Here is a 72089-nt window from a genome sequence, read left to right as displayed (position 1 = left end):
TCCCGAAGCCATGAAAAGACCCGAAGCCATGAAAGGAGGCGGAGCTGAAACCCAGAAGCCGCAAAATGACCCGAAGCCTCAAAAGGAGCCTAAGGTAAGTTCCACTGAACACCAATGTGTGTTTTTATTTTATTAAACCCATGGCCAACAATGTATTGTTTTAATAGTATAGTATATGCCCCTAGCCAACAGTGTTTTTTAAAAATATTCTTTGGGGCCACTGACCACTAATGTTTTTTTTTTTTAATTGGTAAGGGGGGCCCTGGGCAACAATGTTTTGTTTAAAAAAACTTTTATGAGTGGCACTGGTGCAAAAGTTTTTTTTTTAATTTTATAGGGGAAGGACTGGCCACAAATAATTTTTTTTTAACTTGTAGGGGGGCCCTGACCACCAATGTTTTTTTAAAAAAACTTTTATGGGTGGACGAGGTGCCAATGTTTTTTTTTTTAATTTATCATTGGGGCCACCACTGATTTTTTTTAAAAAACTTTTATGGGTGGCCGAGGTGCCAATGATTTTTTTTTAATTTATCATTGGGGCCAGAAATGATTTTTTAAAAAACTTTTATGGGTGGCCGAGGTGCCAATGTTTTTTTTTTAATTTATCATTGGGGCCACCAATGATTTTTTTAAAAAACTTTTATGTCGGACGCTGGCCGCCAATGTCCTGACCACCAGTGACTTTTTATAACTTGTATGGGGAGGGGTTTTACCATTTCTAGCGCTGTTTGTGTGGCCCTTTTACTGTGGTGTGGGGTGGGCGGGATCTAGGGTGGGGCTTGGCTGGGTTGGACGGGGGCCCAGAAAATTTTATTGAAAAGGCCACGTGATTTCTGATGGCGGCACTGTGTTTAACCCTGGAATTACCACCAGCCTGGACAGGGCAAGTAGTCTATGGTTGCACTAGGGCAGGGGTCCCCAACTTTTTTTTTACCCGTGAGCCACATTTATATGTAAAAAGAGTTGGGGAGCAACACAAGCATGAAAAAGTCCCTTGGGTGCAAAATAAGGGCTGCAATTGGCTATTTGGTAGCCCCTATATGAACTGGCAGCCTACAGGAGGCTCTACTTGGCACTATACTTAGTTTTTATACAATTAAAACTTGCTTCCAAGCCTTGAATTCAAAAATAATCACCTGCTTTTGAGACCACTGAGAGCAACATCCAAGGGGTTGGAGAGCAACATGTTGCTCAGGAGTAGGGATGTAGCGAACGTCGGAAAAAAAGTTCGCGAACATATTCGCGAACTTGCGCAAAAATGCGAGCGGTTCGCGAACGGTTCGCGAACCCCATAGACTTCAATGGGAAGGCGAACTTTAACATCTAGAAAAGACATTTCTGGCCAGAAAAATGATTTTAAAGTTGTTTAAAGGGTGCAACGACCTGGACAGTGGCATGCCAGAGGGGGATCAAGGGCAAAAATGTATCTGAAAAATCTGCCTGTGTGTGCTTGGAAGAGATAGTGTAGGGGGAGAGCTGTTAGTGATTTCAGGGACAGATGATAGTAAGCTTGCTGGCTAGTAATCTGCTTGATACTGCTCTGTATTGGAGGGACAGAAGTCTGCAGGGATTTGAGGGACATTTTAGCTTAGGTAGCTTTGCTGGCTAGTAATCTACTGTTCTCTTTAAACAACTGCCATACGTTGACCTTGTAGGCAATGTTTGCCCAGTTTTTTTGGACGCAGCCACTGAAGCACAGTTGCCAGAAAAAATATGCCATATAAATGCTGAAAATAGTAATTTTTCGCCATACGTTGACCTTGTAGACATTGTTTGCCCAGTTTTTTTGGACGCAGCCACTGAAGCACAGTTGCCAGAAAAATTATGCCATATAAATGCTGAAAATATAAATTTTTTTGGTTGCAGCCACTGAAGCACAGAGGCCAGAAAAATTATGCCATATAAATGCAGAAAATATGCATTTTTTTGGTCGCAGCCACTGAAGCACAGTTGCCAGAAAAATTATGCCATATAAATGCTGAAAATATAAATTTTTTTGGTTGCAGCCACTGAAGCACAGAGGCCAGAAAAATTATGCCATATAAATGCAGAAAATATGCATTTTTTTGGTCGCAGCCACTGAAGCACAGTTGCCAGAAAAAATATGCCATATAAATGCTGAAAATAGTCATTTTTTGCCATATACGTTGAGTCAACGTATGGCAAAAAATTACTATTTTCAGCATTTATATGGCATATTTTTTCTGGCCTCTGTGCTTCAGTGGCTGCGGCCAAAAAAACTGGGCAAACAATGCCTACAAGGTCAACGTATACACTACTACAGCGGTGGATACGGATTACGTAAAATATATTATGGCTGCTTGAAAAAAGTCACTCCGGTGTTTTTTCTGGAGACGGTAATATTATGGATATTTAGACAGAATGTGAACAAGTTCACACAGCTAGATGGCGGGTTGAAGAAAACAGTGTGCAAATAATGCCTACAGGGCAAATAATGCCTAAAAGGTCAACTTATACACTACTACAGCGGTAGTAAAATAAAAAAAGTAAAATAAAAAAAAATGAATATTAAAAAAAAAAATTAAAGTTGGTGCTGCTGAACTACTAGGAGCAGCAGATTAGCACACCAGTCCCACTCCCCAACACTGCTAGACTAATAGCACTGGGCTCTTATAGTAGTAGTAGTAGTAGTAGTAAAACAACAAAAAAATAAATAAAAGCAGTCCTTACAAGGACTACTGTTATTGCAGCAGTCAGCAGATGAGATCAGAAGCAGGACAGCTGCCCACTGCAGCTACATACAGAGCACTGCAGTAGAAGGTAGATTACTAGCCAGCAAAGCTACCTAAGCTTAAATGTCCCTCAAACCCCTGCAGACTTCTGTCCCTCCAATAACAGAGCAGTATCAAAACGATTACTAGCCAGCAAACTTTCAACTGTCCCTGAAATCACTAACAGGCAGCAGCTCTCTCCCTACACTATCTCTTCAGCACACACAGGCAGAGTGAAAAAACGCTGCAGGGCTTCGGTTTTTATAGGGAAGGGGAGTGGTCCAGGGGAGAGCTTCCTGATTGGCTGCCATGTACCTGCTGGTCTGGGGTGAGAGGGCAAAAAAAAGCACCAACAATGGCGAACCCAAAATGGCGAACGTCGCGCGACGTTCGCGAACTTCCGGCAAGCGCGAACACCCGATGTTCGCGCGAACAAGTTCGCCGGCGAACAGTTCGCGACATCTCTACTCAGGAGCTACTGTTTGGGGGATCACTGCTCTAGGGGATAGAGCAGCCAATCCTCACTGCTGATTTGTGCCAAGCAAACATGTGCTAATGGCGTTATTACTACACCAGAAGTGAAACTTTCACTCAATTTGAAAAAAATTCAAAATTCGAATCAACATCTACTGTCTCTTTAAATATTCGACTTTGACTATTCCCCATGTAAAACCTTGCGAATTGCTGTTTTAGCCTATGGGGGAACCTATCTGGAGTCATTTGGTGGACTTTGAAAAATCAAAGTTTTTTTTGGAAAATACTTTGAATCGAATACGATCTGAATTCGATTTGAACGATCCAATATAGCCTATTTATGCAAAAATTTTATTTTTTCAATAAATTTCGGTTGGTCTTTTTTTATTCGAATTTCAAGTTGATGGAAGTTCGAAAAAACTCCCATCACTTTGAAATTCGACCATTGATAAATGTGCCCCATAATGTTTTGTGCTTCTGTACCAGCCCAAGGCAACCACAGCCCTTTAGCAGTAAACAAAAGGAACACCAAGAGCCCCAATAGTGTAATATGTATTGGTAAGGGATAATGAAATAAGAGTAGATAACATATACTCACAAACCAGGGTTACCAATAGGCAACCACTGTAAAGGCAGGTGGGGAGATTGTCCTGACCCCACTCAGGATTAAGAAGTCGCTCTCTGTAGATAGAAAAAGGGTATCAACCCTCCACCCAGGATGGACTTAGTATTGTATAAAAAGAACAGAGGCGCCAAAAGAATAAAAGGATATAAACGAGTTAAAAAACCAAAACTTGGTAATCAGAGGAGGCAGTAGTGGACTTACCTCCTCCAAGCAGACACAAAACGACTGTAATTAAGCAGTCAAAATTTATTAACGAACTCCAATCAGTACAACGCGTTTCACGGGCTAAGACCCGCTTCTTCAGGCAATAAACATAGGAGTTACAGCATCTGGCAGTAGTATACACACTTAGCGCCTCAGGCTAAAATTCCATTACCTAAAGCAGGGATCCCCAACCTTTTGAACCCGTGAGCAACATTCAGAAGTAAAAGGAGTTGGGGAGCAACACTAGCATTAAAATGTTCCTGGGGTGCCAAATAAGTGCTGTGATTGGCCATTTGGTAGCCCCTATGTGTATTGTCAACCTACATTGAGGCTCTGTTTGGCAGTGCAACTGGTTTTTATACAGCCAAAACTTGCCTCCAAGCCTGGAATTCAAAAATAAGCCCCTGCTTTGAGGACACTGGGAGCAACATCCAAGGGGTTGGAGAGCAACATGTTGCTCACGAGCTACTGGTTGGGGATCACTGACCTAAAGCCTTGTTAATTTTACTACAGTGCAAGTCTATAGGGCTTTGTGGCAGACACACAAAATCTGTTGCAGGAGAAATGATGATAAAATCACCATGGGTTCATGGCTATAAGTATGTTACAGAATGTCCTGCTCTTAGCAATTTTTCAGTTGGTCTTCATTTTCATAGTTTTTATTTTTAATTATTTATATTCTTATTTGTTAGTTTTTATTTGCAGTTATTTACTTTCTTCTGCTTATTTACAGCTTTCAAATTGGGGTCACTGACCCCACTAGATAAAACATTCTTGTTCTGTGTGACTACAATTGTATTATTATTGTCACTACAGGTATGGGGTTTGTTATCCAGAATGCTCGGGACCTGGGGTTTTCCGGATAATGGATCTTCATACCATAAGTCTACTAGAAAATCATGTAAACATTAAATAAACTCAATGGGCTGGTTTTGCTTCCGATAAAGATTAATTATATCTTCATTTGGATCAAGTAGAAGCTACTGTTTTATTATTATTAGGGATGCACCGAATCCACTATTTGGGATTCGGCCGAATCCCGTAATCCTTGTTGAAAGATTCGGCTGAATACCAAACAGAATCTGAATCCTAATTTGCATATGCAAATTAGGGTCAGGAAAGGAAAAAGTGAAAAAAAATCTTTTGTGACAAAAAGTCACCTGATTTCCCTAACCGCCCCTAATTTACATATGCAAATTAGGATTCGGATTCAGTTCGGCCAGGCACAAGGATTTGGCCGAATCCGAATCCTGCTGAAAAAGGCAGAATCCTGGCCGAATCCCGAACCGAATCCTGGATTCAGTGCATCCCTAATTATTACAGAGAAAAGGGAAATTATTTTTAAAATTGTGGATTATTTGGATAAAATGGAGTCTAAGGGAGATGGTCATTCTGTAATTCGGAGCTTTCTGAATAATGGGTTTCCGCACAAAGGGTTTCCTGATAACAGGTTTCCAGATAACGGATCCGATACCTGTATTACTTATCTTCCTAATCATGCTCTATTCCTATTCATCTTTCTGGCTCGATTTAAACCATTGCCTGGTTGCTAGGGTAAATTGGACGCTAGCAACCACATAGCTGCTGAAAGTCCCAAATGAAGAGCTTCAGAACTAAAAGCAAAAGCATTCAAAAACATAAAAAATTAGGTCCAATTGCAACTACTCTTTTATTATATTACTTTTGTAAGAGCAGGATATAAAATAAAAATCTAAAGCTGAACAAAATGTCTTGCCTGTTGATTAATATCTTCCAAACGGGATTACTTCAAATGTGACTTCAACCACTTGCTTGTGAGGATGGATCTATCAAAAAGGGACAGATCTCACTCAGGAAAAAAGAGTTTAATTTGTTTAACCCATATGCTTTACTTGGAAATGTACATGTATGGGACCTGTTATCCAGAATGCTCGGGACCTGGGGTTTTCTGGATAACGGATCTTTCCGTAATTTGGATATTCATACCTTATGTCTACTATAAAATCATGTAAACATTAAATAAACCGAATAGACTGGTTTTGCTTCTAATAAGTATTAATTATATCTTAGTTGGGATCAAGTACAAGCGACTGTTTTATTATTACAGAGAAAAAATAAATAATTTAAAGATGTGGATTATTTGATTATAATGGAGTCTATGGAAGGCAGCCTTTCCATAATCTGGAACTTTCTGGATAAGGGGTTTCCTGAGAATGGAGTGGTGGTTCAAGGCAAGAAATATAAGAGGGCAATATTTACTTAAATATATATTCCAGTTTGATAAGATTCTTTAATATGCCACTTAAAGTGGACCCGTCACCCAGACATAAAAATCTGTATAATAAAAGTCCTTTTTAAATTAAATATGAAATCCAATTTCTTTTTTTTTATTAAAGCATTCATAGCTGTTGTAAACTCATTTTAAAATATCAGCTGTCAATCAAATATTTCCTACCCCACCTCTATGCCTAGGCATAGAGGCGGGGCAAGCAATTACTTTCACTTTCCATTCAGCACTTCCTAGATGTCACTGCTCTCCCCACATTCCCCCGTTCTCTTTACCATTTAATTGTGTAACCAGTGCATGGAGATGGACATTGGGTCCCTGTCCCCTGGTGCACAAACAAGATTCTGAGATGATACAAGACTTGCCTTAATAACAGTGTCCACAAAATGGCTCCTTCCTGGTTGCTATAATTATGAATTCCCAGACTGATGGAAACAATATTCAAATAATTTATACAGTGTAATTAAAGTTAATTTTGCTTGACTAACAGGATAAAATAGGATTTGGAATAATTTTGTTTGGGTGACGGGTCCCCTTTAATTTGATACAAACTATCTGTTGCTCAAGTATTCATTTTGGGGGTATAGTTTTCCTTTAAGGGCTTTATAGAAAAATACAGTTTTTATTTTATGACGTGCCAATATTGGGCAGTTATTTCACTATGAGTTCCAGGGAAGCATCCAGCATAGTAATAGGATTAGACCACTTTGTATGTGATAATATGCACAGTTATTCTACACAAAACTCCTGAGAATCAACCATCTGTTGTCCTGGAGCAAATCTCTAGCATTTGTCTTCCACGGGCAGCAACAGCAAAGCAATGTGTTAAATGGGAATCAGTCAGTTTACTTGCATGCAGATCATTCTGCTCAAAGGTAGCGTTACTGTGGTGTTTATACAAATGGCCTGTAGATGTCACTGTGCTCAAGACATATTGTGTATACTTCCTGTGAGCTTAAAAGTGAAAGTTACTATTGTGTAATGCCTGCATGACTCTGCTAATAAAAGCACCGTTATACTTTACTCATCCCGGCTACCAAAACATAATAGCTACAGAATAGGAAATAAGCGGAAATCTCCCATGGGAATGCATCTGTACTCAGGGCAAAAATCAACTCAGACCTTCTTTTACCTGCATTACAGTATGTCTTGGTAGCTGTGCTGATTTACCTCTGAAATAAAATATATCCAGCCAAAAAGAAAAGGATATCCTCCCAAATCTTAAAGGAATTGTTCAGTATAAAAATAAAAAACTGCCCTCCTTCCCCCCTCCCCTTCCCCTTCTCCCTCTATCAATATATATATTTTTTTCTCTTTTTCTTTTCTTCTTTCTTAAATCTCTATCTATTTGTTACAATGATAATTCCACAATCCCGATACCAATACTTGTTATGACCGCTGAGTAATCTTCTATCTCCTAAATCTCTGCTGTCTTTTGTAACTCAACTGCCAAACCATATGAATGGATTGTTGGAAAATAAATAAAAAGTTGAAAAAAAAAAAAAAACTGGGTAAATAGATAGGCTGTGCAAAATAAAAAAATGTTTCTAATGTAGTTAGTTAGCCAAAATGTAATGTATAAACGCTGGAGTGACTGTATGTGTCACTAGCCAGAACACTACTTCCTGCTTTGCAGCTCTCTTAGGGGCAAATTCACTAAGTGCCGAACGCTAGCGTTAATTCGCTAGCGTTTGGCATTTTCGTTACTGCGCAAATTCTCTAACGAACGCTGGCGTAGTTTCGCTAGTGTTACTTCGCACCCTTACGCCAGGCGAATTTTCCCTAGCTACGTTACTACGCAAATTCACTAACTTGCGCAGTGTACTGAACGCTACCTTTTACGCTAGACTTCCTTCGCCACCTCAGACCTGGCTAGGCGCAATAGAGTAGATAGGGATTGTTTCAAAAAAAGTCAAAACTTTTTCTAAGTCCCAAAAAACGCTGGCGTGTTCTACATTATGGGTGATAGGCTGAAAAAGATCGAAAAGATTTTTGGGGCTCCCCTACTTCCCCCCTACATTTCCTGACTCATGGCAACTTACCTAGACAGTGGGCACATGTGTAGGGCAAAATAAAATTTTTATTTGATGTTTTGAAGGTTTTCTTGGCATTTGTAGTGCTGATACGTATTCCTCCATTGAAATTTGGATTTGGCGCCGTATTCAAATTAGCCTTCGCTTTACATAGCGAATCAACGCTAGCGCAACTTCGCAACCTTACGCTACCCCTGAGCACAACTTCGGATTTTAGTGAATTTGCGGAGCGCTGGCGAAACTACGCCTTCGAATCTTAGTGAATTTGCCCCTTAGTTTCTACTGATTGGTTACCAGGCAGTAACCAATCAGAGACTTGAGGGGGGGGCACATTGGTCATATCTGTTGCTTTTGAATCTGAGCTGAATGCTGGGGATCATTACCATTACTTCAGCAATGCGAGCATTTGATAGTGAAGATGCGTTAGCGTTAATTTCTGCCTAGCCAAACTTCGCTAGGGATCTTGCGTTCAGGTCAATTTGCATAGGGCGGGAAATTTAAAGTTGTATGAACGTCTTTAATGTTGGTGCAAATACTTACAAATTACATTTTTAAAAACACACGTCCAAGAAACCTTAATAAAGACATTACAGTAATTCTAATGCCCTACACATGTGCCCACTGTAAAATGAATGTTCCATATGTTTGCAAATGTATGGGGAAAACCGCTTACCCAAAAAAAGTTTGTTAGGTCTTTTGCAGGCGTTTTTTGGACGTTGATGCATTTTCGGCTCACAGAATATAATGTAAGTGACAGAAGATTGAGAAAGTTCTAGCTACTTTAATGCACTTGGCCTGGTCTGAGGTGGCAAAGGCAACTCTAGCGGAAGAGGTAACGTTCAGTAAAATCCACATTTTAGTGAATTTGCGGAGTAGCGTCCGATCGCCAGAGCGAAAAGTGTAACATTAAGGGGCCGATTCACTAAGCTCGAGTGAAGGATTCGAATGAAAAAAATTCGAATTTCGAAGTATTTTTTGGGTACTTCGACCATCGAATTGGTTAAATTCGTTCGAATTCGAACTAAATCGAACGATTCGAAGTAAAAATCGTTCGACTATTCGATAGTCGAAGTACTTTCCCTTTAAAAAAAACTTCGACCCCCTACTTCGGCAGATAAAACCTACCGAAGTCAATGTTAGCCTATGGGGAAGGTCCCCATAGGCTTGCTAAACATTTTTTGATCGAAGGATTTTCCTTCGATCGTTGGATTAAAATCGTTCGAATTGTTCGATTCGAAGGATTTAATCGTTCGATCGAACGAAAAATCCTTCGATCGATCGCAGGATTAGCGCTAAATCCTTCGACTTCGATATTCGAAGTCGAAGGATTTCAATTCGAGGGTCGAATTTCGAAGTATTTTTAACTTCGAAATTCGACCCTTAGTGAATCTGCCCCTAACAGTGCAATGTTTAACCCTTGTTATTAACACAGTACTGGGCTTATATCCTTTCAGTACTTGAAGAAAAAGTCACTTTAACACATTTCTCTGATTTTACATTTTCCTGGATTTTACATAATTTTTTCCTAGTCCCCTGAACAATGTAATATGGGGGTTCTACTGTTATTAATTCTTACTGGAAGCAAAACCAGCCAATTGGGTTTATTTAGGGGCAGATTTATCAAGGGTTGAATAGTAAATTCTATTTTTTTTTGTCAAAATTCACACTTTCGAATTTTAATCCCCCAATTCAAATGTAAATTAGAATGTGAGATTTATCACACCTTGACCATAGAAACAGTTCTAATTTGAATATCCGCCACCTAAAACCTGCCGAGTTCTTTTACAAGTCAATGGCAGAGGTCCCTTGAACAATTTGAAGATGTTAATTGCCTTCCTGACATTCAAGTTTATTTCAGAGGGAAAATTTAATTCGAATTCAATTAGAATTTTCTCATTTGGGACTATTCGAATATTAGATGTTCAATTTTTTTCTTAAAAACCTCCCATTCGACTTATGAGTATATAAAAAAAATTCAAATAAATTCGAAATTCAGCCTTTGATAAATCTACCCCTTAATGTTGACATGATTTTCTATTAGACTTAAGGTATAAAGATCCAAATATCCATTATCCAAAAAACCCAAGGTCCCGAGCATTCTGGATAACAGGTCCCATACCTGTACTAATGGATTACTGTTTTGTTTAAACCATTATGACTTCCTAATTCTAAACCCTTAGATCCACACTTTTAATTTACGGAGAGATAATTAGCAGTTTGTATTAAGAGGCTCTCTTCTGTATCGCAGCTGTCGTGTCTCAAGCTTATAGGTAAGGAGGAGTTATACATAGTTTCATTATACAGGAGAGGAGTAAGGATTTACAAAATACAGTATGTGTGCTTTATATGACACCATATTACCTATATCATATACGCCACAATATGGGGGTTATTTACTAAACTCTGAATGCAAAAATCACAAAAAATCTTGATTTTTTTTTTCATAAAATTGTACTTTTAAAAAATCACAGATTTTTCAGAATTTATTAAACTCCGAGGATGGAAAAGTCCTGGAGAAGTCCCAATGATTTTTTGCGCTGGGTTTCATGCAATATGAAGTTTTCAGAGTTTTCTGGCAAAAGCATAAGAAATCTTGAGATTTCGGGTGAAAAAATCTGAAAAAAATGCAAAAATCTGAAAAAATCGTGAAAATCGGAGTTTTTCCCGCAAAGCAAATTTTCAGGAAAATCTAATAATAAATAAGAGTAAAAAACCCGAGTGGATTTGATCAGAGTTTGTAGCAGAAAATATTGAGATAAATTCGGACTTTGATAAATAATCCCCTATGTATTTACTTGTATTAAACACAATTAAAGGATATACAGTAAGGGGCAGATTTATCAAGGATAGAATTTCGAAGTAAAAAATAGTTCGAAATTCAACCATCGAATTAAAATACTTTGAATTCGAATTCGAACTTTTTTCATTGAATTTGTGTATTCTGCGGTTGAAGTAAAATGGTTCGATCGAACGATTAAATACTTTGAATCAAAGGATTCGAACGATTTTAACGTACGATCGAACGATTTTACTTCGACTTCAAAAAACTTAGAGAAATGCTGTAGAAGGTCCCCATAGGCTAACATAGCACTTTGGCGGGTTTAATTTGGCAAAGTATTGAAGTTTTTTTAAAGAGACAGTATTTTAAATATGGAATGGTCGATTATTCAAAGAATTTTACTTTGAATCGAAGTCGTAGTATCCTATTCGATGGTCGAAGTATCCAAAAAATACTTCGAATTTAGATTTTTTTTTTACTTTGAAAATTCCCTCTAATTCACTTCGACCCTTGATAAATCTGCCCCAAAATATATACACACACATACACGCATACACTGATATTTTAAACACCGGTCATTCTTACCAATTACTTCAAACGTCAAGCCTAATGCAGCAAATAAAATGGAAAAACGAATAATGTTGTAAAAAGAATTGTGGCCCATAAAAACTGATGTTCTCTTTCAAACGATTTCAACACAAACATTGTGCATAGTTTAGTAGTAGCTATTATTCTAAGGGTAATTACATAAATGTAGCACAATCTAACAAAATGATGGATTACACCTGTGATTAAAACAAACATGACAGTGGTACAGCAAGAGAAGAAAATGCATTGCCACCTACCAATTGTAAATGACAGTTTATCTAAATGTCATTGACAATAATAGGCACATTTATCAAGGGTCAAATTTTGAATTTATGTGAGTTTTTTTTTTTTTAAAACTCCCATAAACTTGAAATTCGAACAATTGAAATTTATTAATAAAATCGAATTTTCACATGAAATTCGTCAAATTTTCCGACGAATTGAATCAATTCGAATTAGAAATAATGGGAGAGATAATGAGACCAGGGGCAATTAAACAGCAGTTTTGGCCCTGGGCTGTGCCCACCCCTTCACTCTGCTCCTCCACCGTCACAACTCCATCATGTCCCAGCTCAATGGCACTAAGACCCCTATTAAATGTAGGCTCGGATAGGCATAATTGTAATTCACCACTGAATGGGGCACTGGGTGATGCAAGTTTGCAGTGGTGCCTTTATTAAAGAAAAGCAGGAGGATGCTCCACAGGTGGTTTTCCATATGTTGTTGAAATACAACTCTCTCTATGAACAAACTTTCAGACAGTGCAGAGAATAGGGATGTAGCGAACCGCCGATAATGTGTTCGCGAACACCGGCAAAAAATGCGAACAGTTCGCGAACTTCTAACATCCGAAAATCGTTCGATTCGAACGATCGAAGGATTTTAATAGTTCGATTTTAGCGACCGAATGGTCGAATGGTCGAACGATTTTGACGCGAACGCCTATTGGCGAACGTCGCGAACTTGAGGCGGACGCGAACAGCCGATGTTCGCGCGAACAAGTTCGCCGCAGAACAGTCCGCGACATCCCTAGCAGAGAACTGTAGTCTAATAAGGGCTGCAGGACCATAGGTTAGAAATACAAATACTTCGATTTTAAGTGCCCTGATTTTAAGTCTTCCAGAATTTTATATTTTTTATTTGTGGTCCCACCAATTTATAATGGATTTCAACTGGTGCATTTCCCTGATTTTAAATAATGTTTTCCTGGATTTTACATCAAAATGTTGTCCTGATGTTCCCAAAAACTTGTTTTTTTTCCTCCATGAATGTTATTATTTGTGAAATAAAGAGGCTTAAAATACTAACCAGATGTATATTTTGCCATGGTTCTGCCTGTAAATGGTCAATTCAAATAAAGGTGGCCATAGACGCAAAGATCCTATCGTACGAATCGAGGATTCGTACGATTTTCGGATTGTGTGTGGTATGCCGACATTTTTCGTTTGGCCGATCGGACAGGTTTGGTTTTGATATGACGGATCCCGCCGGAGCCCATTGAGCTTCGTAATCGGATCGGAGCCATACGCCCGAACGCCAAACGAGCGGATCATTGCGTCTTTGGCCACCTTTAGTCTGTCCCTTATACAGTCCTGCACCAATCACTAATTGCTTTAGGTTGTGTATGTGACTGACAGAGAGACTTACACACTCCCCCCATAGTGTAACATTAACACTGCAATGTTTAACCCTTGTTATTAACACAGTAAATATTGTATCTCAAAGTAAAACAGACTCCTGTGCTTATATCCTTTTAGCACCTGAAGAAAAAGTTACACATTTCCCTGATTTAAAATTTTCCTGTATTTTACATAATTTTTTACTGGTCCTCTGAAAAAACGTAAAATGGGGATTCTACTTTACTAAATACTAAAATCACTTTAAATCATCATAATATCTAAAATGCATTCTTCTCTTGCATCGAGGGACCCCGGACATGGACAAACGACATGTCCGAAACTCAACCCTGTATGAAAGTTATGGCAAATGAGAATTGTCAGTACTACTTAGCAAGCATTAGATCAGTGATCCCCAACCAGTAGCTCATGAGCAACATGTTACTCTCCAACTCCTTGGATGTTGCTCCCAGTGGCCTCTAAGCAGGTGATTATTTTTGGATTCCAGGCAAGTTTTGGTTGTATAAAAACCAGGTGAATTGCCAAACAGAGCCTCAATGTAGGTTGGCAATCCACATAGGGGTTACCAAATGGCCAATCACAGCACTTATTTGGCACCCCAAGAAAATTTTTCATGCTAATTTTGCTCCCCAACTCCTGAATGTTGCTCACGGTTAAAAAGCTTGGGGATCCCTGTATTAGATTCACATCTATTGCTTTTGGGAAAAAAAGCTAATTTTTGACTTTACCTGCAGAATGAAATGGGTGTTTTCTATTGACGGCTCATCGAATTAGCTGTTTGCGCTCATTATACAGGAACCTTCGTAAATCAAATGCTAGGGAATACAAGATCAATGACGTTACATTTCATATCTTGACTTCTCGGGCCAGTGAGCCAGATGATATAAAGCAATAAACAAAGCAGTGCAGCCATTCTGCAGATGCCAAACTAATCAGACCCTAGGTGCGGATTTACTGATGGGACAGAGCTACAAAACTGAAAAGATACAAAATGTACCGTTTCTTTATTACTTGGCCAAATATTGAGCTGAGGTGTCTACTGAGCACAAGATGCTGTGGGCTTATTCCTATCTCCATCATGAGATATACACAGCTGTCATAAAGCCTAGTATTAATAACTAAAAAAATCCATGTTAAGCAGAGAGTTTCAATCTCACTTGGAAAAATCCAAAAGTAATTTGTAAATAGAACACCGGGAATGCAATGATTTCTCAGCTTGGGGAATTAAAGATCTCATTGTATGCTACAGGCTGAATATAACAACGATTTTGTTACCCTTGTTTATGTGTTGAACAAGGAAGTTAATTATTCAAATGGTCAGCGTAGAGAGTAGATATTCTTTGCTTTGCAGCCTCAGACTTAAAGGAGAAGGAAACTCTTTTGCAAAAAACCCTGTACCCCCCACCCCACGTAGACCCCCCTCCCTCTTCCCCCAGGGTAACTACTCCCACCAGGGAAATGCCCCATTCTCCATACTAACCCCTCGGCGCAGATTCTTCCAGCGAAGTTCCACGCATCCATCTTCCGCGTCCTCTGGGTATAATAAATATTTGATCTTAAGGATACTCCTAGAAGACCAGCTGAAAGGGGATGTAAAGGCAAAAAAATTAAATCTCATTTTTACTTTTTATTTATTTTTTCTTTAATGAAAAAAAACTCCAACCTATCCTCGGGACTTCTCCCATTGACTTATATACAACCTCGGCAGGTGTGGGATGCTGGATTTTCGGATTCAGACTTTTTCCATCCTCGGGGTATAATAAATCACAAAAAATCCTGATTTTAATAAATAAGCCCCTTAATCTTAGGCATATAGAAATCTAAAGTCATATGAATGTAAATATGTGCTTTCCTAAATATACGCTGAATCCTTCTGAATATCCTGCATTCCCCTGTGGCCCCAGTATGGCTCCATTTTACACCAGTAAAGCAGAGATAACAATTACTTTCCAATCCTAAGCATTTCATCCATTGCTCAATGCTGCCTTTCCTCTGATCTTCTGGGGCTGCCGATATGTAGGTGATAAAAGCAGCTGCCAACTGAGCCTTTTTTGGCAAAGCGCTTAGCTGTTCTGTTATTTCCACAACCTACAGAATAAAAGGAAAGGTCAGCTAACCACTGTGAATCCACATCCAAGGAAGATTTCTCCTCTATAATGAATACAGTATGAAGAAAAATAAAAGGAAAGAAATTTCAGCATTTACTGAAATATACTAAAAATATAAATGATAAATAATGGGGCCTACTTATGAAGCCTCAATTTTTTCTGGTCCAGTTGTAAAGGGGAAAAAAAATCTGCATTTTTAGAAAACCTAAACTCGAATTTTTCAAAATTTATTGTGCTCTGAAGCTGCTAAAAATTTGAATCTGGAAATACTCCAGCTAAAAACTGTCGAAATCATCATAAAGTCAATGGCAGATGGTCGCTTTAACAATTGGAACAAGTTTTTACCTTCAGAATTCTCAATCGTTTCAGGCTGTTTGCACTGGTTTTCATTCGATATTCAGATAAAATCTAGATTTCAGAGCGACAAAAGTTGCTCAATTCGAATTGACGTCTTTGTTGCATTGATTTTTTCATGAAGTTCTATTGGTAAAATTTAAGGGGATTGGGGTTTGGAAGTTTGGTCATATTCTTTTTTTTTTTTAATAAAGTGAGGAAAAAGCTGAGTATTAGTAATAAACCCCCAATGTGTCTATGTAAATAAGTGAGAAAATAAAATCAACCTGAATTCGACTTTTCAGAAGTGAGAAAAAAAATCCCAAATTTTATTGAAATACTAATACAGGTACGGGACCTGTTATCCAGAATGCTCGGGACCTGGGGTTTTCTGGATAACGGATCTTTCCGTAATTTGGGTCTTTATGCCTTAAGTCTACTAGAAATTAATTTAAACATTAAATAAACCCAATAGGCTGGTTTTGCGTCCAATAAGGATTAATTATATCTTAGTTTGGATCAAGTACAAGCTACTGTTTTATTATTACAGAGAAAAAGGAAATCATTTTTAAAAATTTGGATTATTTGGATGAAATGGAGTCTATGGGAGACAGCCATTCCATAATTCGGAGCTTTCTGGATATCGGGTTTCCGTATAATGGATCCTATACCTGTACTACTTTACCTGTGCAAACAATCAGTTTGGAATTGATCATTTTAGCATGAAAAACTGCAGTGAACCCCTTTAGAGTCCCATAGAATGAGTGATTGCAGTAAGCACAAACCTGTGAGTTCCATCTCTTGTTTTCCCCATTTCATTGGTTTATCAAAAGTTCTGCAGCCTGGATTACTTCTTAAGCTTTGGACAATTCAGCTTCCAGTTTAGCAGCTTCGGTTGTTCTTGTCTGAAACCTTGTTTAAGTATAAAATTCAAGCATTACTTGCACTGATATTTATTTATTTTTTGCAAGCAGACCTCTAAGCTGTAACATAATTATTTGTCTTATGATACAAGTAACCTCACATGGGTGGTTTATCCACAAGTTGAACTACTGAGATCATAATTTAATTATAACTTTTTGGGGTATAGGCTGTCTTTATAGTAAGAACTGTGTACGTGTCCACTTCCAAATGCTACATATAAATTAGTGAAATGCACTTAAAACCTTTACTTAAAACCTTACTTAAAACCTTTAATTGTGCATTTTTATCCACAGCAAAAAATCATGTTATTATATTCAAAAACACACCACAGTGCAGTGTCTCCCCCCTGGTCTGCCTACCTTGGGGCACATTTACCTAGGGTCGAATATCGAGGGTTAATTAACCCTCGATATTCGACCGTCAAAGTAAAATCCTTCAACTTCGAATATCGAAGTCGAAGGATTTACTGATATTCCTACGATCGAAGGAAGAAACGAACGATTCGAAGGATTTTAATCCATCGATCGAAGGATATTCCTTCAATCAGAAAATTGTTAGGAAGCCTATGGGGACCTTCCCCATAGGCTAACATTGGCCTCAGTAGGTTTTAGGTGGCGAACTAGGGGGTCGAAGAATTTTTTAAAGAGAAAGTACTTCGACTATCGAATGGTCGAATAGTCAAACGATTTTTAGTTTGAATCGTTCGATTCGAAGTCGAAGGTCGTAGTCGAAGGTCGAAGTAGCCCATTCGATGGTCGAAGTAGCCATATTCGACCATTCGAAATTCAAACTATTTTTCCTCTATTCCTTCACTCGAGCTAAGTAAATGGGCCCCCTTGTGTCAGCCAAATTTCTGACTGAGGTTTTTTTTCCAGAAGAGTGCAGAATAAAACTTCCTGGGGTGGATTTAAAACAATGCAATTGTTTTCTGGAAAATAACCAAACAGAAGTGGATTTAATCTTAGACAGTCAGTCTGAATTCTATTTTATGCATATAAAATATTTTATACAACTACTCTTTTTTCAGGCTCCCAAGATCTGTGTTAAACTAGGACCCCTGGTTGCTAGGGTCAGGGACTAGGCACCAATGCTGCCCGCAACAAACCTCCTTTTCTTGTTCTTGAAATAATTAATTGATACCTCCCAACTGTCCAGTTTTTAGAGGGACAGTGTGACGAATACTCACCCTGGTAGTCTAGTGGGGGGACGGCGGGGATGCCCGCCATGCCGGAGCCCTTTGCAGCAGGCACCGCAGGCCCGTCTCCTTCTCATTTAAAGGCGCAGGCGCGCTGGCGTAATGATTGGCGCGAAAATTTTAAAGTTTAAAAAGCTCAGTTTAGTTGTTAGACCTTGCCCGTTAAAGAAGTTTGTTCCTGGTGCTTCTGTGCTCTAAGCTATTCTGTTCTGAACCTGTTTGATTCCTGTTGTGACCTCTGCCTGGCTTTTGACTATTCTGACTTCTGGATCCTTCCTAACCCTTGCCTGAATACCGACTACCTCTTCTGCTTAACCCTCTGGTTGACTTCCTGGTTTGACCCTTGCCTGCCTGACTACGTTTATTCTCTGCCTGCCCCGACCCGGCCTGATCTGACTACGATTTTGTCTAAACTCCTTGTACTGTGACCTTAAGCCCAAAAGACTCTTGTTTACAGTTGTGCCCCTTTGCTTGTCTAGAACCCCTTGCCTTGCACCTCTCGTTTTAAGACCTGGTGGCATCTCAGTAGCTGAGGGCTCCTCCCGAGGCCAAAGGCGGCTGTTACAGGTGGAAACATGAGCCGAGACCAGGGTGCCTGGCATCGGTTCTAAATTTAGGGTGCCAACCGTTACAGACAGTCCCTCTTTTGACAGCTCAACGCGCAGTCCCTTGTTTGTACTGGAAAGTCCCGTTTTTCTCTGCACTGAAAAGCCAGAAAAAGAAACAATGTTTCTGACTTAATTGACTTTTGGCAGAGAGCCCAGAATAGCTACAGCTTCAGATAAGATACTTTTGTAACAAGTTTGAGATAAGCAAACAGGTAACAGGTCTCTTGGGAGAAGTTAGACTCACAGCTTAAAGGGCTATTCACCTTCATTAGCAAAACTGTAATAACTGGAAAAAAACATAGAAATATGTTCAATCTTTCATAACCTGCTAAATTTTGTAAAATGAAGATGGTAATTAGGGGGTGTGGTCACAAAAATGGGTGTGGTCAAAAAAATTGCCGTGGTACGTGCGCCAACTTTTTTGTCCCTCTTTTTATTTCCAAAATGTTGGGAGGTATGTTAATTCCGTATACTTTCTTTATATGTAATACTACACACTAAGGGGGAAATTTAAAAAAGGGCGAAGTGGCTAACGCTGGCGAAAATTCGCCAGCCTGACGTCATTTCGGCACTTCGCATTTAGCAACTGTTGCCGGTGTAATTTCGCTAGCGAAGGAGACTCTGGTGGAACTTTGCACTATAACGCAAGGTGAATTTTCACTCTGGCGAAACAGCGTTACTACGAAAATTCACTAAGTTTTTTATTTTACTGAACGTTACCTCTATCGCCAGACTTGACTGGAGTAGATAGGACTTACTTGAAATTTTGTTGAACATTTTTCTAAGTCCCAAAAAACGCTGGCATCTTTACCTTTTTTTAAGGGTGATAGGCTGCAAAAGAGCGAAAATGTTTTTTTAGGGTACCGTATATACTCGTGTATAAGCCGACCCGTGTATAAGCCGAGGTACCTAATTTAACCTACAAAAACTGGGAAAACGTATTGACTCGCGTATAAGCCTAGGGTGAGAAATAAAGCTAAAGACTCTCTGTGTCTCACTTCTGTGTGCTGTGCTCACTGAAACAACACTTCTCTTGTTTAATAGATTACCTCCCCCTGAAATCATTTTCCTCCTTATCTGAAAATGTCAAGCCAGCGAAAGATTTGCTACTTATTCAGGTAGCAATGTGGGTGAACCGCTGACGCATCGTCTATTCCCCATCTCTGATTCTCGGAGACCAGCCACTTATCTATCTGTGCTCATTACCTGCTGCCCGAACTGTTTTTAAAATCAGAGAGGGCGGATCCTGGTCTAGACTGCTGACAAAGGTGAAACCCCCAGAAGGCAGCGCCTGCACTGATTGGCTGATACCTGACTTACTTCTTCACTATGGAAACAGCATCCTTCAGGTCACCTGACCCATTAGCCACCACAGCCCCAAGGTGAGAAAGAGACAGCTCTCAGAGTCACGTGACTCCCCTCCCCCTCCTCACCTGCAGGTCCTGTACAGAGATCTCCATGTTGGTGAGGTACAGGTAAGGGACTCCACTGCCGGCTCCCTTGGGCCCGTCGCTGACAGAGAAAACATTGGCGAAGGGCTGTCCCTGCACGGGCGAGTGGCTGGAGATAGTGGCCAGGGCGCCCCAGTCACAGTGATGCGCCACGTAACGCTCAACCCGGGCCGTTTCATTGCGCGGAGGGAAGGGGGACGGGGATCCCGGGGCAATCAGTAGTTGGAGGAGGAAGAAGGACGCTACCAAACCACTTAGCGGGGTCATGTTGACTAACACAGGACACTCGCGGTGACAAAAACAACTAGGACACGGTGGGAGGAGCTTGCAAGGCCACCGGCCAATCACACAGAAAAACACGACCGGCTGGGAGGAGCTGGAGCACCATTTGACCAGCAGCAGGGAAGAGGCACGCGCATCGCGCATCAGTCAAATAGGTAATTTTTTTTAACTGACCCGCGTATAAGCCGAGGCAGCGTTTTTCAGCTTATTTTGGGTGCTGAAAAACTCGGCTTATACGCGAGTATATACGGTACCTTGCTTCCCCCCTACATTTCCTAACATATGGCACATAAACTATACAGTGGGCTCATGTGTAGGGCAATATAACAACTTTATTTTATCTTATTAAGATTCCCTGGGCTTGTGTAATGAAATGTATTTGATGCAACATATATGTCCATTGAAATTTAAGTTCCCGCGGTATGCAAATTAGCCTATGCTAGCGCAACTTCACTTTGATTGCCGAATTAACGCTAGTGCAACTTTGCAACCGTTCGGCGCCGGAGACGAAACTTCGCAACTTAGTGAATTAGCGTTGCCTGAGTGAAGTTTCGATTGGCGAAGTGTGGCGATGGCGGCACAGCAGTCGCTGGCGAATTTTCGCCAGTTAGTGAATTTGCCCCTAAGGATTTCTCTTAAAGTTCAATATTAGTGGTCCTCAAAATGAAACATATTTTAATTCCTTTTTTCAACAACTTACTTTTGTTTCAGTTCTGCCACCCTTTGCCCCACAGAGTTGAACTGATGTTCCAACTTGTTTTTTCTCTTCAGCTCTTCTCAAGTTCCTGAAAAACAATTGTTTTCGGTTACAGATTTTATTAATGTAACTTTAATAATGGGGGAGGGTGCCAAATTGTTATGAGCCTCCCAGTCATTACACTACTACACATGTAGTAGTAACTCTTTCCTTACATTAGAGTGGATTGGACTGTGAGAGGCTTATATCACCCTACAAGAAGTTGTTGAGAGCAGATAAGTTTGTTCTGCTTATATAATACTAAACATGTTTACTATCTCCAAAGTTTACTATCCAAAAATATAGGTGTCCCTTTGAATTGTTGACATCGGGGAAATAAGCTCAACTTTGAATGACCCCTCAAAGTGTGATAATTTAATTTTCTCTGATCTCAATAAACTTTTAGAAGTTTTATTTTGACAGTATTTTTCCTTCTTGTAGTCTGAGCACTGCAGTGCAATAAATTCAGGTGCCTTAAGCACATTTGTGAAGAGCAATAACACTGCCTAGAGATTTTTATGGCATCATTTGCATATGCTGCATTCCCTGTAGCAAGGTTTGATTTACACACACAGATCATGTCCCGGTTACATATGAATAAATGCTGCATTGTATAATAAATGGGAGCTCTGCACACACTATCGGATGATAATCATGTAAACACAGGCATGATTATGGCAAGTTATTTGCAAGAAGGAAAAATGATGGACTAGCCCAAAAATACATAGTGACAGCACAAGTTCCATTTTTTATATAAATTATTGATTCAGGGACTTTATAAATTGAGGTACATCTAAAATAAACAACATACTATTTAGGAATATCATTGCCTTAGGCTTTAAGCCAAATGTCTGTATGGACAATTTAAAGTAAATACAGATTTAGAAATATTATCGCATTTCATAGGAATACACAGTGCTGCCATTTATATACACTACAATTTATATACACTGGAGAAGCGCATAGCCTGCTTGATTTAAAATATGATTGTTGAGCAGTGTAACTATAAAGAAGACTGATGAGACTATGAAATCACATTGGCACCTTTATATTACTGCTGCAGTCATTTCATATCTTATAAAACACATTTTTAAGGACATATGTACCAGGTACAACGAATGCCATATTTGCAAAGGCAAATGTTGGCAAAGGCAGCAGCTGAGTACTGAGATCAGAGTGAGGAAGGAATGGGCAATAGTTGAGCCACATGCACTTTATTTAAAGCAAGGTTTACGTCGCTTAGCTTGAGGCACGAATAAAGTACCAATTTTTTCACCACAATCGGAGCGCTGCTGAAGTATTTTCTTGTACGTGAACCAGACCTGGGCAGACAGGGTCACAGATGGCACCCGACGCTGCAAAGAGCGGTGAGAGTGTGAGTGTAGCACTATTTTGTGTTTTTTAGCTTTTCCAGAGTGGTTCCTTTTGGAAGGCCAAGAAGCCGAAAAAGATCTAACCAATGATCCTGAGACAGATGCTCTTCTCGTAGATACTTGAGCACCGGAACAACCATCTATAGAAACATTGGATGTTATAAATGATCTTCACACTTACAAATCTATATGCTCCCATGTTATTGAAATTAAAGTCCCCCTACCCATGTAAGTGCGGACATATTCACAGGGTAAAGGCGCTTTGCCCTTTAAAGCATTCAATGTTCTAGCAAGAATAGGAGACTGTTACTAGATATATTTTTTTCCTATAACTTGCTAGTTGAGTTGGTACCCATGGGAAGTTAGTTTAATAAGTAGGAACTGGCTAATTGCTGGTTAATAATAGGGATGCACCGAATCCAGGATTCGGATCGGGATTCAGCCTTTTTCAGCAAGATTCTGATTCGGCCGAATCCTTCTGCCCGGCCAAACCAAATCCAAATCTTAATTTGCATATGCAAATTAGTGGAGGGGAGGGGAATCGCGTGGGTTTTTGTTACAAAACAATTGATTAAAAAATGTTTTCCCCTTCCCACCCCTAATTTGCAAATGCAAAAATTTGCCCTTAAGTGAATTTTCCCCATTTATGGCTGGATGACATCAATTTAAAAATAAAGGGTACAACACAGCACTTGCACAGACTTGTCACTTATTTTCATCAGTAAAAATGAACAATATCGCATCTTATTATTATAAGGCAGCCTATAATGTTTTTAAAGTTATTTTAATAATTTTTAATAAAAGCTGCACTAGTAGTAGTTTTCAGCTTTCAAATATAGGTGGTAGGGCATTAGCCCACAATAGTGAATTCAAGAGAATTTTCAAAGTAAAAAAATTCGAAGTTCAAAGTAACTTTTTTAATACTTCAAACATCGAATAGGATACTACGGGGCACATTTACTATGGGTCGAATATCGAGGGTTAATTAACCCTCGATATTTGACCATCGAAGTTAAATCCTTCGACTTCGAATATCAAAGTTGAAGGATTTACCGCAATTTTAATTCAATCACAAATTGATAGGAAAGCCTATGGGGACCTTCCCCAAAGGCTAACATTGGTGCTCTGTAGGTTTTAGGTGGCGAAGTAGGTGGTCGAAGTTTTTTTTAAAGAGACAGTACTTCGACTATCGAATGGTCGAATAGTCGAACGATTTTTAGTTTGAATCGTTCGATTCGAAGTCAAAGTCCTAGTCGAAGGTCGAAGTAGCCAATTCGATGGTCGAAGTAGCCAAAAAAAACGTCGAAATTCGAAGTTTTTTTCCTTCTAATCCTTCACTCAAGCTAAGTAAATGTGCCCCTATGACTTTGAATTAACTTCGACTTCGATTCGAAGTAAAAATCGTTCGACTATTCGTCCATTCGATAATCAAAGTACTGTCTCTTTAAAAAAAACTTTGACTTCACCAACTTAAACCTGCCAAAGTGCTATGTTAGCCTATGGGGACCTTCCAGAGCAATTTTCTAAGTTTTTTGTATTCGAAGGAAAATCGCACTATCGTACTACAATCGGAATACGATCGTGGGATGAATAAAATCCTCCGACTTCGAATTGGAATGTCAGAGGATTCTATTCGATGGTCCAATTTCGAAGTATTTTACACTTCGAAATTCGACCCTTGATAAATCTGCTCCTTAATGCCTATGTATGTAAACAACTATGCCTGCCTTCATTCAAATATTTGTACAGAGATTTCTACATCAAGGTTTCTGAATTAATAGTGATTATTGCCTGACAGTTTGTCTTGTTTTTCCTTACCTTATTGGGGTTAAAGGAGAAGGAAACCATAAAATGAAGTAAACTTTATCAGAAAGTTATATTATAAATAAACCAGTAAACCCTCAAAGTAATGCTGCTCTGAGTCCTCTGTCAAAAGAAACACTGCATTTCTTTCCTTCTATTGTGTACACATGGGCTTCTGTATCAGACTTCCTTCTTTCAGCTTAAACCTCCAGAGTTTGGGCTTGAGCATGCTCAGTTTGCTCCTCTCTCCCCCGCCCTTTTCACCCCTCCCTGCTGTAATCTGAGTCCAGAGCTATGAGCGAGCAGGGAGAGACTCAGGCAGAGAGTGATGTCACATCAAACTAATATGGCAGCTGCTATCCTAAACAGAGAGAGAGAGAGAGAGAGTTTCTAGAGCTTTTTACTCAGGTATGGTAAAGCATTCTACAGAATAAATGTAGCATTCTAGCTTGCACTATTGTGGTTAATCTATTGGCAATAATCTGCCTCAGTAGCTTTCCTTCTCCTTTAAGTTTCCTGTCTTGCCTAATGTGCCTGTGCTGTAATAAATCATGTGTCCTGTTTTCTAGAACCTGTCCTGTCTTTGTCCCATTGTGTAGATTCTGCACAAGCCAACCATTTTTTTCAGAGATGTCTAGCTACACACAATCTGACCTCTTAAGAGCAGATTTATCAAAAATTTAATTTGTGAGTTTTTTTTTGACTTGGAATAAACTCACAATTTAAAATACTCTGTTTATTTTTTAAAAAAAACTTGATTACCGTATATGCTCGAGTATAAGCCGACCCGAGTATAAGCCGAGGTACCTAATTTTACCTACGAAAACTGGGATAACTTATTGACTTGAGTATAAGCCTAGACACAACTACAGCCCTGTTTCCCAGCAGCGCACATTCCGCCAAAGCGACCCCCCCCAGCGATCAACCGGACTTCTTTGCAAAGTTGATGGTGACAGAGAATTGCAAAACGGATTACTGTGTGCATTGTCCCACTGTCCCACTACCATGTGCAGAGGGTGCTGTGTGATATTGCCATCACTGTTAATCTTTCATATAACCAACAGAGGGTGCTGTGTGATATTGCCATCACTGTTAATCTTTCGTATAACCAACAGAGGGCGCTGTGTGATATTGCAGTCACTGTTAATCTTTCGTATAACCAACAGAGGGCGCTGTGTGATATTGCCATCACTGTTAATCCTTCATATAACCAACAGAGGGCGCTGTGTGATATTGCAGTCACTGTTATTCTTTCATATAACCAACAGAGGGCGCACTGTTATTCTTTCATATAACCAACAGATGGCGCTGTATGATATTGCAGTCACTGTTATTCTTTCATATAACCAACAGAGGGCGCACTGTTATTCTTTCATATAACCAACAGAGGGCACTGTGTGATATTGCAGTCACTGTTATTCTTTCATATAACCAACAGAGGGCGCACTGTTATTCTTTCATATAACCAACAGAGGGCGCTATGTGATATTGCAGTCACTGTTATTCTTTCTTATAACCAACAGAGGGCGCTATGTGATATTGCAGTCACTGTTATTCTTTCATATAACCAACAGATGGCGCTGTGTGATATTGCAGTCACTGTTATTCTTTCATATAACCAACAGAGGGCACTGTGTGATATTGCAGTCACTGTTATTCTTTCATATAACCAAGAGAGGGTGCTGTGTGATATTGCAGTCTCTCCCCAAGCAAACTGTTGGTATAGGAATGATTAAAAGTGACTGCAATCTCAGCTACTGCCCACTGACTCGAGTATAAGCAGAGGTAGACTTTTTGAGCACATTTTGGATGCTGAAAAACTCGGCTTATACTCGAGTATATACGGTATATAGTTAAAAACTCAAATACCTCGAATGTTTCGAGTTTATAGGCTTTAAAAACTCAATTTTGTAAGTTTACCAAATTAAAACTCAAATTTTAAAAATGGCTTGAATTTTGCCTAGGGCTACTCCTATTGACTTCTACACGAACTTGCCATCTTTTAGATGACAACGTTTTTTACATTCGAGTTTTCAAGTTTTTTTTTGCATAATAAATGCCAGACATTTGAGTTTTTCAAAATATAATTTGAATTGTGAGTTTCTGTTCAAAAATATTCAAACCATGGAGAAAATTCAAGGTCATGTTCTGTAATTTTGGGATTATGGCCACATTTCAATATGCATATTAGGTGGGATTCAGTCGATCATGAGATATGTAACATCTTAGAAATGTAGGACTCCAAGAAGCTCTGAATGGAAATGGAAACATTATAATAATAAACATTATGACCATACTGTACATTCCCAGCATTTACAATCTGTGCTCTAATGCTTTTAAAATACAGCAAATATTGTCTTACATTAACTTTTTCTTTGTCTCTTCAAGTTCGTCAAACTCTGCTTTCTCTTTTTTTATTGACAGTGCACTTTTCTCTGAAGCATCCTCTTCTCCGGTTTCAATAAGGTCATCACTTGGCTTAAATTGGTCCCAGTGTGCATTGAGTTTTTCTATTCCTCGAGTATATATCTGCACCCTGGATTTAACCTTTTCCTGCATTACTTCAATCTGCAAGGAAGGCACAATTAAACAATGCAAAGAGATGAGAATGGAATGCAAAGTATACTACTAATATTGTATGCCCTGAAATAAGACATCTTTGTTTCAGGTAGTGGACATGAATTAAGATAAATGCTTATTTTCCGGCAAATATATATATTTCTATTGCAAAAGGATAAGTTGTGCTCACCAATAAACAATTTTTACAGGTGCAGTTTTTAGCTTTGTTTACAACTGTGCAACTTCCATCCACCCATATTAAAGGAGAAGGAAAGCTACTAAAGCAGTTTATTGCTAACATATTAGCCACAATAGTGCAAGCTATGACACTATATTTATTCTGCAAAATGCTTTACCATACCTCAGTAAACTGCTCTAGAAGCTCTATCTTTTTGTTTAGGATAGCAGCTGCCATATTTGCTTGGTGTGACATCACTTCCTGCCTGAGTCTCTCCCTGCTCGCTCATAGCTCTGGGCTCAGATTATAGCAGGGAGGGGAGGAGGGAGGGGAAGAGGAGCAAACTGAGCATGCTCAAGCCCTAGCCCTGGAGGTTTAAGCTGAAAACAAGAAGTCTGATACAGAAGCCCAGGAGTACACAATAGAAGAGGACTCAGAGCAGCATTACTTTGAGGGTGCACTGGTGTATTTATATAGATCTTTCTGATAAAGGTTACTTAATGTTATCCTTTCCTTCTCCTTTAAGTAAAGGCCCTTAAGTTGGCTTTGAGTTAAAGGTGTGCTGGGGGCAGATCAACTTGAATTCATACTTTTAATTCATAAACCACTCATATTTATATAGTCTTATAAAAGTACATGGCCTGCAGCCTGGATATACAGACATAAAAGAGTGAGTTCACCTGTGATACATTATCTATAGTGATGGGCGAATTTGTCCCGTTTTGCTTCACCATGAATTTCGTGAATTTCCCACGAAATTTCGCAAAACGATCAAAAAATTCTTGACACGTCGATTTTGTCATCGGCGATGTAGTGGATATGGAGGTTGGAAACACTGAGCAGGACTTTCTGGGCTACAACAATATATCAAAATATATTGTTATTCAGATATGGAGTCTAAATCATAGTATTATTAGTATCTGCACATTTTCTACCTGATCTTTGACCATCAACTGATGACTCTCCATCATTAATTCAAATTTATCCCACTTCGCTCTGAGATTGTCAATGGTATCCAATCTACCAAGCTCTGATGAAGTGTCAGTAGCTCTGGGCACGAAACGCGTAGGCTGATCTGCACTATTATTTGCCACTGTCTGTCACGCTGTTTGCGTTAATTGGATTGGATGAACCAACATACGCCTCCTACTTTTTCCGGCTGAGCGCCCGCAGTGCTGAACTCGTCTTGTCCTGTATCCAATCTACCCCCTGCAACTGAGCGCAATAATCTGTTTTCCTCTTCAGCTTCTTTAAATAAAGGTAAAATCATCACACATTAAGCTTGTCATACAGTTGATTTAGGGTGACAATATGTAAAATGCATTTCCAAAGAGGAATCATATTAGTTAGGAAATTGTATGTTCTCAAATGGAATCTCCTAAACGTGAAGATTTACAAACAGGGAAAATTAATTAATTGTTAAATTCCTTTTAAAAACTAAAGAAACAGAGAATCTGCACCTCTGGTTTTCTCAGCTTCAGTTGTGTGTGCTTCATGTTGGCTTCTCCAATCTCTTCTTTTTTCCAATTATTGTCAGTACCAATCATGGATTTCTTTTCTTAAAATGCCTTTATTGAGACATGGGCTTGTAGGATATTGTATGAATTAATGGCATTAAAGAAGAAGTAAACCCTACAAATGAATATGACTAAAAATACCATATTTTCTATACTGAACTTATTGCACGAACCTAAAGTTTCAGCTTCTCAATTGCAGCCCAAAACATAATGTACAATATTTCTAGCCTACTTCTTTAGTTATGCTTTAGTTCTCCTGCACTGCTGCCCACGTAGACCATATTTATTTGTTTATTAAAGACAGTCAATTGCTCTGAAAGGACAAGGAAAGGCAAAAAAATACAATCACATTTTTACTTTCTTTAATGAAAAAGAAACCTATCTCCAATATACTTTAATTAAAAAATGTGTACCGTTTTTATAAGAAACCCGACTGTATGCAGTGAAATTCTCCCTTCATTTACTGCTGTGGATAGGAATTGTCAGACGGTCCCTAACTGCTGAGCAGGGAAACAATCATACTTATGAACAGCAGGGGGAGCCCTCGCCTTACTTCCCAGCCATGCAGAACTCACGCAGCTTTGTTTATGACGATCCCTAAGCAGCCCAGACCACACTGAGCATGTGCACAGTCTTGGTCTTGCAAAAATGTTTAACAAAGTTACAAGATGGTGACCCCCTGTAGCCAAATTTGAAAGCATAAATTATTTGTTTGATTAGGCTTGTGGTGCAGTAAGTTCATGTTTATGTTTAGTATACAAAATACAGCATTTCTAGCCTTATTCTATTTTAGACTTTCCTTGTCCTTGAAATACTTGCCTACACAACTTGCCTAGAAACATAAAGATGAGTGAAACTGCCCAAATAGTTCCTTGCTTTAAATGGTGGACAAGCTGCAATAGAATACTGCAATTGTGCAATTAATAGGTTGGTGTGGTTGCCATGTTTTTGTTTGCATTTATTTTATAATGCTATTTGCTGTGAGGATATTGGATATGGTTTGGTGCTTTCCTACAATTTGTACTATGGCACAGCTGCTCATGCTATGACTGCAACTGCAGATCAGAGACTTAGAGGGTTATTTATCAAAATCTGAATTTATCTCAATATTTTCTGCTACAAACTCCAATCAAATCCGCTCAGGTTTTTTACGCTTATTTATTGTTACATTGTCCTGAAAATTTTCTTTGAGGCAAAAAATGATAAAAAAAGATTTTTTATCCAATTTTTACGATTTGTTTTTTTGAAAACTCAGATTTTTGCCCGAAAACTCTGAAAATTTCGGGGTATTGCACGAAAGCCAGCACACATCAAAATATCATTGGGACTTCTCTCATTGACTTATATGCAACCTCGACAGGACTGGATTTTCTGATTCAGACTTTTCCATCCTCGGGGTTTAACAAAATCCGAAAAATTCATGATTTTGTAAAAGTCCGATTTGATTTTTGCATTCTGAGTTTAGTAAATAACCCCCTTACCTTGGATAGACTTCTTTAATGATATGAGCAGAGCGTCAAAGAGAGCCTGAATGAGATGAACAGCCACCGACTTTACTGGGTTACAATTAATGGTCCTGCAATCTATCTTAATAGAGCTATAAAATAAAAATAAATGTGTTTTAGCACTCCTTAACAAGATACCGTAAGAAAAAGAGGTCAGCAAAAACTGCCAATAGCGTTTATATGAATGGCCAACCAATCTGGAAGCCAAGTGAAAATGTAAAAGTGTAAATATGTAATATAATATTCATTTTACTATGCCATCATAAGTGTTTTCTAGTGGTCACTATAACTACTGTAAATCATGTCTAGAACCATTACAAAAGGAAATGGATACATTGTACTTGTTGCTTTATACACAGTTATTATCATAAATAAATATACTGTAGATATAATAAACAGATAAAGCAAATGGTTACATGGCAGTGCAGCAGAAGATTAGCAGCGGATTGTCAGCCTGCATTTCTCCACAGGCCAAGATCCGTATGGTGTGGCCCTAAACTAAAAGCCTTTGGGATTCATTCCATTAGTTTTAATCTTTTTACATTTTTTACAGAAAGATAATAACATCTACTGCACCCAACTTTGGGGTATATTTATCAAAGAGTGAAGTTAGAGGATACTACAGTCCTCTAGAGTGAAGAAAGTTCAATTAACACTTTCTGTTTTGTTATTTGCAAAAACCTCTGTCGCCCTCTGGCTTTATTTTTCTGTATAGCAGCAAGAGAGGTGTAGTTACACCTTCACCTTCTTCCACTATGTGGAAGCCCACTCTGGGCAAGAGAGTCCATTGTAACCTGTGATCCACTGGTACTAGTCTGGGAAGGCAGTTATTGAGCCGAAAAAAAGGGTTACAAATATTTTACCTAAAATATTCAATTTGGGTGGCACACAGTTGTTGTTACACCATAGGCCTACCATAATAAGATACTGACAGGTCAGTTTGTTCTAGATTTATCTTATCTATAAACAGAAGTCTAGTCCAATTCCCCCATTAATGCTTTGTAAGCTTAAGGCAAAAAGTATCACTAACTATGATCAGGATTTAAACTCTTTATAGAACATTCTTGCTACTGTATCTGCATATCTCTTTCAATGTGAACACAGTTAGGACCAGTGTTTTAACAAAGTAGGGAAGGTATTTGCCCTATATCTTCAAAATGTACAAATTGCTAAACATAAAAAATATATCAGGCATGATCATTTTAGATACATGTTTGAATTTAGGCTTCATGTTTCCTTGGAGTCTCAGTCTACCTGCAATCCCAAATCCTCAATATCAGTATTTCCAGCCTTAAAGGGCATGTAAAGTCAAAATAATACAATCCCATTTTTACTTTCGTTAATGAAAAACAAACCTATCTCCAATATACTTTAATTTAAAAAATTGTACAGTTTTTATAAGAACCCTGACTGTATGCAGTGAAATTCTCCCGTCATTTATCTGCTGTGGATAGGAATTGTCAGACGGTCCCTAACTGCTCTGCAGGGAAACAATCATAATTATGAACAGCAGGGGGAGCTTTACTTCCCAGCCATGCAGAACTCAAGCAGCTTTGTCTGTTTCCCTGCAGAGCAGTCGGCGACTCTGTAGAGATTTGTATTGGATTTTATTTTTGCCTTTACATTCCCTTTACTGTTTCCAACTCCAGCTGCAGGGTCAAAGATCATGGAGCCAGATTTAAACAGATAAACTGGGATTCTATTTGGAGGATTATTTTGCTGCAGCCACTGGTTCTGCAGAGTTGGAGAAAGTTTGTATTAAACAATAAAAAACTATAAAATCCACATTAGATTACATGACAACACAGGACCCAGTGCAGTCTGTATATTCTGATTATTAATCAGTCTTGCTGTATCGGCTTCTGGCAGATATTATATGACTTGTGCTGTTTTGATAATTTATGACAATCCCTAAGCAGCCCAGACCACACTGAGCATGTGCACAGTCTTGGTCTTGCAAAGATATTTAACAAAGTTACAAGATGGAGACCCCCTGCTGCCAACTTTGAAAGCATAAATCATTTGTTTGATTAGGCTTGTGGTGCAGTAAGTTCATGTTTATGTTTAGTATACAAAATACAGCATTTCTAGCCTTATTCTATTTTAGACTTTACTTCCCCTTTAAATGCAACGAACAAATTCTAAAAATGAACAGCTTTCTGATTACAGAACTGCTTGCATCTATCCCATTAGAAGGTAGAGTTTGTTTAAATTCTTAACGCTTTTCTTGCCATACCCTCTCAACAGCGAGAAAAGCCATTGTCATGCAGAACAGACCTTCAATCGATCCATGGCTGCAGCTAACCTACGGAACAAATCCTCTGCTTTACTGAACACGCTGATGAAGCCGTTTGCATTCCTCTCAGACATGACAGAAAAAAATGGTTCTTCGCCAGCTTCACTCAGCCCCTTGAACAGGTTCGGAATAGAAATAAACTTTTTCATATCTTGGTAGTACAGGTTTCTTCACAAGGGGATTTATATTGGAGTCTTCCTTACTTGCAATAACACAAATGCATAAAAATAAAGATTAGTGATGGGCGAATAAATTGACATGCGTCGAAATTGTTTTGACGCCCACTGACAAATGCGTTTCACAATTTTTTCGCCATTTTTCGAATTTCACAGGAGATTTGCAAAATCAAATTCGCCCATCAGTAATAAAGATATTAGATGGGTGACTGTACATTATTTCTTATAATAAACAAGCACCATTCAAAAGCATATATTGTACATGTTATTCATGGCTCCTGTGCATATAAATATAGGTACGCACTTAAATGTTAAATCAATGTTGATTTCTGGTAGATTCTCATTCAGTGCTTCTAAGTAGGGATGCACCGAATCTAGGATTCGTTTCGGGATTCGGCCAGGATTCAGATTTGGCCAAATCCTTCTGCCCGGCCAAACCGAATCCAAATTTACATATGCAAATTAGGGGCAGGGACTTTTTGTCACAAAGCAAGAAAGTAAAAAATGGTTTCCCCTTCCCACCCCTAATTTGCATATGCATATGCAAATTAGGATTCGGATTCGGTTTTCAGCCAAATCTGCGTGAAGGATTCGGCCGAATCCAAAATAGTGGATTCGGTGCATCCCTACTTCTAAGCCAATTTGATGCTGATGTTCTAAAGCTTTGTAGAGCTGATAAATCCAGTGTTGGCTCCATGGCCTCATATCACTTGAGGGAAGTCCAAATTTAGAAAGTATGGTAACCATGTCTTTCCATCTGTATGCATTTCTTAATTGGGTAGTTCTAAGTTAACTTAAAGAACGTTACAGAATGTGATATTATAAGCAAATGTTTAGTTAGCCTCCATTTTTTTTTATTGCTTTTTGTTCAGTTGAACTTAAGAAGTTGCTCGGATGAGGGGTGAAACGTTTTCAACAAAACACAGAAAAGTCTAGTTGCTTTAGACTTAAAAGGGAACTATCTGTTTCCTCATACCGAAGTTAGACACTTTCTAAATACAATCAATTAAAAATTCTGCATTGTTTCTGAAATAATCAAGTTTATATTCACTATTCCTCTCTCAGCATCTGTTTCTATTCATTCTGTATTCATGCAGCAGTTGGGTGTCAGATGAATCAAAATCTACAAAAATAACTGCCTTTTGCACAAATTCTGCATATAGAGAGACAGAATTTCTGGTGATTTTATTAGTGAGCTCTAATACATCTTCTAGCAAAAGGAGCCCCCCTATAAGATATTTTGCAGTTATTTTGTTAGATTTTGTTTGTACTGGAATCAGTTATTTGAGTGAGTTCTAATTCATCTGCTAGGAAAGGGAGCCCCCCTATCCGATATATTGGATCATTTATCTGACACCCAACTCCTGAATAAAGACAGAATGAGGATAAAAGTTTTTAACTGATTGTATTTACTGGGTAGAAAGTTTCTTATTTCAGTGTGATGAAGCTTATATTGAATTTACATTTTTGTGATAGTTCCCCTTTAATTCTACTAGATACTGATTTTTGTTGCTCTTATGCCTCTTTCCCGTTTGCAATTAAAAATGTTTTCTGGTTGTTGGAGCTCACTGACCCAGGAAGCCAAAAAACTAGTACACTTTGACATTTTGTTTTACTTTTACTTGTTATTCCTTTCTATTTAGACCTGCTCCAATTTATATTCAAGTCTCTAATTCAAACTACTGCCTGGTTATTAGGGTGAAATGTAGTTGTCAAACCCAGGGCCACCATCAGGGGGGCACAGGGGGTACAAGTGTACCGAGCCCGGGCCAGAAGGGGGGCCTGGCTGTGCTGCAGTTTTTGAAAGAGCCGAGCCCGCCTTGACAGCACTGAAGCTGTGCCGCCTCCTTCCGAAGTCCTGAACAGCCGAATTCCCGAAGCGGCAAAAAGACCCGAAACAACGAAAATAGCCGAAGCCGAAGTCCCAAAGCACAGAAAATACCCAAAGTCACAAAAACAGGCGAAATTGGAGTCTTGAAGAGCTGAAAAGACCCGAAGTCACAGAAAGAGGCGAAGTTGAAGTCCTGAAGCCACGAGTTCAATTCTACTGAACAGCAATGTGTGGGGTTTCTTTTTAATTTCCTGGCCACCAATGTATTGTTTTAATACTCTATAGGACCCTCCCACCAATGTTTTTTTAAAAAATATTCTCTGGGGCCCAAATTTTTTTTAACTTGCAAGGGGGGCCCTGGCACCAATGTTTTTTTTTTAAACTTATAGGGGAGCCCTGGTCACCAACTATTTTTTCTAACTTGTAGGGGGGCCCTGACCACCAATTTTTAAAAAAAACATTTATGGGGGGCCCTGGCGCCACAGTTTTTTTTAACTTATAAGGGGCCCTGACCATCAATAGCTTTTTATAACTTGTGTATTAGCGCTGATATCTGTGTGGTCTTTTAAAGGATCAGTAACATCAAAAACAGTTTTAAACATTTTTGTTTGTATACTACAAAAAAAAAACAACACATATTAAACTTTAAAATTGCAAAGTCTTTATTTAGAAATATATTACTGAATCTCCGATTGTGCTCCTCTTCAGAAAAGGCAATCGGATGATCCATTGTGCATCGCTCGATTTCTCCTCCCTGCCTTCCTTATACGAGATAGCCAGGGAGGAGAAATTGAGCGCTGCATGATGGATCGTCGCCCTGTCGCCTTTTCTGAAGAGGAGTGCAAGCTGAGATTCGGTAAGTTGTTTCTAAATAAAGACTTTGCAATTTTAAAGTTTAATATGTGTTTTTTTTCATAGTATACAAACTAATTTTTTGTTTTAAAAATTTTGATGTTACTGGTCCTTTAACTGTGGTGTGGAGTGGGCGGGATCTGGGGCAGGTTTGGGCCCCGTGATTTCTAATGGCGGCCCTGGTCATACCTGATATTCAAGGTTGGAGAAGACACTTTGGATTTCGAGAAGGCCATCCTTCCACTTTTGCTGGTGGTGAAGCAAGTCAATATTTATTAGTGCAACAACCTGTAAAAACAATTTGTCACCAAACACAAATGTCAACTTGCAGAGGGGAGACTGAACAGAAAAATGATGATCACCTTTTGATATAAAAGGGTATTACACTGTAACATTGATCTCCTTAGCATAGAACCATGTGTTTTAAAGGGGATCTATGGTCGAAATCTATAATCTTTCCTAGGCTTTGGGGAATGATTCTAAGGTTATTTGTAATAGCAATGCATCATTTTTTTTTTACAGTTTTGATGCTATAATAGCGGTTACCTTGCCTGTCAGTGTATTCCCCCACAATCTGCTCAGTTCACTTGTAAAGAAAACCTCCTTCTCATCTGCCTAACCCACTCACCCACCAATGAGTTTCTTTACAAGTGAATTGAGCAGATTGTGGAGGAATACACACAGGCAAGGTAACGGCTATGATAGTGTAGGGATGTGTAAAATAGCCACCCCTAGTTAAAATTGGCAGAAAATTCCCCAGAATTCTAGACGCCTAAATGGGTCCTAATGGGGACTTGAGTTAATGCTCTGCCTTAAGGCTATGTCCTGGTGTTCCCAATAGTGACCAGTAGATGGCACTGTGCTAAAGTATAAAACCCTTTGAAGCCATGTTCTCAGTGTCCATTTTGTGCTGGCTCTAGCCTGAGCAAGCAGGCGGACAGAGCTCGAGTGGAACCTAGACAGGTCAGGTCTTGTAAGAATAGGCTACTCACCTTAAGAGGTCACTCTAGGAGTGACAGATAGACAGGCTATTTAGCTGAGCAGCTCAAGGCTCCATCGAGGAGAGTCAGAGGGATTTAGATCCTGGGTACTAATTGCCCAGAAGTAGGGACTAAGGGTACAGACTTAGGGATGTAGAATTCCCCTGGGTTCCACTTAGGGAAAAGGCTGTGGCCTTGCCACAAATCCGGGCCAGCTAGGCTGTCGGGATACTGGATAAAACCCGGTTGGACTCACCTGCCAGTCTGACGTTGGACTGCAGTACAATTATAGGGGCAAAAGAATGCTCGGAACCTGAGGTATTCTGGATAACGGATCTTTCGGTAATTTGGATCTTCATACCTTAAGTCTAATAGAAAATCATGTAAACGTTAAATAAACCCAATAGGCTGGTTTTGCCTCCAATAAGGATTACTTATATATTAGTTGGGATAAAGTACAAGGTACTTTTTTATTATCACATAGAAAAAGGAATTTTTAAAAATCTGGATTATGTTGATAAAATGGAGTCTATGGAAGACAGCCTTTCCGTAATTCTGAGCTTTCTAGATAACAGGTTTTTGGATAACGGATCCCATATAAAAAGCTTGGTGCTGAATTAATTATGACACTCATTTCCGATGACTATGAAATTTACAGAAACAGATTTAAATTCTAGAGTGAATATATTAAGATAGCAATAATAAAAAGAACACAGGAACAGTGTGGCACTAGAGAGAGTTTAGTACAATGAAGCTTCTGCTACAAGGGCATTTTGGTGCTCTTATGCTTTGCCAGGATTTTCTGATATCAGTTAGGTGCTTGGTAAATGGCGGGTGCAATGGTTATTTTTGCATAGCTGCCTTAAAGAAACAGCTCAGTATAAAAATAAAAACTAGGTAAATAGATAGGCTGTGCAAAATAAAAAATGTTTCTAATATAGTTCGTTCGGCAAAAATGAAATGTATAAAGGCTGAAGTGACTGGATGTCTAACATAATAACCAGAACACTACTTCCTGCTTTTCAGCTCTCTTGGTTTTCACTGATTGGTTACCAGGCAGTCACCAATCAATGACTTGAGGGGGGGCCATATGGTCATAACTGTTGCTTTTGAATCTGAGCTGAATGCTGAGGATCAATTACAAACTCACTGAACAGTTATGTCCCATGTGGCCCCCCTTCAAGTCGCTGACTAACTCAGAGTTAGAGAGCTGAAAAGCAGGAGTTAGTGTGCTCTAATTTTTTTAAACTTTTTTAAAGGGGGCCCTGGCGCCAATGTTTTTTTAAAAAAAAATGTTGGGGCCCCAGTTTTTTTTTAACTTGTAAGGGGGGCCCTGGCACCAATTATTTTTTAAAAAAAAACTTTTATGGGAGGCCCTGGCGCCAATGTTTTTTTTTTAACTTGTAAGGGGGCCCTGACCATCAATAGCTTTGTATGACTTGTGTGTGGGGGGTTACTTTTTTAGTGCTGATGTCTGTGTGGTCTTTTAACTGTGATGTGGAGTGGGCAGGATCTGGGGTGGGGCTTGGGCACCAGTGTGGGCAGGCCCAAAGGGAACCGTTATTTCTAATGGCGGCCCTGATGTGTTGTTGTATGTAAGTCGGGGTTTGAAACTCAAGGACTCCCTGTAATAAATATACCCCCTGCACTAGCCAAATGCTTCTGCAATCCTGTGCAACAGTAGGAAATTAAAACAGAACACATGAATATTTCTCTACTGTATGACTGATGGTAATTACAACCTGTGCAACACCAGGAAACTAACAGGAACATATTGAAACGCTGGTACTGTATAACTGATGGTAATTAACTCCCCTGTGCAACATTAGGAAATGAAAGTGAACATATCAATGGTGTGCTACTGTCTGGCAGTAACTTATAGGAACATATGGGCATAATCTATAACTGTGCGACTGATTGTATTACATCCCGTGCAACAGCAGGAAACTAAAAGGAACACATGGACACTTGTAGCTACTCTACAACTGGTTATTGCACTCTGTGCTACAGCAGGAAATTAAAAGGGAAGAAATGAATATTATGCTGCTCCTGTAAGACAGTTACCATGGAGTAAGTAATGGGAACATACTCTACTACTGTATAACTGATGCTAAATACATCCTCTGTAACATCATTAAACTAGCAAGAACATATGGACACGCTGGTACTTTAAAACTGATGTTAATTACACCCTGTGTAGGGAACCTAAAGAGAACACATGGACAATCTGGTATTGAACAACACATAATACAGGTATGGGATCTGTTATCCAGAAACCCGTTATCCAGAATGCTCCGAATTACGGAAAGGCCGTCTCCCCTAGACTCCAATAGAAATAATTCAAATTTTTAAAAATGATTTTCTTTTTCTCTGTAATAATAAAACAGTAGCTTGTACTTGATCCCAACTGGGATATAATTAATGCTTATTAGAAGCAAAAACAGCCTATTGGGTTTATTTAATGTTTATATGGTTTCTAGTAGATTTAAGGTATGAAGATTCAGATTACAGAAAGATCCATTATCCGGAAAACCTACTGTCCCAAGCATTCTGGATAACAGGTTCTATACCTGTAATTATATCCTTTGCAACACTTAAGGCCTAATCTAGGGGTAGTCATCGGAGAGGGGTGCTGTTCTCTTCAAATTTGATGGCAGATAATTGAGGAAGAGGAGTTAGTGACGGGGTGGGGAGCAGGTTGCATTATTTCCTAGACATGTGGGTCTCTTTTCCAATAATTATCTACATTAGAACAAAAGAGGAGGGTCTGCCACCAGCTGAAACCATTAGAGCTATAATTTAAATGAATCCTTTTAAATTAAAGAAAAGGTAAAATCATGAAGGGGAGCCATACCTCCCAACTGTCCCATTTTTAGAGGGACAGTCCCTTTAAAAACAGCTCAACCCGCACTCCCTCATTTGTACTGGAAAGTCCCGATTTTCTCCGCACTGAACAGCCAGAAAAAGAAACAAAGTTTCCAACTTAATTGGCCTTTGGCAGAGAGCCAAGAACAGCCACAGCTGCTTATAAGATACATTTGTAACAATTTCAAAATAAGCAAATAGTAATTGTAACAATATAAGATATAAGATAACAGGTCCCTTGGGAGAAGTTAGACTCACAGCTTAAACTGCAATTCACCTTCATTAGCAAAACTGAAAAAAAACACAGAAATATGTTCAAACTTTCATAACCTGACAAAATTTTGTAAAATTAACATGGTAATTGGGGAGTAACATGTAATTGGGGAGTGTGGCCACAAAAATGGATGTGGTCAAAAAAATTCACTGTGCTACTCATGGCAACTTTTTGTCCCTCAAAATGTTGGGAGGTATGGGGAGCAATGCCGTTTGTTTATTACTACTTTTTATATAGCACCGGTATAAAGCGCTTTACAGAGTAAAGAACAAAATAAACTTTTTATTACTGATCCTTCTATTCAGGCTAGGGTTGCCACCTTTTCTGGAAAAAAATACCGGCCTTCCTATATATCTATCTTTTTTCCCTATTAATAACATTGGAATCAACCATATTTTTTACCGGCCAGGTGGCAACCCTAATTCAGGCCTCTCCTATTCATATGCCAGTCTCTAATTCAAATCAATGCATGGTTGCTAGGGTAATCTGGATCCTAGTTACCAGATTGATTAATATGCAAATTGAAGAGCTGCTGAATAAAAAGCTAAATAACCACAAATAAAAAAAACGAAAAGCAATAGCAAATTGTCTCAGAATATCACTCGCTACATCACAGTAAAAGTTATCTCCAAGGTGAACAACCCCTTTAGGGTCAGGCCACACAGGGCGTTTTGGGGAGATTTGGTTGCCTGGCGACTAATCGCCTCGTTTTTGCGGCGACTAATCTCCCCAAACGCCTTCCCTGAATCTCCCCAAAATGCCCTGTGCGGACTTAAGGTGGCCACACACGGGCAGATTAAAGCTGCCGATATCGGTCCTTTAGACCGATTCGGCAGCTTATCTGCCCATGCGTGGGGGCTCCCAACAGGTCCTCCCGATCGATATCAGGTCAAAAATCGTCCAGATATCGATTGGTCAAGTTTGATTTTCTTGTACGATCCAGGAACGCAACGGCTAGTTGATGCGGTCCTGCGACCCGTCAGAGCCCATTCGTAGTATCGTAATCCGAACGTTCGGATTCATCCGATATCGCCCAGCTGTTAGTGGGCATATCGGGTCAAGATCCGCTCGTTTATCGACCTTGCCAAACAAGCGGATCTTATAGTGTATGGCCACCTTTACCCTAGGGCTTAGTCCACACCAGGCGATTCGGGGCGATCAGCGCCTCTTCTTTGAGGCGACTAGGAAGCGGTTCGGGGAGATTAGTCGACTCAAAGAAGAGGCAATTAGTCGCCAGGGCGCTAAATCTTACCGAATCGCCTGGTATGGACTAAGCCTTAATATTCAGTCAGCTTGCATGTAAGTGACACCTTTCCCTGCATCCCCGCACTGGAGCCTCAAGCTGAAGTCTTGTGGATTTGAAACACACAGCAGACGCTACACATGCAAAAATAGACTCCTGCTCTTTGCCCTTACAGTCTGGTGGCTTCAGTCGCGCTGCGTGACGTCATCAGCGCGCACCGAGAACGCCAGCCCAAGCGACGTTCTCACCCTTGGCCGGGCAGTGATTCAGTGCGCTCCTGCTTAGGCTGCAACAGCTTCTGGACCAGAGAGGTAATAAAAGGCTTTGTCCTTTGGGTACTGGTTGCAATGACACCGGGCAGCGGGCTTTCAATCGATTATTTACCCAAAGGGATCCCCCCAACCTGCGCCTGTACAGCTGCTACTGCTCTACAACTTCCAGCATCCCCCTCCACCCAAAAAAAGAGTCCACAAGGCGAGAGTTGCAGTTCAGAAACAGCCACAGGCATGCAGTCTCTTATATGTACGTTGAGGAAGGCAGATTTGGGGTATAATGTGATTAGAAGAGTAATATGTGCAGACAAAGAGCTGCAACTGCCCCTATGGGATTTCACTGTCTGTGTATATAATTCTATTATATAATTCTATAGGGCAGACTTGGGGATCAGTTTAATAACAGACTAGAAGGAAATAGCAGAATGTAGTTATTTAAGAGACAAGAGGAAGTGGATCCTGGTCCCATGGCTCCTACAGTCCAAGGAAGACCAATAGCCTCCTGTGAAAGCTCCATGCAGTTTAAACTCAGGTTTTGGGGCAAATATAGGAAAAAGCCCGTAAGCATTATCCCGACCGTGTCCAATTGGTAACATTGCGTCTGTTTTTGAACTGCAACTGAAATCCCAAGATGTTTGTCTGTCCGCAGTAGCTGTAGTGCAGCGGATTGGCCATTCCTGATATATTCCAACGTGCTACAGCATAAGACTCCTGTGATGCTGAAGAACAGGTCCCAGCAGCTGTTGACAGCTGGACCATGAAAGAGGTGGCCCTTTACCAACAGCAAAGCCAAACCACTAACTATCTCCCCTATCTTCCAGTTATACGCTTACTTTCCAGGGCAGGATGTTTTGATATCCTGCTGTGATAAAACATGGTGTATGGTGATCAGAAGTACTCCTACAGATTTTTTTTTTAAAAAAAAAATGGGACTTGTATATCCATAAGAAAAGAAAAAGCAATTGTTTAACATCTATTCATTAGCATGTTTTTTATGGTTTTAAAATTATGAAATATTTGTCGGCTCCTCTAAATTTCTGGTGTGGACTCTTGAAGCAATGCGGTAGGTACTTTGAGGAAGGCTAGATTGCTGGCCAAAACGTTAGTCTCCCAGTAATAAATTTAAATATATTTTTTGTTCTTTAACACCTGAGTGTTCGGACTTCTTTTCGAATATATATATATATATATATATATATATATATATATATGTATATACATATATCATACACAAAAGCCATGAATATCTTGTAAATTATATCCTTATAAACGGTGAGTTCTTATGTCATCATCAGTTAAAAATAGTGAGTTCTGATGTCATTTCTGTCACTTGACTCACTGAAACTTGTGTATTATAATAAATAAAGTACCCCCTGTTGCAAAATATGCAACATGAGTTCCATGACCTGTATAAAAACACTCTGCCTTCGGCCTCTTGTTTTTATATGGTCATGAAACTCCTCGGTAAATTATAATATCCTTATAATTTACAAGAGGGAGGTCATGGAACTCCGAGGTAACTTCTAATATCCTCATATTTTGCAACTGGGGGGTACTTTATTTATTATAATACACACATTTCAGTGAGTCATGTGACAGAAATGACATCAGAACTCACCATTTATAACAGATGACATCAGAACCAACCTCAAGTGCTCAGTTAGCTTTATAAAACGACCTTATAGCTGACCTAATAGTATTACCAATAAATAGATCCTAAAAAAATATTAAAACAAGAACATTTGTCCATATGCATTTGTGATGCCATTATAAGCGAATGTACAGTAACGGCAATTTAAAGTTAATTTAAGAATGAACAACTTTCCAATATTCACTGATTAAATGTATTCAACAGTTTTAAAGTGACTTGCAGTTGAAAGCAGTGTTTGTTTATCCTGACGTGTTCTTTAGCTCTGACTGATTACAATATGTGAACACATTGCTTTAGTCTGTCGATGAGTAGGTTTTTTTGGATTATTTAGCCATTATTGGTTCAAATGCATGAGGATATCATCAGAGGCCGCTAATTGCAGCAATCTTTTCACAAGAACATGGCAGGCAGCAGAGAGAGACATTCACATATGAATAGCTGACTGCAACCTGGTCATTTTGCTTGGTGACACTGAACATAAGCCAGACTGGGAGATCCTCAATTTCTAGTAATGGGGTCTTACTTCAGCATTCTCCAATCACACATGCATTTGGGCTGTTGATTTTTCTTGGCTTGGGTGTTTGAACTTTAGTACACACTTGTGTTCAATATGGGCCCAATTAATAGGATATTGCCCATTGTTTAATAAGAAATAGGTGTCGTTATTTTTTATGTGTTTTTCAGAGACACAGCGGGAAGAGCAGAATCACACTTCCCAGTTTAAACTCCTTGTATAATGTTCTCCTCCTTATCTGTAAACATGAAACTGGGAGGAGGGCATCTTATTCAAGTCACTTCAGAACCCACACAATGCATTTGCAGTGGAGGGTAAGCTACAAAGGAGCTGGCAGAGGAAAAGAGGCTCAAAGGAGCACTTTCTGCATATATATATATATATATATATATATATATATATATATATATATATATATATATATATATATATATATATGAATACATATATATATATATATATATATAAATATATATATATATATATATGAATACATATATATATATATATATATATATATGAATACATATATATATATATATATATATAAATATATATATATATATATGAATACATATATATATATATATATATATATATATATATATATATATACACATATATATATATATGAATACATATATATACATATATATATATGAATACATATATATATATATATATATATATATATATACATATATATATATGAATACATATATATATATATATATATATATATACATATATATATATATGAATACATATATATATATATATATATATATATATATATATATATATATATACATATATATATATATATATATACATATATATATACATATATGCACATATATACATACATATATATATATATATATATATATATATATATATATACATATACATATATATATATACAAATATATACATATATATATATATATATATATATATATATATATATATATATATACACACACACATATATACATATATATATATATATCATCTCAAACATAGGTGTCTATTGCCCCTTTAAAGGGCAAGAAGAGCCTATAGTCAACTTAGACTATATTTATTACTCTATAGCCACATTCTACATATAGTAGCCCTATGACTCTGAATTTATAGATTCTCTGATTTTATAGATGCTCACTTCTCAGTGCAAACTCAATGAGCATGAATCAAATGACTTCTGCACAAGCACACTACATTATAGCTGTTTTCTTTTTTAAATTTATTTATTTTTATGTACAGGTATGGGATCCGCTATGCGGAAAACCGTTTATCCAGAAAGCTCCAAAATACGTAATTGCTGACTCCCATAGTACCTTGCACTTGATCCAATTATAATTAATCCCTATTGGTCTTATTTAATATTTACATGGCTTTCTAGTAGACTTAAGGTATGAATGTCCAAATTACAGAAAGATGTCATCCGGAAAACCCTGGTCCCGAGCATTCAGGATAAAAGGTCCCATACCTGTACACGCCTGCATTTAAAAATGCAACAAGTGTGCATAATGCAGCGAGGATGGGGCAGAATACAGGAATTGCAGTTAATTCTCGTGATCACGATTGAATAAACTTATAAAGATCTGTAAACACAGGGCTGTGTTCTAGGCCGAGCCTTACAGGATTTGTATGTGTGTTTTGCCAGAGGTGTGAGTGACTTATTGCAAACATTCTTGTCTTGCTGCATTTGCTCCAGCTCCCGGACTCCGTTCATGTTAATGCCATCCTGTTTGACTGTTTCACCTGGTTCCACTAAATTAGTGTTGGCACTGGGAGCACCTTAAACTTCTTTCTTTGAGAGTTGGCTTTGGCACCTACGTACTCTAGTTGTAGTAAGATGTCATATGGTAGATTTTAATTCATTTCAGGGCACCTCAGCAGTTAATCCGAATCTCCTTTTTGGGTTTGTATCCGCACAACTGTACACTGATGGAAGATTGGAGTTGTCCACATCATGGCACATGCTGGTAATACTCTTGTGTGTGTGTGGGGAGGGGGGCTGCAGCCGTTACCTTATATAGAGCTTGTACAAACTTTGAATTTGTTGCTGCTTTGCCTGTTTGTGTTTTAAATACATCTGTAAGGAGAACTGTTAACTAGTTATTTGTACAAGTTGAGATGAGTCTGTCTTAGGCTCGCTTTGCTATATTGTGCCGATCTGATTTTAGGCTTTGGCCCAATGATTGGATCACAGTGTGGGCCTACACAGACGCGTCAGGATGGCTTATATCAATGGGCTGATTCTGTCCTTGGACAGTAGTATTTACTAACATGGCTAATAGATATGTCTGGTTTTCTGCCAGTTACCAGTTGTGCAGGCCCCATGCACAGGCCATTAAAGGAGAAGGAAAGGTCTTTTTACTTAGGGTGCCAAAAGTTAGGTACCCCCAAGTGATCATCTGTATTTACCTGAAACCCCCGGGCCGGTGCACCTATTGGTAGAAAACTTCACCGGTTAATGGATTCTTCCAGTGAGCACCACGGAGCGGTTGTCTTCTGGCTTCTTCTTTTTTTGTGCATCTGCAGTAGTGCGATAAGCATAACTTACCGAAAAAGTCGGCTATTTCGTTCTACTGCGCATGCTCCCCAGAAAATTTGAAGAAAGAAAAATCTGGAAGACAATCGCTCTGTGGTGCTCACTGGTAGAATCCTAGTCCAGTGCAATTTTCTCCTAAGAGGTGCACCGGCTGGCCCGGATTTGTAAAAAGGCTCGGGCCCAAGGCGACAGGATTTTAGGGTGTGGCATGCTACACAAACATACCCACATTGGTTCAGAAACACTGGGGATGCAAAGTAGATACAATAGTTTTTTTTTAATTCCCCATGCGCAAATACCCAGGGCCGCTGAACAGCAGCAGGCCTAGGGGTGCCCGTTATGTATATCCAGCCCTGTGCACGGGCCTGGGGTTTCAAGTACATGCGATCATTGGGGTTGCCTAACTTTTGGCACACCCAAGTAAAAAGAACTTTTCTTCTCCTTTAAGTCTGTAGGGGCCTAGTCACCAGCTTAATATATCAGCCCATCACAACTTTAATTTCAATGAACTTGTAGCCGTGCGTTAGAGCTCTTAAATGAGTACTGCTCATGCACAGACTGGTAATTTGTGGGCTGCTCTTAAGATGCCTTAGACAGTCACGATTTAATGGTTGGTGGGGCTGTTTTGGCCTCTGTGTACTTGAAATGCCAGGGTCTGGAGTGGGCACCATTCCACTGATATGTTCAAGCACAGGGCACATGAAGTGTTAAACCCAGACCTGGGTTGTATGCACCTTGCCTCTCGTTGGGTATTTTATATGCAGCAGGTAGGTGCACTTATATCATCTGCCATTATATATGAAGTCCACCCACATGTATTTATTTTTGCTTGAAGAGAGATGTAATTATGAGTAACCTTTGTTAATTAAATTGTTCAGTGTATTTTAATGACAGATGGTTTAGCATTTATCTTTTTCTTTGCACTGCTGGGTCTGACTTGAAACAAGGCAACTTTCTTCCAGTTCTGTTAGTCAACTGGCTTCTGTAGCATTGTTTCACGAGTCATTAAGGCTTAATTACCGTCTAATGTAAAAAGTGTTCTAATAAGGAGGTTGATTTGGGGGCCGGCTGAGACGGGAGCAAAACCATGTGACTTATTAAAATGCAGGGCAGTGTGGAGACTTAGGGGCAGATTTATCAAGGGTCGAATTTCAAATTTGGAAAACTTCGAAATTTGAATTCAAAAAGACAGAACGAAATTAAAATTGGTCGAATAGGTCAGTTTTTGACCGAATAGGTCTGTTTTTGATCGAATTCGAATTGTACGAATCAAAGTGATTTCCAAAAAAAAACAAAAAAAAAAAAAGTCCACCAATTGACTCCAAATAGGTTCTAGGAGGTCCCCCATAGGCTAAAACAGCAATTCGCCATGTTTTGGATGGCAAATGGTTGAAGTCGAATTTTTAGGGTAAGGCCACACGAGGAGATTCGAGGAGATTTTGTCGCCTGGCGACTAATCGACTCGTCTTTTGAGCGACTATCTCCCTGAACTGCCTCAGCGTTTTTCCCCATAGGCTACAATGAAAAGTTGCCTGCGCTAATGCACACGCAGCGATGCGTTTTCAATAGTCTCCCAAAGTTGCCTCAGTGTCGCCAGGCGTCAAAATCTCCCTGAATCTCCTTGTGTGGACTAGCCCTTAAAGAGATAGGACATGATAAATTTCGAAATTTGATTTTTTTTCACATTCAAATCGAATTTGGACTATTCCCTAGTCGAAGTACACAAAAATTAGCAATGAGAAATTGTAAACTAGAGAGCTAATGAAACCTTTAGCAAATCACTCTCTACATTGTACTAAAAGCTAGTTTAAAGGTGAACAACCCCTTAAAATTGGTGTGACTATGACATAATAACATGCAGAAATTCAGTCCGAAAGTTGGTGCAGTAGAGCTATCAGAATCCCCTCTGCCAGTAGGAGAGGAAGAATGTGGGTCAGAAGTAATAATATCAGGCTCCCCTACTTAAGCTTTTATATTGAAGGGCTAAATGTTAAATATAGCTATATATATATATATATATATATATATATATATATATATATATACAGCAAAAAAAACGCACACACAGGTCTTTTCAAAGGTGCAAAATCCAAAAAATGATGTTTATTCCAACGTTTCGGCTATTCACTTAAGCCGTCATCAGGCTTAAGTGAATAGCCGAAACTTTGGAATAAACATCATTTTTTGGATTTTGCACCTTTGAAAAGACCTGTGTGTGCGGTTTTTTTGCTGTATACATGTTCTGTTATAACCAGCACCTAGGCATTAACGTTTGTTTTGAGTGCACCAGTATTTGGACTGTATATATATATATATATATATATATATATATATATATATATATATATATATCATGTCTGAAAAATATTTTTTGGCACTGATACATTTTGGGACTTAAGAAAATAAATCCTATATTTTGCTTTGGCAGTCCAAAAAAAAACAACAAAAAAAAGACAGTCTGCGGTTACTTCTGTCTGACAGGCTGTACTTTTTACATTTCCTACTGTTGTCTTGTAGAAGCTGTGACTGATCTCCGTTATACTGAATTCTTCTCCCTCTGATAAAATGCCTGTGAAGAAAAAGAGAAAATCCTCCGCCTCTGAAGAAATGAACCTGAAAAAATGTAGAATATCTAGGTATTGCATTTTGCTTAAAGGCGACAATATTTTTTGAAGAATATTGTTACCGACATTTTATGTGCCCTACTATGTGACCTGTCAAAGAATCTTATCAATATATGCACATGTTAAAATATTGGCCTTTTATATCTTTTATTTTGAGCCGCCATTTTGTGATGTGTAAGCTTCCTTACTGATCACCTGACAGGAAGAAGTGTGGGAGTTAAAGACAGAGCTCTGTCCATTCATTGGCTCATGCAACCCAGTATGTTTGTGTGCCCTTGCAATTTTTTTTTTTTTTATGCAAAGGCTTTATTTAAATGTAAGTGGTTTAGCCTTCCCTTGTGCCAGCGTAACACAGACCACAAGTCGGCTGGAATAAAGCCTTAGGGCAAGGCCAGACGTGGTGTTTTTACATTGCGTTTTTAAAAAAGTCGGACGTTAATACGCCACTGAAACCACACGTGACATCAACATTTGTTTTTCATGTGTTTTTCAGCACGTAGGTTTCTTTTCCCAACATGCACTTTTCATTGTTCTCGTTCCCCATAATTCCACTGGCTAGAAATAGAAAAGCTATTTAAAAATAGAAAAGCCTTTTACAGGCAAAATGGAGCCGGAACAATCGTCGGTACACAAGGTAATTACGTCACCGGCCTAATACTCCGTAAAAACGTATATGCTTTCATTTATCTTGCGAGAATTTGGACGCCATATTTAAAATATACTGTGTATTTATGTGACGTGTGGTTTCAAACGTGTAGATCCCATAGAGTCTATTGATTTGGTACTTTCTTGATGTATTGGCATTTCTGCTGAAAAATGCCAATATTGGCGTCCCATGGCGGATTTCGGCTTGCAAGCGCCCTGTGACAATTGCCATAGTGCGTTTTCTTTTAGATCCAGTGGTAGTGCAGTTTATGCTTATTTACGCCTGACGGAGCTTTTTTAAAAGAGCCACATCTGGCCTTGCCCTAAGGCGTCAAGTAAGCCCCGAGACCTTGCAGCGACAGAATAATATTAGGGATGCACAGAATCCAGGATTCGGTTTGGGATTCGGCCAGGATTCGGCCTTTTTCAGCAGGATTCGGATTCAGGCTGAACGGAATCCTAATTTGCATATGCAAATTATGGGCAGGGAGGGAAATCTCCTGACTTTAAAAAAAATTCTCCCCTTCCCACCCCTAATTTGCATATGCAAATTCAGATTTGGTTCGGTATTCGGCCGAATCTTTCGCGAAGGATTCAGGGGTTTGGCCGCATCCAAAATAGTGGATTCAGTGCATCCCTAAATAATATAGCACTAGTGGATTAACTATAATAAACTTTTTCATGTGGCGCATTTTGTTTTTTATCATTTTAAATCCGTTCAACAAATATAAGTTATTTTGCATCAGACACATGTTTTTGTTCATTAAAGAGATGGTATTAAATGTATGACGTGTATAACAAATAACTGTTTATTCCCCCCCCCCCACCTCAATCTAAGTTATTGCAGATCACAAGCACCAAGTAAAATTATAAATGGGGAGGACCTGTTCTCTAGCAAAAAGTGCCTGGCCTGGTTTTATGAATATGCAGGTAAGATGCATTTACTGACTTTTCAAAAAAACTAATGCTGATGAAGGTTACGGCTTGCTGGTATCTTGCAAGAACTGGAAGCTCGGCTTGTGAAATAGCCTGTTCAGTTCTTCAAATTATTGGCAAGCACTATATTTTAAAGGGCATATAAAGCCTACATTTTCCTTCCATGTATATAAATTGGGCACATCTCCCCCACCCAAATGGCATTATTTCTACTGCATACATCCCCTCCATTTGTCAGTGCCATTACATTTTCCTAAAATAAATAGCAGCTGTCACCGGGGTCCACTTTCTCTCTGACACATCATCATTGCATTTATATATGCAAGCAGAATATGAACATATGAAATAAAAAGTTCATGCAGTTTAAGGATTTAAAAATAGAGCAGAGTTTCTATGGGAACCCGGAATGCCATCTCTTCACTGGCTGCAAGACTGGAGGGTGTGTGTATTAATCTGAGCTGAGAAGAACTGAGCATGCTCAGTAGCCAACAGCCAGAGGAAGGGGCTTAGTGGGTTAGAGGAGCAGAAGGAATCCTAAGTGATTACGGGGATGCTGCAGCCTTAGTATTAACCAGAGTGACAGGTAATTAGAGATTTCAAAGAGGCTCTTCAGTGATTACATTTTTGTGTGGTGTGGTTTACATGTACTTTAAGGCATGTGGAAAGATTGGAATATACAAACATGCAATGCTTTCCAGAAGCTCCCTGAAAAAATTAGTAGAAAGCCAGGAAATAGATCATCCTAGTAGGTCCTATTCCTATAGACCTTCCCGTTGTCTGATGGACAGTCTGAAGAATACAGTAGAACCTCAATTTTACATCCCCTGATTTTAAGTTTCCCCTCATTTTACATTTTTCTTTTGTGGTCCCACCTATGTATTATTCATAATACATTTCCCTGATTTTACATTTTTCTGGATTTTACACCATTTTTTTCTTGCCCCCTGAAAAACATAAAATGAGGGTTCTACTGTAATTCTTAGTGGGATGTTTAGTTGAGTGGGTTGAATGGAATGATGACCAGAGACGGTTTGCGGTGGTTCACTTTTCAGTAATCTTTTAGTATGTTATAGAATGGCCAGTTTCAATCAACTTTTCAGTTGGTCTTCATTGTTTATTTTATATAGTTTTTGAAATATTTGCCTTCTTCTGACTCTTTCCAGTTTTCAAACGGGGTCACTGACCTCATTTAAGAACAAATGCTTTGTAAGGGCCGAGACACACTTGGAGATTCCGGGAGATTGGTCGCCCAGTGAAAAATCGCCTCTTCGTCGTGCGACTAATCTCCCCACAATGCCTTTCTGCCGGCTAGAATCTAAATCGCCGGCAGGATAGCACTTGGGGTGCTTAATTTTTCGAAGTGGCCCGAAGTTTCATCGTGAGGCAATTTCTGGTAACTTTGGAAAACAAAGTGAGAGTCATCCCGCCGGTGATTTCTAGCCGGCGGGAAGGCAGTTCGGGGAGATTAGTCGCCTGAAGAATAGTGCCCTATGTATTGTTATTGCTACTTTTTATTACTCCTCTTTCTATTCAGGCCTCTCCTATTTATATTCGAGTCTCTTATTCAAATCAGAGCATGGTTGCCAAATTGTAGAGCTGCTGAATAAAAAGCCAAATAACTTAAAAATGACAAATAATAAAAATGAAAAACAATTGCAAATTGTCTCAAAACATCACTCGCTACATCATACTTAAAGTTATCTCAAAGGCGAACAGCCCCTTTAAAGTTTGTTCCCTTAGTTTAGTACGTAGGCCAGATTCTTGAAATCCTCATTTATATTTTACTTTTATTAAACTTGCGCCCACACATTTTACTGCTCACGAGTGCTGTTGTAGATAAAGACGCAGTGGAATGGATGAGTGCACACAGAATGAGGGGAACGTTTTAAATGTATAATCCCATATATTTTTATTTTAATCTATTTTAATCATCTCCTGTGTGAAAGGTCCTGATGAAATTGTTGGGCCTGAAGCGATGGAAAAATTCTGTGAAGATATTGGTGTTGAACCAGAAAATGTAAGTATTTTATTATAACTGGCTGCAGCTTCTTTCTCGAAGGACTGTATAATCATTTATAGAATACTCAATGTCAATAGAATTCTCTCCTCGACCAGCTGAAAGAGCCAAATTGGTAGAAATAAAGCCAAGAGTTTGCTAGACAGGAAAGACTTCAGCTTTGTGTAAAGGGCTGCTGCACATTTATATTATTTAACCAACACATTTATACTAGTGAAATGTTAAAGTGTCAGTAATACCAGGAAATGGAAATGCCTTAAACAATTAAAACATTTTGGCACCATTTCTAGAAACCATTATGTTTTTGTTTGAAAATAACTGTAGCTTCTCCCATTGTGCCTTTTCTACATAAGCTCAACTGAGCTCATATGAGAAAGGTTGGTCTATTGTCCCTTAAATGAACCGTTACGTGTGCAAAATAAAACTGAGTAAATAGTAGGGATGCACCGAATCCACTATTTTGGATTCGGCCGAACCCCCGAATCCTTCGCGAAAGATTCGGCCGAATACTGAACCGAATCCGACTCCTAATTTGCATATACAAATTAGGAATGGGGACCTGTTATCCAGAGTGCTTGGGACCTGGGGTTTTCTGGAAAACTGATCTTTCTGTAATTTGGATTATACCTTAAAGAGATACTGTTCGTTCATACCTTACAGGGAGACTGTCGTGGGAAAACATGTTTGTTCCCCTCAAAATGCGTCAGTTAATAGTGCTGCTCCAGGCTCCAGCAGACTTCTGCACTGAAATCCATTTTTCAAAAGAGTAGAAAAAAACAGATTTTTTTTATTTATTTTTTTCACAGTCATGTGACTTGTGCTCTGATAAACTTCAGTCACTCTTTACTGCTGCATCCCCCCCAGCAGCCCATCAGCAGAACAATGGGAAATGAACCATATAACAGCTCCCTGGTAGACATAAGAACAGCACTCAATAGTAAAAATCCAAGTCCCACTGCGACACAATCAGTGACATTGAGTAGGAGAAACAATAGTCTGCCAGAAAGCAGTTCCCTAGTGCAGCACTGGCTCTTTCTGAAAGCACATGACCAAGCAAAATGACCTGAGATGCACCTACACACCAATATTACAGCTAAGAAAAAATACACTTGTTGGGTTAGGAATTAAATTTTGCATGGTAAAGTGAATAATTTGCAGTGTAAACAGTGTAATTTAGAAATAAAAACTACACCATAAAAATCATGACAAAATCCCTTGAAGACAACTAGAAAATCATGTAAACATTAAGGGGCACATTAACTTAGGGTCGATTATCGAGGGTTAATTAAAGATTCGATATTAGACTGTCGAAGTTAAATCCTTCGAATATCGAAGTCGAAGGATTTACCGCATTTCCTGCGATCGAAGGAAAAATCGTTCGATCAAACGATTAAACCCTTTGAATCAAACGATTAAATCCTTTGAATCAAACGATTCAAAGGATTTTAATCCATTGATCAAACTAATATTCCTTCGACCAAAAATTTGTTAGAAAGCCTATGGGGACCTTCCCCATAGGCTAACATTGAGGTTCGGTAGGTTTTACTTGGCGAAGTAGGGGGTCGAAGTTTTTTTTAAAGAGACAGTACTTCGACTATCGAATGGTCGAATAGTCGAACGATTTTTAGTTCGATTCGAAGTAGCCAAAAAAATCATTCGAAATTCGAAGTTTTTTTTATTCTATTCCTTCACTCGAGCTAAGTAAATGTGCCCCATCATAAACCCAGTAGGCTGGTTTTGCTTCCAATAAGGATTAATTATATCTTCGTTGGGATCAAGTACAAGCTACTGTTTTATTATTACAGAGAAAAAGGAAATCTTTTTTTAAAATTTGGATTATTTGGACAAGATGGAGTCTATGGGACACAGCCTATCTGTAATTGCACAGCTTTCTGGATAACTGGTTTCCAGATAACCTTTCCTGCACTTTAAAGGTCAGCATAAGGATTACAGCCAGTGAAATACAGGCCTTGTCAGTGGATCTGTATCCATTAAGCATACTTACTGTGTGCTTATGTTTCCCAGGAGGAATGCAATGGATTTCTCTGGATTCTGAAAATAAAAAACATTCATGTTACATATCACTTGTTAAAAAGGAATAATCTGTGCCATTTTTCAGCCATGTCGGTATTTCTCACAGATGGATTAGCCTTTTAACATCAGTCCCAATATACTTCTCTTTATAATCCCTCTGACCATCTGTGGGTTTAGTGCCGGTCAGATCTGCCACCTGTGAGTAAATAAACTAATCTACAAACTGGTCTAGGTATGACCTGAGCCAAATAAACATTTACTTTTACTGTTGGTTTTTAGTTTTATATATGCCGCTGTTTGTTATTAAAAGCAGAGACTATTAGGAGCCTTAGAACGATGCTCCAACCAGGGCATTTCTTTATAGAGTTTGCATGTTCTCCATGTGTCTTGTGACAGTCCAAAAACATGGCAGGTTAAAGGGGACCTATCACCCAAAAAAAATGATTCCAAATATTTTATCCTGTTAGTCAAGCAAAATGAAGTCTAATTACACTGTAAAAAAATCATTTGAATCGTGTTTCCTTCAGTCTGGGAATTCATATTTATAACAAGCAGGCAGGAGCCATTTTGTGGACACTGTTGTTAAGACAAGCCTTGTATCATCTCAGAATCTTGTTTGTGCACCAGAATGGGGGACCTGATGTCCATCCCCATGTACTGGTTAAAAAATTAAATGGTTAAGAGAACTGGGGAATGTGGAGAGAGCAGCGACATCTAGGAAGTGCTGAATGGAAAGTGAAAGTAGTTGCCTGTCCCGCTCCAATGGGAGGGGCTGGCAATATTTGATTGACAGCTAAGATTTTTAAATTTAGTTTACAACAGTTATGAACGCTTTAATAAAAAAAATGAATTTGGATTTCATGTTTAATTTGAAAAGAAAATTTTATTATACAGTTTTTTATTTCTGGGTGACAGGTCCAGTTTAAGTTAACTTTTAGTATATTATAGAATGGCCAAATCGAAGTAACTTTTCAATTGGTCTTCATCATTTATCTTTAATCTTTTATTGCCTTTTCTGACTTTTTCCAGCTTTCAAATGGAGGTCACTGACCCCGTCTAAAAAACAAACAAATGCTCTGTAACTACAAATTTATTGTTATTGCTACTTTTTTATTATTCATCTTTCTATTCAGGCCTTTCCTATTCACATTCCAATATCTTATTCAAATCAATGCATGGTTGCTAGGGGAATTTGGACACTAGAAACCAGGTTGCTGACACTTTAAACTGAAGAAACTGCTGAATAAAAAGCTAAATAACTCAAAATGCACAAATAATAAAAAATGAAAACCAAATGCAAATTGTCTCAGAAAATGACTCTACATCATACTAAAAGTTCATTTAAAGTTTTAATGATTGCCGTGTGTGTACAAGTATGATGTCCGTCTCCAATAGATTCCATTTTAATCAAATATTAAAATTTTTAAAAACACTTTTTTAATGTAAAAATTTAACAGGACCTTGACCTTGATCCCAACTAAGATATAATTAATCGTTATTTGAGACAAAACAATCCTATTAGGTTTAAATTACTTTTTAGTTGATTTAGGGTATGGACAACCAAATTATGGAAAGATCCCTTATCTGGAAAACCCCAGGTCCCAAGTGGGTTAAACTGTTCTCTACAATATACAGCCTTAATCAGCCCTGTAGCATCAGTTTATATTACAGACCAACCTCATTTTCTGCTGGATAATTAGTGATGACCCCTAAGCTTAGCTTCTCAACAGCCAATCAGAGCCCACTGAGCATGTGAGTGTCACAGACACTTTCCAAGATGGTGACCCCCTGTGACAAGTTTGAAGTCCTGGATCATTGCTGCTATTGACAAGCTGAAACTTTAGCCTCGTGCAATAAGTTCAGTATACAGGTATAGGATCCCTTATCCGGAAACCCGATATCCAGAAAGCTCAGAATTACGGAATGGCTGTCTCTCATAGACCCCATTTTATCCAAATAATCCAAATTTTAAAAAATTATTTCCTTTTTCTCTATAATAATAAAACAGTAGCTTGTACTTGATCCCAACTAAGATATAATTAATCCTTATTGGAAGCAAAACCAGCCTATTGGGTTTATTTAATGTTTAAATGAATTTCTATTAGACTTAAGGCATGAAGACCCAAATTACGGAAAGATCCCTTATCCGGAAAACCCCAGGTCCCGAGCATTCTGGATAACAGGTCCCATACCTGTATAAAATATGGCATTTATAGCCATATTCATTTTATGGTTTAGTTCTCCTTTAATGATGTGATGATTGTTTCTCTATCGCATTTCTCCCACACAGATAATTATGTTGGTTCTAGCCTGGAAATTAGAGGCAGAAAATATGGGCTTTTTTACCAAGGAGGAATGGCTTAAAGGAATGACCTCTTTACAGTAAGTTCAACAATTTTTTTTTTCAGTATTTATGCAGGAATTTTGGGGTACTTGCTGGGAAATAAGGGAAGGAGTGTTGAGAATCTTTAAGGTGAGATAATCCACAAAAATCCTGCAGTAGAAACGACCTAGAATCCTATTTAGTATCCTTTGCAGCTCCCACAAGGAAACTTCAGGCGACTTCGGAAAACGAATTGCCGCGAGTGCCATCCCACTGGCGATCTTTCATTATAGCCGGGAAGGCAGTTCGGGGAGATTGTTGCCCTGAAGAAGAGGCGATTTGTTGTCGGGGCGACTAATCTCCCCAAATCTGCCCGTGTACCCTTACCCTAATGGTAACATACATTTTTAGTTTGTTATAAACAACATAACATTATCAGGTTATGAATCAAAGGTCTTAAAGTGGTTGTTCCCCTTCAAACAAAGACCAATTGAAAGGTTGCTTAGCATTGTCCTTTCTTTAACATATGAAAAGTTAACTTGAAGCTTTAACATAATTGTGGCTTTCCAGAGAGTTACGCTTTTATAGGAGATTGAAAATCTTCTCATCATACCTTTATATCTCTTACATTGCTCAGCTTCGGAAGCCCTGCTTTTGTAGGTCGCTTAAGGAAGGGGTGAGAAGTGAGAGCTTGTTTATTGTCTTACACACTTTTAGGGCCGTGATCGATACTATAATGTGTGTAACCTTGTTATGAGTTAATTTGGTTCCTGAACAATAGTTTTGAAAAGGGTCTTGAAACACTAAAGGGCAACCATGACAAATAAAAAAGGGAACATTTAAAAAGCCATGATACAGGTATGGGACCTATTATCCATCTTTCTGTAATTTGGTTGTCCATACCTTAAAGGAGAAGGAAAGGTTAAAACTAAGTAAGCCTTATCAGAAAGGTCCACCTAAATACACCAGTAAACCCTCAAAGTAATGCTGCTCTGAGTCCCCTGTCAAAAGAAACACTGCATTTCTTTCCTTCTATTGTGTACTCATGGGCTTCTGTATCAGACTTCCTGCCTTCAGCTTAAACCTCATTGCCCTGGGCAAGAGCATGCTCAGTTTGCTCCCCCCCCCCCTTCTCTGCTGTAATCTGAGCCCAGAGCAGGGAGAGACTCAGGGAGGAAGTGATGTCACACCACGTTAATACTGCAGCTCCTATCCTAACCAAACAAGAGTTTCTAGAGCTTTTTACTCGGGTATGGTAAAACATTCTACAGAATAAATATAGCATTCTAGCTTGCACTATTGCAGCTAATCCATTGGCAATAAAATGCCTCTGTAGCTTTCCTTCTCCTTTAAAGGAGAAGGAAAGCTACGGAGGCAGTTTATTGCCAATAGATTAGCTGCAATAGTGCAAGCTAGAATGCTATATTTATTCTGCAGAACGTTTTACCATATCTGGAAGCTCTCTGTTTGTTTAGGATAGCAGCTGCCATATTAGCTTGGTGAGAAATCCCTTCATGCCTCTCCCTGCTCACTTTAGCTCTGGGCTCAGCAGAGAAGGGGGGGGGGGTGAGAGGAGCAAACTGAGAATGCTCAAGCCCGGGGCAAGGAGGTTTATGCTGAAAACAGGAAGTCTGATACAGAAGCCCATGAGTACACAATAGAAGGAAAGAAATGTGATGTTTCTTTTGACAGAGGACTCAGAGCAGCATTACTTTGAGGGTTTACTGGTTTATTTAGGTGGACCTTTCTGATAAGGCTTATTTAGTTTTGACCTTTCCTTCTCCTTTAAGTCACCTAAAAAGTCATTTAAACCTAATAGGATTATTTTGTCTCCTGTAAGGATTACTTACTTATACTTACATCTACTAGAAAGTCAAGTAAACATTAAATAAACCCAATTGGCTGGTTTTGCTTCCACTAATGATTAATTATATCTTAGCTTAGGATCAAGTACAAGCTACTGTTTTATTATTACAGAGAAAAATGAAATTGTTTTTAAAAATTTGGATTATTTGGATAAAATGGAGTCTATAGGAGACGGCCTTTCTGTAATTCGAAGCTTTCTGGATAATGGGTTTCCGGATAACAGATCCCATACCTGTATAGGGGTGCTAAGGTAACTGTGTGTTCTTGCTGGTTCCTCCTGAAGGTGCAGGTATTAATCTTCATACTAACCTCAGTTTGTTTGCTATTCAATGTTTAAGATCTGACTGTACAGAGAAGCTGCAGAATAAATTTGATTTCCTACGCGCTCAACTGAATGATATCACAGCTTTTAAGAATATTTACAGATACGCATTTGATTTTGCAAGGGTAAGTTTGTATTGGATTCACGCAAGAGTAACCCTCGACCCCTAGTACTTTAAACCTGGGTTCATAATGCAAAAGCCAGTTCTGAGCAACGTAACCAAATGATCTACAGTATGTTTGAAATTCAGAACAAATTTTAAATCGATCTTCTGCACCCAAAACAGAAACCGTGAGTGGTATTCCTACATTATTTATCCCACCATTCCACACCTCTTTTGCTGTTCATTAAATAACAAGATTTTTTTTTTCTTGAAATTTTCCATTAAATTCCTTTAAAGCAAAATATTTTCTAGTCTTTAGGCTTTACATTTTTTTAAGTAAATTTAAGTAAAGTTATTTAACTTTTAAACAAAGCATTTGCATTATTTTAAAAGAAAGGGCAAAAAAAGCTATTCAAATTTAACCATGAAAATATTTGTGAATATTTATATAAATTAAACAGTTCTAATATGATATATGTCTGCAGTCGGCTGAAAGTTAATTTTGTGTGAATTATTGGGATTTTGCTCTGCTTAGAAAGTGAAGTTAGTGAGCAGAGAAGGGTCACCTGAGAAACATCACAAGTGATTGTTTGTCTGACAATACTAATCGGGTTATTTACTAATGGATGGAAAAGTTGAAATCAGAAAATCTGGCATCTCTTTTTATTGAGATACATTTGGACTTTGATAAATAACCCCCTAATTGTCAGTGTAGTCAGTCAGCCAAGCTGTCCATCAGTGGGTGATGTTGTTTCAAATTAATTATATCAGCATTTATACCTATATCATGAAAAATAGAGAAAAAAAAATTAATTTCTTTGAGGGTTTCTATATACAGTTAACATATTTGTTACTGACACAAGAATTGTGTCCTTTAGTCACAGAGATCCCTTTAAATGGGTTTAATGGATAGATTAATTTTACTTCTTTACCTACACTATGGGGCATATTTATCAAGGGTCGAATTTCGAATTGAAAAAACTTCGAAATTCGAATTCAAAAAGACCAACCGGGTTTATATTTGGGTGGAATAGGTCAGTTTTCGATCGAATAGGTCCGTATTTGGCCGAATTCAAATCGAAGGAATAGCACAATCGATCGAATTCGATTAGAAATTTTTGACCAAAAAATGTTATGCATTTTTTTTCCAGTTCGAATTGAATTTGGACTATTCGCTAGTTGAAGTACACTAAAGAAAAAAAAATTAATTCGAGAATTTACCTCGAACTTTTGATAAATCTGTCCCTGTGTCTCCCATAGTATTAAACCCAAATGGGGTTATGTAATAAAAAGCCTTAAAGGAGAACCAAACCCTTTATATTAAAATCCATTACCTTACAAAGACCCCCCCTCCCTGCCCCCCCAGCCTAGGTGTTACCCCTGGTAAATGCCCCAAACTCTTTACTTACCCCTCGTTGCAGATTCATTGCATTGGAGTTCACGGGCAACATCTTCTTTTTCGGTAATCTTCGTGAAGTAAGCGTTCTATCGGCACATGCGCAGTTGGATTAGTCTGCCGTTTTCTAACAGCAGCGCATGTGCCGAAAATTGCCGAAGCGCCGGAAGAAAACCCGAAGATTACTGAAGAGAAGAAGATGGTGCCTGTGAACTTCAATGCACTGAATCTGCAACGAGGGGTAAGTAAAGAGTTAGGGGCATTTACCGACGGTAACACCTAGGCTGGGGGGGGAGCAGGGAAGGGGGTGTCTACATAGGGTAGGGGGGTAGGGGATTTTAATATACAGGGTTTGGTTCTCCTTTACGTTTGCCCATGAGCAGTAACCCATAGCAACCAATCAGTAGGCAGCATTTATTGGTCACCTGTTTAAAAGCAAACATCTTATTGGTTGATATGGGTTAGTCCTCTACTAAACTGAGACATCACTGGTTCCCATTCATAAATCCTAGTGCTTCAATACCTGATATGTTTGTAATAAATAAATGCACTGTCCCTTAATTTGCCTTTACTGCAGGACAAGGACCAGCGAAGTCTGGATATCGACACTGCAAAGTCCATGTTGGCTCTCTTGTTAGGAAGGACGTGGCCGCTCTTCTCCGTGTTCTATCAGTATTTGGAGGTAAGAGCAATGGATCCCTGGGTAATCTTATCAAAGGTAAAACCTAGCGATATGATGGGACTCTATAAAGCATATTGGAGCTTCTCAAACAGAGGAAAAGGCGACGTTGCTGTTCCATGCGATACGTTCATGAGAAGTAATTATGGTCAGGATAAATTGCTGCTAACATCTTTGAGAGGGGAAGCACGCCGGAATTGTAAATGGGGTTTAACAGGCACCTTTAAATTTACTTTTAAGGGGCAGATTTATGAAAGGTTGGTGAATTTTAGAATAAAAAAAATTTGCATTTCGAGTTATTTTTTGTGTACTTCGACTAGGGAATAGTCCAAATCCGATTCGAATTTGTGAAAAATGCCAAAATTCAAATATTGAAATTTATCATGTACTGTCTCTTTAAAAATGCGACTGTCTCTTTAAAAATGCAACCTCGACCATTCGCCATCTAAAACCTGCCGAATTGCTGTTTTAGCCTATGGGGGACCTCCTAGAGCCTATTTGGAGTCAATTGGTGGACTCTGAAAAAGTTTTTTTGGGGAAAAACTTTGAATTGAATTTGATCGAATGCGCTATTCCTTCGATTCATATGATTCATATGATTCGAATACGGCTGAATACGGACCTATTCGATCGAAAACGGACCTATTCGGGCAAAAAAAAAACTTTCACTTAATTTCGGTTGGTCTTTTTGAATTTGAATTTCGAAGTTTTTTTCAATTCAAAATTCAACCCTTGATAAATATGCCCTTAGTATGGTGTAGTATGATTTGCTGATACAATTTGCAATTGGTTTTCATTTTTTATTTATTTTTTTTTATTAGTTTTTTTTATTTTTGTAATATTTCACATTTTGTTCCACAACTGTCCAGACCAGGAATTTCAGCAGTTATCTGTTTGCTAGGGTCCAAATTACCTTTGCACCCAGGAAGAGGTTTAATGAAGGACTAATTTATACATAGCAGAGGACCTGACTATAAAAATAAGTACATGTATGGGACCTGTTATCCAGAATGATCAGGTGCCTGGGGGTTTCCAGATAACTGATCTTTCCATAATTTGGAAACCAAACCAACCTTAAAGGGGTTGTTCATTTTTAAATGAACTTTTAGTATGATGTAGAGCAGGGATCCCCAACCTTTTGAACCCGTGAGCAACATTCAGAAGTAAAAGGAGTTGGGGAGCAACACTAGCATGAAAAATGTTCTTGGGGTGCCAAATAAGTGGTGTGATTGGCCATTTAGTAGCCCCTATGTGGATTGTCACCCTACATTGAGGTTCTGTTTGGCAGAACATCTGGTTTTTATACAACCAAAACTTGCCACCAAGCTAGGAACTCATATATTAGTACCTGCTTTGAGGCCACTGGGAGCAACATCCAAGGGGTTGGAGAGCAACATGTTGCTCACGAGCTACTGGTTGGGGATCACTGATGTAGAGAGACAATTTGTAAATGGTTTTCATGTTTTATTATTTAAGGTTTTTGACTTAATTTTGTTTTTTAGAAGGGGGTCAGCGACGCCCATTTGATGGCTGCAAAGAGTCAGAATAAAAAGGCAAATAACTATAAAACTATAAAAAATAAATAATGAAAATCAATTTAAAAGATGCTTAGAATTGGCCATTCTATGACATACTAGAAGTCTACTAGAAAATCATGTAAACATTAAATAAGCCATTATATAACCCAATAGGCTGGTTCTGTTTCCAAAAAAGATTTATTATTATTACAAAGTTAAAAATGTAAATCTGCATTCACCCTACGCGTTTCGCACCTATTCAGGGCGCTTAGCCATGGGCTCATACGATACAGTAGATCAGTGAAGATCTTAAACCTGCGATTCTCTGGCTGTTGGGAAGTTTCAACCAGATGGAAATTCTCATCATTCAGCACGCCACTCCTTTTTTTGCATTCTTTTAAATTAACTGGCGGCGCTCTTTCAAATACATTATTTTTAAAAACTGCCGATATCTTAAAAAAATTAACAAAAAAAAGGGGGGGGAAGAAGACGCTCTCCACAATTTCACAATTTCACTCGTTCTGAAGGTTTTCACTTCAAGTAGGAATGCATCGAAGCCACTATTTTGGATTTGCTCGAATTGCCGAATCCTTCGTTAAAGATTCGCCCGAATACCGACCCGAATCCATATATGCATATGCAAATTCGGGATGGGAAGTAGAAAAAGCATTTTTACTTTACTCCCTTCCTGCTAGGGTTGCCACCTGTTCGGTTTTGACCCAAACAGTTCGGTTTTTGTAAGTCCTGTTTTGGTTTGAACTTTCAGCCTTATGAAACCTGAACAATAATCTGGCCAATACATGAAAAGCATTTAAATACTAAGATACTCACTTCAACATGGCTTAGTTACTATCAAGTGCAGTTAATTTCTTATTACAGATACAAAAAAAAAAAAAGCAAATCAATCAAAAATAAGATTTTTTTTTCTAAATTAGCATTTCTGTATTTCAGAGCTTTCTGGATAACTGATTTCTGTATAATAGATGTCATACCTGTAATTAAAGGATTGGGCTTAATCATCAAGCAGAATATAGCTAGAGATAGGGTTGCCGCCTGTGTGGTTTTGAACTGGGCATCAACACTTTAAAACATTGAGAATACTGGATAGAAATCCAGCCAGTTGTATCTAAGTGATGCAATAACCTTGCCCTGGTGTCATAACTTCACCAAGATCATTGTGCCCACCTCTGATGTCATCATGCCTGTTCCTACATCACTGCCCCACCCCCCAATGTTATCTGCCCCGCCCCCTGTGCTCAGGTTTAGCCATCAGCAAAGGCGGCAACCCTACTTCCTGCCCCTAATGCTTGTTGTTTGCACATTGTACAGTGTCTGTTCATACCAATCTGATTCATAAGAGATTAACCTAAAAGTGTCTTTTCCCCCCCAACAGCAATCAAAGTACAGAGTCATGAACAAAGACCAGTGGTACAATGTGTTAGAATTCAGCAGGACTGTGCATGCAGATCTTAGCAACTATGATGAAGATGGCGCATGTGAGTAACGCTAGATGGTTTTTTTCTTTAACCATTTGGCCTAAATCATCTTCTGCTTCTATCCAAATCTGTTGCGTATGATCTGTATGGAGGCCGGGAGGGGGTAGGTGCTTTCATTTCAAGGCTTGATTTTCTTTATCTAGCAGGTCATGAATGAATGACAAGTCTATGTTTTTATATTTTTTTCCCAAATCGATTCGTGAAGATTCCAGCCTCGGAGTTCACGGCAGCCATCTTCTTCTTCTCCGGTAATCTTCGTGTCTTGACGGCATTTTCGGCGCAACATTTTCATTACTTTCGGCGCATGCGCTGTGGTTCGGGTCCAGAAATTTACTCCAACTGTGCATACGCCGAAACTTCCGAAAAAGACCGAAGAAAGAAGATGGCACCTGTGAACTCCGAGGCCAGAATCTGCACGGAGGGGTGAGTAAAAAATTAGGGGCATTTGCCCGGGGGGAGGAGGGAGGTTTACCCAGGGTAGGGGGAGGGGTTTATTTTATACACCTGGTTGAATTCTTCTTTAAAGGGATACTGTCATGGGAAAACATGTTTTTTCCAAAATGAATCAGTTAATAGTGCTGCTCCAGCAGAATTCTGCACTGAAATCCATTTCTCAAAAGAGCAAACAGATTTTTTTATATACAATTTTGAAATCTGACATGGGGCTAGACATATTGTCAATTTCCCAGCTGCCCCAGTCATGTGACTTGTGCCTGCACTTTAGGATGTAACTGCTTTCTGGTAGGCTGTTATTTCTCCTACTTAATGTAACTAAATCAGTCTCAGTGGGACTTGGCTTTTACTATTGAGTGTTGTTCTTAGATCTTCCAGGCAGCTGTTATCTTGTGTTAGGGAGATGCTATCTTGTTACCTTCCCATTGTTCTTTTGTTTGGCTGCTGGGGGGGAAAATGGAGGGGGTGATATCACTCCAACTTGCAGTACAGCAGTAAAGAGTGACTGAAGTTTATCAGAGCACAAATCACATGACTTGGGGCAGCTGGGAAATTGACAAAATGTCTAGCCCCATGTCAGATTTCAAAATTGTATATAAAAAAATCTGTTTGCTCTTTTGAGAAATGGATTTCAGTGCAGAATTCTGCTGGAGCAGCACTATTAACTGATTCATTTTGAAAAAAAACATGTTTTCTCATGACACTATCCCTATAAGTACAAGGTGCTGTTTTTTTACAACAGAGAGAAAGTGAATCGTTTTTAAACATTTTTAATTATTTGATTAAAATGGAGCTATGGGAGATGGCCGTTCTGTAATTCGGAGCTTTCTGGATAATGAGTTTCCAGATAATGGATCCCATACCTTATAGTATTCAGTAGGGATGCACCGAATCCACTATTTCGGATTCGGCCGAACCCCTGAATTCTTTGCGAAAGATTTGTCCGAATACCGATCCGAATCATGGGACGGGAAGGGGAAAACATGTTTTACTCCCTTGTTTTGTGACAAAAAGTCACACAATTTCCCTCCCCGTCCTTAATTTGCATATGCAAATACGGATTCGGTTCGGCCAGGCAGAAGTCCTGCTGAAAAAGGCCGAATCCTGGATTCGGTGCATCCCTAGTATTCCGCTATTTAGGCAAAACAAATTTTCACAATAGAATGGAACATTATAAGATAGAGACAAAGGATAAAAGAGTATCATACGGAGAACCATAGAGCAATATAGGCCAGAAATAATTTTCCAATTGATATTTTGCCGTCCTACTTATTTATAACGCACTTCTTTAATATTTTAGGGCCCGTTCTCCTTGATGAATTTGTTGAGTGGCAAAAGGTCCGTCAGTCATTATAGCGATGATCTTTCACAGGGAAATTGCGACAATGCCCTCCAGGTCATTAAAATGAGAAGTTTTTGAAGAAAGCTCTTCCATCCTTGCCAAAGGCGTCTCCTTTTTTTTTTTTTCCTCCTCCCTTTCTTTTCCTTTATTTTTAAGGAACTGATGTTTTTGTCGTTACGCGCAATATTGCCAGTTACATACGTCGGACTGAACAGCGGAGTCGCCCTTTGGATAAAAACTGATGACGTTTACACATGAAGAGTACAAAGGAATGGTTTAGAACTGTGGCTTATTTAATGAAGATATTGTTTATTTTAGGTGTTTATGAAAAGAAATAGAAATGATCAGTTTGTTCCAGTACTTTAAGCCAGTGCTTTTCACGCTTGACCAGTTCAAAGTCTTTACTGTTTTTTGTTTTTGTTTTTTTCAGGGAAGCGATCTGTCTTTAATTTAATATTAACCCTAATGTGCTACACAAAGAATCTTAGATTCTCGTGTTGTGTCAAAATAAAGAGAAAAAAACGTTGCACCAAATCTAGTACCGACAGCAACAAATCAGATGCTAGTGACCGCTACCTCCAGATTGGTTGCTATGGACTACTAGACCTGGGGCAAGCTAGACCTTGAAGTTAGATTTCAGCTGCACATGACTGAAATGAGACATATTTGACTTTTTTTGGTTTTCTTTCTTGATGTTCGAATAGTTCCATCGCGTCCTCTGCGCATGTACAAGCGGATCTTATCCAGCGCTACAGGGAAAGTGCATGCGGGGCACCTCCCGCCAGTGATGGGAGTTCAGGTCCGTGCATAGAATTTGTAACAACATGGGTCATTTTTGTACATTCGCTTTGGGCTTGCAAAGAGGAAAAAAAAAAAACACACACACACACACACAAAGATCTTTTTGATATCCAGCATTTCTAGCTCTTTATTTATGATGGTATTTTCTGGTCAGCACCATTTTTCTGATTGTTTTTATCCACGTGGTTTTTTTTTTTTTTTTTTTTTTTATTTCACTTCCAATTAAAAAAAAAATGTATATATTATGATATTGTTTCCCCAAAACCCAACCCATTTTGGAAGGCCAACCATAACCCCCGCCTTTTTTTTTTATTATTATTATTTTCACCAAAAATAACTTGTTTCAGAGAACGGGAGAATGAAACCCCTGCTTTGCTGCCACGTGAGAGCCGTTTGCCACGTGAGATCTTCTCGTATTTATGTACTTAAACGTTAAAAAACAAAACAAAAGCATGTCTTTGAGCCTCCTGTGAAGTAGGAAAAGACATAGATCTTTCATTACAGCAGTATTCCTCCCGTAACCAGAAAAAGGCTTCACAAACCCCAAACACCCTCCGCACTTTTCGTTTTCCGATACCAACAGACATTTGGTATTAAAGCTGCGAGTATAGATGTGTTTACTACATCTGAATAAAGGATTAATTATCTGTGTCTACTATTATCCTGATTATTATTTTCTGTTTGTCTGTGTCAGTGTGTTTTTAAGACATTGGCTTTGGTCAACCAGGTCTTCTCCAGCTCATTCCTTTCACAATAGAACTGCAACCTTATTGGATGTCTCCTAAGTACTGTAATATATATGCTCCTTTGTACGGTCGATGTTGTGCCTGACCAATAGAGCAGAAACGATAAACCTTGTAGACAGATACGTATATATATATTTGGCTACTATTTCTTATATTTGGTAACACGTTATTGGTCACGGAAAAAGACAGCAAGGACAAAAGTCAGATCTACTAATCCAAGATGGTGGGGAGGGGTTCACCTTAATGTTTAATATTTGAATCTTTGTTCATATGACAATTTAAATAGAAGTTTTCGTGGGGGGAATAATTATTTTGGTGAGATTTGTCAGCCATTTGTGGTGAAGACCGAAGCTAACAAGTAGCTGATGAGCGAATTTGTTTCGATTCGCACACGAAATTCACAAATTTCCAGCTAGACTAAAAATTTTCGAAACGCAATTTTTTATCCACTGCAATTTTGCAAATTTATTTGCCGCGAATTCGCGCCTGGTGAATAAATTCGTCCATCACTACTAATAAGGTCTTGTTAATAAGGGACAATAACACATGATCTATTGCAGGTTATGCATATTTATTAGGGAGGTGCCGAATCCACTATTTTGGATTCGGCCGAACCCCTGAATCCTTCACAAAAGATTCGGCCGAATCTGAAGCCTAATTTGCATATGCAAATTAGGGGTGGGAAGGGGAAAACATTTTTTACTTCCTTGTTTTGTACCAAAAAGTCACGTGATTTCCCTCCCCACCCCTAATTTGCATATGCAAATTTGATTCGGTTCAGCCGGGCAGAAGGATTCGGCCGAATCCTGCTTAAAAAGGTCGAATCCCGAACCGAATCCTGGATTCTGTGCATCCCTAATATTTATATATGAAAGCATTTCTAACATCCACAAGTTAGCAATTCAGGCATTATAAAGCAGTTCTACCTATACTGTAGAACAATATCCTACCTAGGTGAAATTGGTTGGTTTACAAAGGAAAAGCTCTCCACAGTTTGTCACTGACGTGTTTTGAATATTTACATGTCTTTAAAGGATAAGTAAACCTTAAAAATAAGTGAATGTAAAATCAACGAGGGGGGCTATTCTAAGAACTTTTGCAATGTACATTCATTATTTATTTTCAATTCCAAGATATTAAAAGATACATGTACTGTTAAAATCAGTGAATTTTGTTACAACATCGCCACCTGCTGGTCATTTCCTGACCAGTCTGAGCACCAAGTAGTCAAGTTAGTTGTCAGGAGAAAGAAAGAGGCTGCTGTGTTGTTTTTCTGGTTATGAAAGATTTGAGAGAGATTTCTAATATTTTTCCTAAGCAGAAGAACATCAGAGCAGCCTCTTTCTTTGTCCTGGCAACTTCCTTGACTACTTGGTGGTCAGAAAACGGCCAGCAGGTGGCGCTGTTGTAACTAAAATTCACTGATGTTAACAGTACATGAGTTTTTTAAAATTGTACATTGCAAAAGTGCTTAGAATAGCACCCTCGTCAATTTTACATTGACAGGAAATATATGTAAATCAAAAGCTGAACCACAAAGTAGAATTTGCTTATTTGTGTAAATGAACCTGCCTGATAAAATTCTAATAGAGCGGAAAGAACACTACAGCAGAACACAAGAGAACTTGAAACTGGGGAGCCAAATAAAATCAAAAATAAGAATGTGAAAATCTGTATAAAAGAGAAGGGGAAGAAACATGTTGTGATGAAATGTGTTGCCCAAGAGGATGCTGAAATATTGTTCTTAAAATATTATGGTTCGTATCTATAAAATGTTATGCATCTGATATTAGGGTAACCCTTTTTCAAGAGCCATTGCCATATGCAGCAAGGGGTACGAAGCTCTATAGCTTGGTTCTTATAATTATCTTATAATTCGATGGAGCATCTGTAAAAAGGTTTGATGAAATTAGTGTTTGGGGGAAATCTAAGCCCTCAAAACAAAATTCTCACAAAATTAATTTTCTGCAAGCTTTTTCATGATTGTGTTGCTCCCCAACTCTGTTGTAAGCTCATTTAAAAATCTCAGCTGTCAATCAAATATTGTCTGCCCCTCCTCTATGCCGTAAGGCAGACAATTACTTTCACTTTCCATTCAGCACTTCCTACATGTCACTGCTCTCCCCACATTCCCCCAGTTCTCATCACCATTTGATTGTGTAACCAGTACATGGGGATGGACATCGGGTCCCCCATTCTGGTGCACAAACAAGATTCTGAGATGATACAAGACTTGTCTTAATAACAGTGTCCACAAAATGGCTCCTGCCTGCTTGTTATAATTATGAATTCCCAGACTGAAGGAAACAAGATTCAAATAATTTATATAGTCTAATTAAAGTTTATTTTGCTTGACTAATGTGATAAAATACGATTTGAATATTTTTTTGGGTGACGGGTCCCCTTTAATGAAACAGTTTTTTACACAATAACCTTTGAATGAATTAATCCAGTCCATCTAAGAATTGCTTTCCTGCTTTTCTGGGGATGTATAAATGACTGCAGTCCTAACGGTATTGGTTTTATAGAGATTAAGAAATCACAGTTTGGCACTAGGTGGTGCTGTTGACACACTCTACAACCTTAAAAAAAATTCTTCATAAACTGAAAACTTGTATTCTGACCCACAGCAACACAGGTGTTAATGGTTTCATTCTGCCATGTTGGTCTCCGTAGAATTCAATGACCCCTTACCTTTCCATATGGTGGAATGCACAACACCGAAGCGTCCGTGCATACAAAACCGTAACGCAGCGACAGAGTCACAGTTAACGGCTGGAAGAACGGCAACATTTGTAAATGGAATAACTTATTGGGGTTGTAATTTCAAAAATAACGGTTTACCTAATGAAAGACAATGTAACTACAAGCTAATTTCTAATTTAGTCAGTATCAGGCCTCACTATTGGGCTGTCACGTTCTCTCTTTTATGTACCTGCTACAATATTGTAGTTTAAACTCTGTGTAAATATTCAAGGAACAGTGTCAGACTGAGATGCCAGGGGCCCACCAGAAACTATAGATCACATGCCCACATTTATTTTTTTTTCTTCTACCACTCTCTTCTTTTTACATACTTTCCTTCATTCTCCCCATGGGGCAGATTCACTAAAGGGCGAAGTGTCTAAGGGTTCTTACAGACGAGCGTTTTTAGCTGCGCTCCCCTGCGTTCCGGTTTCATGCGTTCAGCCGCAGGGGAGCGCAGGAGTAGACGCACTGAATTCTTTTCAATGGGGCTGTACTCACACAGACGCATGTAAGCGCTGAACACAGGTTGGGACGCAGCATGTTGCATTTTTCCTGTGTTTGACGCTTACATGCGTCAGTGTGAGTACAGCCCCATTGAAAAGAATTCAGTGCGTCTAATCCTGCTATGTCCTGCGGCTGAACCTGGAGCGCAGCTAAAAATGCTCGTCTGGTAAGAGCCCTAACGCTAGCGAAAATTTGTCAGGGTGACGTCATTTCGGAACATCGCTGATTCCCTAAAGGTGCAGGCTTCGCTAGCTAAGGAGATAGACGCTACCGTTTATTCACACTCTAATGCCAGGCGAATTTTCGCTCTGGCGAATGGACGTAACTCCGCAAATTCACTAAGATGCGGATTTTACTGAACGTTAGCTCTTTCGACCGGATTTGCCTTCACCAACCAGGCGAAGTGCGATAGATTGGATAGGACTTCCTCAATTTTTTGGTTGAAAAATTTTCTAAGTCCCAAAAAACAATGACGTCTTTTACTTTTTTCAGAGTGATAGGCTGCAAAAGACCGTAAATTTATTTTTTGGATACCCGGGTTCCTCCCTACATTTCCTAAAATATGGCACATAAACTTTACACTGGGCTCATGTGCAGGGCAATATAACAACTCTATTTTATTTAAAATAATTTTAACTTGTGTAGTGTAATGTATTTGCTGCAACATATACGTCCATTCAACTTTCACCTCCCGGCGTATGCAAATTAGCCAACGCTAGCGCAACTTTAATTTGCCTCCAAATCTTCTCTTTATTCTAACCAAAACCTAGGCGGATATGGCCAAATGGGTGGGTGAGCAGGAAAGCCTGCTGATACTTGGGCCCACCAGGAGTTTTCCTGGTACCCCACAGGGTCAGTTCAACGCTAGCAAGGAATGTGTCCTTATTGTCCCTTGGGGATCACTTGTTTGTAAAAAAAGATGGACTACAAAATAGTTCTTCTTCTTTGGACTCCACTCAAGGGTGGATATGCTGAAGTCCCAAGACAGGAGGCCTCAAGAAAAAATAAGCCATGACCCTGAAGAGGTCCAGACACCTTAGTAGAAATCTGGAAAAGTGACCCTGTGAGTGAGGGCTTCTAGTGATAGGATTGCTCCAATGACAGCACTTTGTAGGGGTGTAAAGCTGGCCATAGACGCAAAGATCTGATCGAATCGAGGATTTGTACAATTTTCGGACAGTGTGATTTTCGGACAGTGTGTGGAGAATGAGTTGAAGGTTAGTGGCAGGTCAGGAGATTGGGAAGTCGATCGTTCGAGGATTCAAACAATCAGATCTTTGCGTCTATGGCCAGCTAGCGAGTGAGAGTGTGACTGTAGTTGATCTAGTTAGAGTTGATTTGTGCTCCAACAAGGAGATCATGGCTTGGGGTAGTTCTCAAGGTGACACCTGCCAGACTGTAGGGATTCCAGTTTTTAGAACCCAGTGTGGTGTGTAAAGTCATTTAAGGCAAAACCAGATCCCGGTACACTGGGTGCAGTAATGGAAATTTGATGATGTCATGATCTGCTTTAATTGTTCAGTGTATCAATTAAGCCAAATGTATATATTTTGTCATTCAGTAACACTTTTGTTCATGTCCAAGAACAACTGGTGCCCAAACTTTCTTGTGCAAGTGTGTGTGAGAATTATAGTTCAGCTTGGAGACCCCTACCTCCATGTAACTGTGAGGGCTTGTAGCAGTGTTCTCCCTAGGAGAGTAGCTGGAAGGCAGTACCCATGTGTTTATAGTGTTACATTTTATTTAGAATATAAGAATTGTTCATGCGGATCCAGTGCATTTTAAGCTTTTTTATTGAATGCCGGAGTTGCTTGGCCAGGTACGTTTATTATCAGCTGGCATGAAATAAGAGGAACACAACGATAACGCAATAAAACGATGCTGTAAGTAGCAAAATAGTTGTGGTATGAGTCACAAATGTTTACCAAAAAATCTTAAATATTTCAAATATTTCTCAAATTAACTCAATCATCAGAACTCCATCAGGGTGACTATTGAAAAACAACAATTAAAAAAGCAGCCCCTATCCCTCCAGTAAATAATCTGCTGGACAGTCTTATAAGGAGCGAGCTGTGTGATTGGTTTAGCCAGCAGCAGATGTTCTCAATAAATACAG

General features: G+C 38.9%; 1 protein-coding gene across 2 annotated transcripts; it reads left to right on the top strand.

Moving 5' to 3' along the window:
• The first annotated feature begins 40586 nt into the window (after positions 1–40586).
• dcun1d5.S (DCN1, defective in cullin neddylation 1, domain containing 5 S homeolog) lies at positions 40587–66626 on the top strand. Of its 2 annotated transcripts, XM_018250310.2 has the most exons (10): positions 40615–40738; positions 44754–44852; positions 47939–48057; positions 49529–49620; positions 51573–51643; positions 55968–56059; positions 58205–58313; positions 60265–60369; positions 63277–63379; positions 65133–66626. In XM_018250310.2, exons 3-10 carry the CDS (start codon positions 47987–47989, stop codon positions 65186–65188), a joined length of 699 nt encoding a protein of 232 aa, XP_018105799.1. In that variant the 5' UTR covers positions 40615–40738; positions 44754–44852; positions 47939–47986; the 3' UTR covers positions 65189–66626. The 2 variants fall into 2 exon arrangements, with proteins under 2 accessions (XP_018105798.1, XP_018105799.1); XM_018250309.2 differs by lacking the exon at positions 44754–44852 and having other exon boundaries at positions 40587–40738.
• The last annotated feature ends 5463 nt before the right edge of the window (positions 66627–72089 follow it).

This window comes from Xenopus laevis, chromosome 2S (assembly GCF_017654675.1).
Source record: "Xenopus laevis strain J_2021 chromosome 2S, Xenopus_laevis_v10.1, whole genome shotgun sequence".
In the NCBI taxonomy this organism is placed as follows: Eukaryota; Metazoa; Chordata; class Amphibia; order Anura; family Pipidae; genus Xenopus; species Xenopus laevis.
The sequence above is the reverse complement of the archived record's forward strand: the minus strand, read 5'-3'. Positions and strand labels throughout refer to the sequence as shown.

Coding starts and splice junctions, on each gene's coding strand:
- dcun1d5.S (XM_018250309.2), top strand. CDS start 47,987: ATGCCTGTGAAGAAAAAGAGAAAATCCTCCGCCTCTGAAGAAATGAAC. Junction 56,060..58,204: donor AAAGGAATGACCTCTTTACA/GTAAGTTCAACA, acceptor TCAATGTTTAAG/ATCTGACTGTACAGAGAAGC. Junction 60,370..63,276: donor TGTTCTATCAGTATTTGGAG/GTAAGAGCAATG, acceptor CCCCCCCAACAG/CAATCAAAGTACAGAGTCAT.